The 52442-nt window shown below is 44.7% G+C and overlaps 1 protein-coding gene across 4 annotated transcripts; it reads right to left on the reverse strand.

The window, feature by feature from the left end:
* Nucleotides 1-2796: 2796 nt before the first annotated feature.
* Nucleotides 2797-45155, reverse strand: IRF2 (interferon regulatory factor 2). Of its 4 annotated transcripts, none has more exons than XM_052779834.1 (10): nucleotides 44902-45155; nucleotides 26729-26858; nucleotides 25677-25785; nucleotides 20167-20266; nucleotides 19380-19556; nucleotides 17301-17347; nucleotides 14537-14648; nucleotides 10827-10991; nucleotides 5549-5595; nucleotides 2797-4154 (listed from the first exon to the last, which is right to left on the reverse strand). In XM_052779834.1, exons 3-10 carry the CDS (start codon nucleotides 25761-25763, stop codon nucleotides 3843-3845), a joined length of 1047 nt encoding a protein of 348 aa, XP_052635794.1. In that variant the 5' UTR covers nucleotides 25764-25785; nucleotides 26729-26858; nucleotides 44902-45155; the 3' UTR covers nucleotides 2797-3842. The 4 variants fall into 4 exon arrangements, with proteins under 4 accessions (XP_052635794.1, XP_052635795.1, XP_052635792.1 ...); XM_052779835.1 differs by having other exon boundaries at nucleotides 26725-26858; XM_052779832.1 differs by lacking the exons at nucleotides 26729-26858; nucleotides 44902-45155 and adding an exon at nucleotides 25858-25876.
* Nucleotides 45156-52442: the final 7287 nt, after the last annotated feature.

A 52442-nucleotide genomic window follows, 5' to 3' on the forward strand; every position in this document is an offset into this window, starting at 1 on the left:
CTCCTATTGCGCAGCTACTGAAGCAGGGTGGGGGTTAGTGGTTTTGCAGCTCAGCTACCCTCCTCACAGGACCAGGGGGGAGCAAGCCAAATTACCCGGCCATCAGCATGCTGGCACAGACTGTCGCATGGAACGACCAGAGGCGAGATGTGACCATGTAACTTGCTTTAGCTACATAAGGGTTAACACATGGGTTAAACTGGAGGTGCCTGCCTTTCCCTTTCGACTACTCCTAAGTTTCAGATGGCTTATGCTAAGAGTAGCAAATCCTTCTCCTGGCAAGTGACAGTTTACTTTGCAGGCAAGCATTTACATTACCTAGAAACACTCGGGCAGCCTTTGGGCAACAATCTCCTCACCCCAGCAACCAGCAGGCCTTGCTGAAACCAGACTCTCAGCCAAAGTGCCTTGGGTGAGCGGCAGGGAGCTCAAACTCCTGCTACGGACGAGGAAAGCCCACTGCCTCTCACAGTATATAATGCACAGGACGCGGTCACTTGCCTGGAGGCCTGCAGAGACGTGCCAACATTTAACACTGCCAATCTGAACAGCGAGGAGAGAGCGGAGATAAACAGCAGCCCTGATTTCAGAAAAGCAAAAGCCTTGAGTCAGCTCTGTTTACTTCAGAAGATGCTTTCCAGCCCCCACACAACCCTACCTCTGGGCTTTCTCTTGGCCTTAACTCTTAACGCTAAACCCAGGCTGCGCCAGAGGCAAGAGCTTCTCTCCATCCACAGACTAAATACTCCTTGGAGGAGGAGATGAGTGCCAGCACTTAGTTTACATTGCATGATGCTTTCCAGCCCCATGCGACTGAGCCTTCTCTTTCCCTCAGCCCTGACCCTCGCCCTAGGCTCAGCCTCAGCCCGGCGCTGCAGCCCTTCCTTTCCAAAAACAAGCCTTCCCAAGAAGAGGGCTCGAGCATCAACCCTCCGTTGAGTTTGGCAGCCCCTTCCCAGCCCCAGCACAACTGCAGCTCTGGGCTTTCTCTTCTACCTAACTCAACTCTTCCTCCCGCATGATAAAAATTCATCAGGAGATGACGACTCTTCTCGCAGCCCCAAGTCTCCCCAGACAACCCCTTTCCAGCCACTCTCCACCAGCAGCTCCCAGCCCCAACACCACCATCAGCCTGAGGGCCAGCCACGGGGCAGGGAACTTACCACACAAAGAAAGGCTAGAAGAAAGGGATTCATGAAGCCTACAAAAGAATTTCCTTGCTGGAAATATCCAAGACTTGGTTTGACAGGGCCCTGGATAGCCTACTCTTAAGATCCTGCTTTCAGTGGAAGGTTGGACCCAGTATACCCCAGGGGTCCCTTCCAGCCCCGGCTCATCTGTGACCCTGTGAGGTCCCTCCCTAACAAAGAAGAGCCCATCATCTTAAAAGGGGCTAGGAGATGCTACAGAGCGATTTCCAAATTTTAGCTGGGAAGTTTGCAAAAACTTCCAAAACCCAAAGGAGACCGTGTTAAGAAAATGTAAAATAATCCCAAGTGAGCCCCAAAACCAAGAAACCTGCCATGAGCCTCATAACCCTGCTGGCGAAGGACTCGTGATGCTGGAGACTCACTGTAACACTCCCACAAACACACGTGGGTAGACACAACCTCCCTGAGGAAGACCAAACCCTGTGGCCTCTGGACCCAGAGGGCCACTGGAAGGGTTAATGCACAACCAAATGAAAGGGACAGAGACCAGAAAATCTACATACGAAGAAGATTTTAACCACGACAAGTTTTCAGCCTCACATCAAATACTGCTCAGGGCTTCCTCCTCCTCTCAACCCTAACCAACGCTCTAACCTTGTCTTTCCATGCCACTGGGCAGTAGGTTGGCAAGACTAAATGGCAAGTTTCACACAGACTTGTAATGAAATTTGGAATTGTGGCATCAGGTTAAGAACACAGCACTGTCCTACTGTTTACTTTCCCTTTTCAATAGCCAGTTAGCACATCTCCCTGTGATACAGCCATTTTTGTGCATGTTACTGCTTATCAGCCCAATATACACGGCACTTGGATCAGCTTTCTGTCAGGTTGGTATCAGAATGGTAATCACACCTGAAGAACACTCTGTGTCCACGTATTTTACATACCTGTAACAATCTGTGCAACTTCCAACAGCTTAAAAAAACACAAGAGGGTAAGTGCTCTCAACTTCTGCTCATGCCAGTGACAATCTGAGGCATACAGCACTTCACAGAGTCTGTAGCACAGCCTGTCCACCACCATCACGCAACCCTGCAAGTCATTGCACACCCTTAATTAGATACTCAACAGCTTCCCTCAAAGACCCAGAGGAATCAGAACTTGCCATCACATGGTAGATGTTTAAAGCCTTGAGGAATGTTTGACTTCTGATTCATTCCACTAATAAGGAGTTATTGCTTGAAACTCTGCAGAAAGAGATTTTTCTGGACAAGGAAACTGCAAGCAAGCTAAACAGAGATCTATGAGGAATGGGGCAAGCACAGCTGAGCCTGCCTTGGCAGGGGGATGGACTTTCACACAATCCCTTCCATGAGGTGACTTGCTCAAAGTCCAACCATGGAACAACAGCAGAAGAGGTGCCCCAACTCCCAACTTCTGCATGTGAGGCCAAACTTGAGTATACCACCTTTAAACTCTAGTTCCTCTTTCTGCCTCAAGCACAGTACTTCCCACCCTGTTAGATAGGTACTCCAGAAACTGTAAAGGTGGCTCACGCTAATTGCTCAGTCCAAGAGGTCACATTCACCTATCAAACCCATGCCATCTGGGGCTTCTGAAAGATTAAAAGAGACAAACAAGAGGATTATTAAAAATTTAACTATATACCATATTTATTATCAATCCACAGGATAATCTGATTGCTACATGAGCTCATAAAAGCTATTTCACCTTTACAAAATTAAAAAAAAATGTGCCACAAGGATGTAATAACTGCTGATAACCAAGGACTGAATCTTAAAATTATAAATTTGCTGTAGAAAAGATTAAAAAAAATTATATTCACTTTAGAATTTTACTTTGAATAAAATATTCCCCTGTATAAAAAATAAAAAAGCTTGCTCTGGTTAGAATTAGAGTATTTTTCTTCTTCTTTTTTTAAATCTGGGAATTTGCATAATATCTCTGTAATAGGTTTCTCTTTTTTTTTTTTTCCTATTGTACCACGCGGCATTCAAGCATAGCAGATTAGAAACAAACATGAGAAAAGCAGTCTTAAAACGTATGAAGTCCACATGGGAAGTTTTAACTTCCTTTCCTTTCCTCTATTCTTTAAAGACACTTTAGCAAGAATAGCCTTGGAAAAGAATACAGGTGGGGAGGGACCTTCAATGTGCCATTAAGTAGAGCAAGGTAATAAAAGGCCTTTCATAAGTGCTTTCTTAATAAGGTGCAGAAGCAGACTGCAACGTTGCTAGTACTGCACTATGTACAATATTCACAATAGATTTTTCTTTATTTAAAAATATTCCAGCTAGTTCACATTTTCTCTTCCATTCTGAGGCTTTCAGTTCCATCACAGCCTTGACAGCAAGAAGCGCAGCAGCACCACTTCCCTTGTGGTCGGTTGGTCCTCTTATGAAACACTGGAACCTGCGAGTGGGCCAAAGTTCTTGGGTTGTTTTCCTACGTAGCAACCTTGGAAATCTGCCTGGGTTCAGGTGTACATACTGATGGCTGGAGTCCTGAGTTAAAAACACTCCGGCACTGGAGTCGGACACAGCAATGTTTTATATTGCCAAGGCTTTACCTTAGATTTGTCTCGTGTGCGTCAAGGGATGAACCTCTCCTAGAGAAACGTAAAATACAAAACCAAACAAAACAAAGCTAAAAAACCACACCGTCAAAGGCTTAGCAGCTCTTGACTCTCGACTGAGTTATGTCTGACGTTTTCTTGATGACGCTGGCCCGTGTCTCGCGGTCTGGCCGGCTGCTGCTTGTGGAGGCTGTGGACACTACTTGTGGCAGAGGGATGTCTGGGAAAGGGGGCCAGGAGCTGTTGTAAGGCAGTGGGCAGCTTTCTTCTTTGATGGTGACTTGGAGGTCAGGCTTGTTGGCTACAAAAGTTGCCATGCTGGGAAGCATATGAGAAGTGTTCCTCATTCCCAGATTGCTGAGATACTGTTTGCCTTCAATGTTTTTCTTCTGCCAATGAAGTCGTCCCTAGAAAAGGGGGAAAAAAAGGAGGGTAGACTATATGAGCGAATGTGACTTTGCACAGTGCTCCAAGTAACAAGATGAAGACAGAAACAGCCACAAATTGCACAGGAGTTACCCCATCTCTAAAAGCCTGAGCATCTAGCCGCTGTCTTTGAGTGGCTCTCAGCCACTACTCCCTTTCTGAAGTTGTGCGCCTAAACCTTGGTGGCTCTCCAGCACTCAAGAGGCTCTGCCCACTCCTCTGATGGAAAATAAAGGCCTTATTCCCAGTATGCTGGAGACAAAAATGGACATGGATAACAAATGGAAGCGTCTCCTCTGTTACCAGAGAGAGCATTCTCCTGGCAACAGGCAGGCACAGAGACCCAAGACCTCTCAAACAGCACCACCCAAACTGTCAACACAGGTGAGGCTGCCGGGAAAACCACTGTCACTTGACGGTGTGTCCCCCATCACAGGGAGGAGGTTCACCAAGGAAAGATGAGCATCCGGTCCTTTCCCCATCACACATGCCACAATAGCACGTTCTGTCAAACGACGTTTGGGGAGTCATTTTTGGCAGTGTGCATATGGGCTCCACCCTAACCAAGGCAGAAGAGACAAAACTAAGAGGGCTAGCCGTGCCTTTATACAGCTGCACAACCTGCAGTTCTCCAAGGAGGATTCAGAGGGCTTTCTGGGGGGCACAGCAGGAGAGAGATTTGCAAGAGACCTTCTGCGAAAATGCAGCTGGAGCACAGGACATCTAAGTGTCCTCAGTGAGCTTCCCCTGACCTCTACATAGTCATGGAGATCAGTAGGTCTGGTCACTTGATGGCAGTCCCAAAAGAAAAGGTGAGTGCTGGTTTTGCATAGGTGCAGCTCAGGAAATGTTCATGGGGTGGGTATTTTCTCCACAGATTCCTTTCACCCAGCAATACCCAACTGACTTCTCAGGAAAGCTTTTTGCCTCACGTACCTCAAACATTCAAGTTGTATTTCTATCATACATGTAAGCATTTCCTCCAATTGTATGAGTTCAGGTGCCATTTAAGGAAAACAAAGTGAGCATGCTTTCAACCAGCACAAAATACTCACTACGCAGCAATGTCAATGCATCATATTAACAAACTAGCTGGCACTGCTGATGGCTCTCCAGAACATCTTATCATGCAAATTAATCTCCCTGTAGTTTGGACAGATGAGGAGGAAAGAACTTGTAGAGATATCCATTCTGGGACAACCATCCAAATGCCTGTCTTCCTTAAACCTTCCTGGTTTGTTTTTCTCCCCCAGCTATTATTAAAATGGATACTCCACTGATAGACAGAGTTGCAAATTGAGAAGGGGGAAGAATACCTCAGGACATTGTTCTTGAGACCTTGCTCCGAATTGCTAAAAATCCCCAAAACACTTACCTCTGCATTTTCTTCATCACTTGGAACGCTGTCAGTCGTTTCACTTTCTGTCAAACAAAACAGGAACAAAAATGAAACTCATGCTATTCTACCTACACTACCAAAATCCAGCTCAGGAGGCCTGATCCACTTCCAACGAGCGGAAGCAAACAGAGTCAAGCCAAACAACCAGAAAACAACAGAGAAGCATGGACCCCCTGCTGCAGCAATAGCAATCCAAGGGCTAGACAGCACAGCTACATTGAACAACTGGGGTAAATTCACATGGTTATCACAGTTAACATGGCTATACCCTGGAAAAGACAGCAATGGAGAGGGAAGGAGTAGATTTGTGCTTTCTGGGCAGAGGAAAGAGCCTCCCGCAAGCAGGGGATGCCCCCTCTCCCTCACCCTCTCTCTTGGCAGCTCCAGGCTTGGCAAAGAGCAAAGTTCTGTCCAAATCCTTATTTTTATCTCCCTGCAAAACCAGCAACAACTCCACCCCAGAGGAGGTAAGTGTGGTTTTTGTTTCATGAACTGTTACCTTAGCCTGAGGCCTCAAGGGCTTGTTGTCACTTCTGGCACTTTACTACTGTTGTTATAGTTTCTTTTGCTTTTGCCGCCCGTGCCCAGCTCCCCCCAGCCTATTTCTCAGCCCTTCACCCACCACTCAAGCAAGTAGAAATGCTACCATCTCCAGCCAAATCAACTCCCCCTGCCCCACGCGACCTCCTCACCCTCATCACTTCAACCAGGGGCACAGCTCCAGCAGGACAGCCATCCTCCTGCAGCTGCATCCCTCCCTTGCAGAACAGCCTGAAATCCAGGAATTTTGACTGTATTTTCAAGTCCACGTGTGTCTGAACACAGGTCTCCCAGAGTCTGAGGGTCAGGCTGCTGGCCCACGGGCTGGTTGAGAGCGCTGTGCCTCAGATGCATCTGAGACAGGGCACAAGCCCTTCCTTTCAGGACCACTCTGCAGTGATAGCCGCTGTCTTCAGGGCAGCCGCCCAGTGCCCAGACCCGCACCCAGAAAAGCGGAGGCCTGGACTGCAGGTCCTCTTCAGCTCATGGGGTTTTGAACCACTGCATCCTGCTTCCTGGGAGGACAACCCTAGGCATCTATCAGGCTCACAACTGCATTTGGAAGAGGTCTTTCTCCAACCCCGCAACCAGGGCTGAGCAGATAGGGCCCATCCATGCTCTAAGCCAACAGGAACGCAGAAATTACAAGGTTGAAGGAACGATGTGATGACTTACTGTAGCAGACAAGGGAGCTCTCAAGTCCCAATTTCCACGCTCCTCTCTGTTATGCATTTTAGCCCATGCAGATGGCTTCGCACAGCCCCTGCACCCCCGCAACCATAAACCACAATCCTGCCTTCCCAGAAAGCAACCTCATGCTCTGCACTGGACATAACGTGAGCGCTAAGAGCGCACGAACTGTGCCTCGTGGATCATGCCCCTGCACGTCTTCAGAGAGACTGGCAGCACGTTGCCCTTCTCTTGAGGCTCAGCTAAGCATTAGGTTTAGGCAGAGGGCTGTAAACCAATGGTCTGGATTGCTCTTTCAGACCCCAGGATCTAAACTGCACCCAAAGTCCTTCTGAAGCCAGGAAGCAGGCAGCTCAGCTACTCCAGACTACTACTTCCACAGCCAGTACCTCCCCTATGCCAGAGTCTCCACCGCAGCGTGCAGTAAGCAGAGGAGCAGTCTGAAATGTTAAATCTAACTGCGAAGCCTTGTGAAGTTAACACTCTGCAGGGCTTCTCATTCACTGGCCCAGGTAAAGAGATGTGCCAACATGATTAAGCTGGCTAATTAAGCCATACTGGGGGGAGGAGAGGCAGAAATTAATCTGTGCAAAGGAGAAATGGCCCTAGAGATAGAATCAATAGGAGGAATCCACATAGAGACAAGAAACAGATATTCCTTGACATGAAGAAACATGTGGCAACAAAAAAAGAGTGATGCAGCTGAAAAGGAATCCATCCTTGGTGTTTATACATAACAAAATGCTGAGCAAGAGATAGCACTATAGTTAGCAAAGCCAGGGAAGCTAGCCACTCAGGCATGGAAAGTTAGAGAGGTTATTTCAATCAAGAAAGTTATTTGAATCAGTGTCAAACACAAGAGGAGGTTGACAACAGCCTCCATACTAAAAAAAATGTATTTCATAGACGTCAGTGGAAATATGAGAAAACTCACAAGGGCCACTCATATCATTTGCCTGAGTAACCTCAGAAAGGAACTAGAGATGTTTTTGAAATAAAACAGATTTTTGTAGGACAGCTGATACCTCAGGCTACTTTTTTTTGTTGTTGTTTCAGAAGAGCTAAACTAACTGTTCCTGCACAGCTGTTATGTTCATACTCTTTCCTGCCATTCAGTGGTAGCACCTGACAGAGCAGGCAGCTCTACCCAGCAAACCCATGAGCACTGGGCCAGGGTTCCTGTGGTTCTGTACAGGTTTGTGTGGAACAAGACAAAGCCAGAAATAGTCACAAGAGTGTCCTACAAGTTTCAGGGTTCTAACAAACCACAGACCCCTGTCCTCACTCCTGCCTCAAGGGCAAATGCATGCTTTAAAAAAAGAAAGGTTCATAGAACAATTCGGGCTGGAAGGGACCTCAGGAGGTCTATAGGCCAACCTCTTGCTCAAAGCAGGGACAGCTACAGGACTGGATTAGGTTGCTTGGGGCCTTATCCAGTCAGGTCTTGAAAACCTGAGGATGGAGGTAGCACAACCTTTCTGGGCATCCTGCTCCACTGCCTGACTGTCCTTGTGGCGAAAAAGGTGACATTTTTTCTTATATCCAGCTGGACCAAGTTCTCTTGTTTCAATTTATGCCTGCCATTTCTCATCCTCCCACCATGCAACACGGTGAAGAGCCTGTCTCTGCCGTCTCAATTACATCCCTGCAGGTAAGGGCAGGCTTCTATAAGGTCCTCAAAACCTTCTCTCCTCCAGGCTGAACAAGCCCCAGTCCCTCAGTATCTCCTCACAGAGTGAGTGTTCCAGCCCTTGATCTTCCTGGTAGCCCTTCCCTGCACTTGCTCCCTTTTGTTTCTTTCTTAGTCTGGGGGGCTCAAGACTGGACCCAATTCTCCAGAAGTAGTGTAACTAGTGCTGAGCAGAGGGGAATAATCACTTCCCTAGATCTACCAGCTGTAATTCTGAAAGCTGGTGGCCTTCTCTGTGGCCAGGGTGCTCTGCTGTCTCGTGTTCAGCTCACTGCCCACCCACCTATCTGCAGAGCTGCTCCCCATCCCATCAGCCGCAGCCTCTTATCGCTGCAAAGGGCTCTTCCTTCCCAGGCAGAGGACTTGGCATCTGTCCTTGCTGAATTTCGTAAGGTTTCTGCTGGCCCATTCCTGCAGTCTCTGCAGGTCTCTCTGGATGGTGGCCCTGCCCTCAAGCATATCAACTGGTGTCCCCTATTTGGTGTCACCTATAAACTTCCAAATGTGTACTCCAACACCGCTTCTGCTCATTGATATATTAAATACAATTTGTCCCAGGACAGACCCTTGCAGTACTCCACTTGCTACTGGCCTCTAGCTAGAGTAACCAGGATCATCAAGAGCTGCCTTGAGATGCATTCAAAAGCATGTCAGTGGCATGAAATCATCTCTGTGTTATCTGAGTTATGGGCTAGCAGGTCCTGGCATAAGTCAGGACAACTGAAAGCCACCAGAATACTAAGACAACATAAGGGGATAGCAGAAGTACTTCAGTCGTGCCTCATTTTCCTTATGCAGGCTTGTTGCATTGACTTTAGGGGCAGTAGCTCATGACTTGCTCATGTCAGGGTGGTTCTCCTGTCACCAGGCCACCCCTCTCTATTGTCCCAGCCCAAGCAACCACCATGACTTCCAGACCAAGACAGTGACTTTTGTTTGCATTCCAAGAACTCGGATCCTGTAGCTAAGGTTAAAAGAAAGCAGCATTGTCATGTTCACACGTTCACAGACGGGAAAAGTTTTGGAAGAAGCATTTGGAAAGAGGACAAATGCTTCAAAGAACCCATCTCCCAGCTGCTAGTAAGTTAATACACCCTCATCCCCCTGCCTTACGCTTTGCAAAGCCCTTCTAAATGCTTTGGCCATTACAGACTAAACACATTGGGAAGCATAATCGTTTATCAACATGTGTGAGACTAACATTGGAGGCCATTCAAAAGAACATCATACTATTCACCCAGACCCAAAGATAAAAATTACTACATATATATTTTATAAAAATGTGTCTGGAAGTAATTTCAGCCTAATGAGACAAAGGCAAAACCATGTGTGAAATAATAAATTGCATGGGGAACAATTAATACTTAAGTTTGCCTAAAGAGATGACATTTGTGTTTCTACCCAGTCTTCTGAGGCTTGCAAGTTAGCAACATGTTATAAAAGGAAGGACAGGTTGGATCTGAAAATTTTTCTACTTTCAAATGTGGCTTTGCCCTGCTTTCTACGGAAATAAGGCTTATATGATTGCAGGGACTCTATAGTGTGCCCACGTGTGCATTTGCGTCTGTTCTCCCCTAACAACTTCTGAACATTGTCAGACTTGGATAAGGGACAAATGAGTGCCAAAGACTCTTAACTTGCTACCAGTTTTATGAAAATAAGGGGCCAGACAAAGAAAGAAACCATTAGCACCCTGACTCAGGGAAAAGCGTGTTATCTCACCCCTTTTTAGATATCGGAGAATCCAGATGGGAGGCAGACGTTGGAAGCCAGATGTCCACAGCTCTGCTGCTTGCAGTACCACTTCTTATCAGTCACTACATGCCTGTTCTAGTCCGCAGACTATTTGTAACAAGACAGATCCACACTCCCAGTGCCCCCAGCTCCAGGGCTGCATTATATACCATTAGTGCAACCCTCTGTGCGTGCTGTGCTAGGCACTGAGGAAACATACAGCAGAGAAGACCTTTAATCTCGAGTAAAGTCAGGGGGCAAGGGGGACACGCTATATTTGCAGCACACCATTTGTACCACTGAAAATGCCCCTCTAATAAAGGATGAAAAGACCTCTCTGCATTACATCTAAAAAGGTTCCTTTCCGTTAGTCACAGGCTAAAATCTGCAGCTTACATTTCCAACCTCAGATCCGCCGAGCTGTCTCCCAAGGTGAAATGAGTGGAAGACTGTGAGTTTTTGAGTTTCATTAAAAATGCAGAAGGCAGCCAAATAAGACACCTCTGGATCTTTGCCAGCTACCCTAGAAGAGCCTCCTTTCCCCCAGTGCCTTCCAAACATTTCCAAAAAAAGACTGTAAAGAAATGCCAGGATGCTTACCTGCATAGGACGAGACAGGGGAGATCTGTAGGGGGTACAGCTGGCTCATGCTGAGGGGCTGTTCGTCGCTTTCTGTTGTCACCTCTACTACCTGGCAAACATCAGGAGGATTGGTAACTATCACCTGCTCCTCACTGCTGCCATCAAGGTGCGGCTGTCCTACAACTTGGGGTTAGAAATAAAAAATTGATTACTCTTAACACCTCGACCCTGCTGGATCTCTAAGAGCCTGTCCTTGGAGCCTGCTTGGTATTTGAGTGAGTCTTCAATACCATCTCAGCACTTTCTCCCCTGCCCACCACCTGCTTTCAGTGGGACTTCTAAAGGAAACCTGCATGATTTCTTTAGTTTCCATCACCTTCAGAGACATTTTTTCCCCGACTTGTGACAACTGAAAATGCCTAACTCTCCCCTGGCTCTCATATGTAATGTCCTTGAGCCTTCCTTGACATACCAGCTGTCCAGAGGCTCTCCCAGGGAAGACAACAGCCACACTCCTCCTCCACCCAGAAGCGCCGTCTCACCAGGACATACGGAGCACAGCAATCTCTCCTAATCTGGGAAAGCATCCTCACCCAGCAAGCTGCCAACATCTCATGGCCTCTGGATGCCCTCATGTAAATTATGCAAGAAAAGACCAGAAATGGCATGCAAAAAACTAGCCACATGGTCATGTAAAACGTGGTGGGACTCTGATTTATACATGACATGAATCTGTGAAAGATTTCTCCAATTAGATGCTTATTCTTACTGATCCTTGCAATGCCATTGATAGTATGTAGAAAAACACAGTTGTACCTGCTGTCTGTAATCCCCATGGTCCGTGACAGAAAGCTAGTCTGGTTAGTTACTAACAGAGGGTTTTCCTATTCCCCCAGGCACATGGTATTTAATACCAAAGGAACATTATTTATTTCTACAAAGTGAAGGTACCATGGATGCTTTGCAAGTGTCCTGAAATGCTTTGCAGACATTAATTGTGCTACACAACACCCTTTTGAAACAGGGGAATAAACCAAGGTACCAAGAAGTTACTGAGCAAGCAAAAGCATGGTAAAAGCCAGAATCTCACTTCTCTGGAGCTGCTTGAGACAATTCCTTCTGTCTTGTACAACTCCCCTATCGACCCCAGCAGTATAAACACATGACAACTGCATTAATCCAACACAAAGCTGAAAGCCACTAGCTATATCAGAAGAGCACATGGGGATGGAGCCATCTCAGAGGATGGCTAACCAGAATCCACAGTTGTCCAAGAGAAAGAGAAGGACTATAGAGATTCTTTCACTGGAACATAAACCTTCAAAAGGAACAATCTTCATACAGACAAATTCTGTACAAACATAGTGCTGTGTTGTTAGAAATTCAGACAGTACATTTTTTTCTAGACCCATGATGGGAAAACATGTAGGCAATGAAACACAGTAGATCTTGAAATTCTTCTGTTAAGTGACCCAAGTACTCTAATTATTAATTTTTAAAAAGGCAAAAGATAGCATCTATTCCTGGATGAACTACAATAAATATACATGAATGCACACGTATATACACACAATCCATTCCTGCCTTCTATCTTTAGACAAGGCTAGAACACGACTTTTTGAAAAAAGAAAAGTGACAGGTTTTTCTCCCAGGGAAAAGCTGCATACCATTTTGCTTTATGAAGTGCCAGGTAACCACTGGAAAATCCCCCAAACCTAGATACGTATTTTATGAGACAATTCTAGCATAAAGAAAATTACATACATACTGGATTTTTTTTTTTTAAAGCTGAATCACTACAATTACTACAATTTTGTTCCAGATATTTCGTTTCCACTGTATTTCACCTTTCCTGGTTCTGAAACAACCAACTTTTTATTGAGTGGGGTATGGGGGGCAAGAGCACACACACAGAGAGTTAATTGTTATCTAGGAGAAACCAATATTGTGCAACCCTGCCAGGGCACGAGCAGGCCATCTGCACTGTTTTATCTTTCTCCTCAATACCTGACGAATTCTTACCCACCCTGAGAGATAACTTGCACAGCAAAAATTACTGCTCACTTGGGCAATATGCCACAGCTTTCCCATGAGCTGCACCTATCTCAGAAACACTGCAGGTGCTGTTTGTCTTTCCTCCCCTCCAGCTGACTTTCCTCCTTTCTGCAGAACAGATCTATTTTACCCTTTTCCCCCTGTTTACATTAAAATCCTGCTTGCAGTCCTAAATAAGGACTTCTCTCTCCAGTCAGGATAAGCAGCACACTTCACAAGCCATTAATTAAACAACACTGGATGACAGTTACCCACCCGAGCGTTGCTGTCCTACCCCTGAAAATGGATTCTGTGAGTCCAGAGAAAAATGAAAGCCCTTAAGGTGCAAATTCAGTTCTGTTCCTCTGAACATCTTGCTTGGTTTCCACGACAGACCTTTGATCCTTCTTAGGTGTTGATGTTGCCACAATGGGTCCTGTCCTGTAAATTACTGAGATCTTCTAAGGTGCAACACGCACTCCTCTCATCATAAAATCAAACAGGAGTTCAGGATACACTGTACAGTAGAAAACTGAGATGTTTGCAGCAAAATTGCTCTCTCTGATGTTAGTGGATTTTGGGGAACACCAGGTACATTCCAAAGACTTCTGTTAATTGACCTCTGTTTGACTTTAAGAATGTAAAATAAAGCAAAAATGTATGAAGCTTCTTCCCTGGGACTGCATATTGGCCTTGGGGTGTTTCAGATTTGTTTATGAGTCAGTCAGTAAATAGGAAGCACTAATAGCACTGCAATGCTATTCCTTCAAGTTATAAAACCCTCTGTAATAGTAGGAGCAACAATCATGTTCTAACACTCTTACAAAGCAACAGCTGATTAAATGAACTGCCATAAAGAGAGGAAAACTACTCACAAACTCCTCAGCCACAGAAGTACTTGAGGGGAATGCCTATGCAAAGCCCTGCGACCTAAGAAACAGGCATCAAAAATAGTCACTGCACATAATTTCTGCCATCTCTCCAAGCAGAAGACTAGCATAGCTTTCAAACACTTTTTCGTCATTCTAGACAAAATGGTATATGGGTCACATTTATAGGAGCCCTCACTGCAGTGACAACCTCAGCCAAAAAAGAGCTGTCAAAAACCAGCCCAATTATTCTACTGAGAACCAATTATTCACCTGCTGAGATGACAGCTAATTCCTAATGTACCAGTTTCTAAATGCAGTCTTCGCTGATCCTTGTTGTTAGCTCAGTGATCTTAAGAACTAACTCTGCTAGTGAGGTGCCAGTAAAAAGAACCAAGTTCCTCCATTTCATCTGGAGGTTTAAACTCCCAAATAAAATGGTACCCTGTACCCAAACCTTTGCGTTGAGCAATGGGAAACTGCCACCTGACTGCAGTTTAACTCCCACGTGACACTGGCTATAGTCACTACCCTGTGGAGTAAATGCATGTCAGGAAAAGCCCCCTGAGCACGTCTGTAAGTGCTTTACTCTCAGGGGAACCACCACACTGCCACAGTGCTGCTCGCTGTGTCTGCAAGTGGTGGGGCTGACCTGCAACCAGGACCTTGCATGGCTTGGGCTAGTGAAAAATGGGTTGATCTGACTGCAACCGTGGCATTCTCCAAAGTGCAAAATGCTGATGGCAAGCTGAGTCTGGCACAGTCAAAACAGTTTCTGAAGTCACCTGTATGCTTGGCATGTAAGAAAAGCACAGGAGTACTTACCTACAAAGTTCACTGTACTGTCAACTTCATTTTTTATACTGGAGGACAGGAAATAGTCAGAAGTGACATCATTTAGGCCATTAATCCCAAAAGATGATTCAACTGGCTCTTGCTAGAATGAAAACAGTACAGTTGGGTCAGGTTTGATTTATTTTAGGAGCCTGGACTCAGTTCATCTCTTTGTTCTGAGACGGTAATAAATCATATTGCTTCTGCCTGCCATATACCCCCTGGTCACTGCTAGACACGGTCTTAGAATGATATTTTGGTTCTCTGAGAAGAAGCCAGAGTCTACTCCATTTCCAAATCTTCTGCTTTGAAACGAAAGCTATTTTTAAATTTCAGATTTACAGTGAGCCTTCACAGAGCAAGAAATTAGTGTGCTATTTACTACAAGAGATTAACATTTGGAACAAACAAGGAAGAAACATTGCTTTAAAACAGTACTCTCTTTCATATTCATGTCATTCCCTTCCAAACATGCTGTATCTCTTAGCACTCTCTGAAAGGAAGCCTTAGCTTCTGTACAGCAATTACTAAATTCCAGCCTTAATTTTTCTCTGCAGCAAGCCTGAAAGAAAACCAAAGTGTTTACACTAAATACAGCCTTTTAGATCACATCATAAACATTACCACAGGGCAACAGTGTTGGGAAAACACCACCTGTTCTACATAGACTGAGCTTTCCACAAGATGCATCTCTGTAGGTCTCGTACACTCGAGTGGGAATCTAAAAAACTCCCTTCAGAATAGACACCAAGAAGTTTAATTCCATAAACTCAGGATTTCTTTAAAAAGCTATAAACACATTTAAAGGATTATCTACAGGTCCAACCTCCTCCCTGGTACCAGCTCCCTTACGGGGTTATCGGTTACAAAGTCTAAAGTCTTCTGCTCTTACTCTGGGCTGGCCATGCCAGCCCTGCAAGGGAAGTTGTTCCTCGCTGCTGACCCAGAGACACTTGCAGAGAGGTACAGAGCTGCCAGTTGGATTTGAAGCCATGCCATGCTCATTTTCACTGCTCTAAAGCATTTCAGCAAGGGCAGGGTAAAAGTGAGCCTCAAGACCTGGTGCCAGCCCTTCACAGTACTAACCCTATGAACCATTATCAAGGGAACAAAAAACTAGGGACAGCATGACAGGTCTTTCCTGGATGCCACATGCTGTGATTGTGATCCACTCAAAAAGAGCTGTCACTTCGACACGAGTCTGCACCTTCCCAGCCATTAAGCAAGGCAAACGCGCACCCTGTCTCAAGGCCCCTCTGCACATCAGAAGGGTGCAAAGTTAGTGTTAATGGCAACTAGGTCTTTGATGAGCTGCACCGGTTGTGTCCACCCACAGGTCAAAGACCTGGAGAGCCAGAAAAGATAAAATTAGCTGCTATTGATCCATTGAGGATCCCGACTGGTTAGGGCTGCACACTGGACACTTGAGCCTCTGGTCTTGTGCAGTGCCCCAGCAAACACAGCAGCCCCCATGGGAACGCTGCACACCCAGCACCTTGCTCAGCTTTACTGAGGCTTGGTTACAGAGTTTATTTAGTAGCCCTTTTCGAGCTGCAGAAACAAATATGCATCTTGGAACTCAGGTGATGGTGCCAGATCCACAAAGGGACTTGGACACTGGCACAGTTGGTGCTAAATCACCTAAATTTTCAGTGTCCAGATGTCTAGCCTAAGCTAAATACATGGCGAAAGCTGTCACTTAGATTTAAAAAATGCCTCAATAGGGAGCTGCATGCATAGTCAAAAGCATACATCTAGGATAAGGTAGAAATTAAGCCTCAGGCAGGCAGTTCAGTCCTTTGTTTCAAAGGAAAGAGCCTATTTTTATCTAGGCTACTCAGATACTTACGGCTTCTTTCCATTGCTGAGCATTCATTTTTTAATGGAGAGACTCCGTTCGTCCAAAAGCCCAGTGGTAGGAGACCTATCTGCGGAGGTGGGAGACCTGCTCGCAGTCCCCCTTGCCTAATGTGGAGCAGGGATTTGGTAAGGCCCAGGTCTCTCACATCCATGGGGACAAGCAGTGAGTGCCCTTCTGCTGCAGACATGGCTGCTATGTGCAACCCAAGAACACCAACTTTACTGAAGGCTGAAAGTCTGAAACCTTTGTGATTTGCTTTTTGAAAAAATTGAAGGGGGACCAAATCCTGCCAGTGTGTAATACTGACCACCTCGTAGAGGTGCTCAGCAGAAGTGTGAAAGCTAGGCAACACCACGCTTTGTAGGGAAAGCAAATGTCAGTCGGGGTCCATGCTCTGAGCAGAAATCTCAGGCAGTGACTGAGGAGCTTTACAACTGAGGTCTTCTAACTGGCAAAACATGAGCAGAGGGTGCAGCTCTGACAGAACTTCTCCCCCTTGCCTAAACAAAAATGAACTTCCAATGCCTTATGCACAGAAATTAATTGCTCCAAAAGGTAGCTCTATTGTTCAGAAGCATTCTTTCCATAATTACTGTATTTCTACTTACACAGAGAAACAAATGGCAAATGTATTGCCGAGGCTGCCAGTTTTCCAACCTCCAGGCGTTGTAACACAAGGGCTGTGTCAACTGATGACGTCAGTCATGACTTTAACAGCCTTCACATTTAAAAAAAAAAAAACCCCAAACATCCCATGTAACTGTAGCTACTTAACCAAACCACAAGCATGAGAGATTTGCAAATATCCACCACAGTATACTATTGGGGCTATTAAAAAAATTTGCAACAGATTGTTTTCACAAGCTCTCGCACTATTAAACAGCCGCTTCTTACCTTAATTTGTTTGAATTTGTCATCCTTCTCAGACTTCGTTTTTTTTCCTGCAACAACAGAAGAAAGATTTCTTAAAGTCCTGTGTGCCATGAGTTAATCCTTCACACTTTCTATGTTCACCAATAAATAGCCCCAAAACATGCCTCAAAATGGCCGCACCTCCTAGGAAAGGGAGAACACATTTTGCTTCATTTTAAACCCCTCTTAAGGCCTGGGCAGTCAAAAATTCACCTTGAACACTCTGGCTTTGTGCTTCATTTTTAAAGGCCTACAAAAAACCCCATGATAGGACTGAGGAAAGCAATTGCAGTCAAAAAATCAAGGTGAAAAATACAGAAGAGTGACAAACTAAGCAACAAGGCCTGTTAAAAAAAAAGAAGGAAGGGGGAGAAAAATACTCTTAAAGGGAAAAAATATCAAAATATATGTCTCATCACATTTGTGACACTCCCACTGTAGCTATAGGAAAAGGGAGATTGCTCATTGATTTAATGTGAAAAGAGATCACAATAAACGTCAACAAATATTTTTGTAAATAGTTGCAACTTGAGGGGGGGCAAATATATAGTTCATGCAAAAGTGGTGTATGCAATCATGCTGGACTTGAGAATCCAGAAAACCACACAGCATACGACCCTCACAAAATGTCGTGTGCCTTGGCAGACCCCAGTGTTGCTGCCCCTGCTCTGACCTGACGAGACCCTGATGTGGAAGCTCAGACTTGCTGGTGCAAGCTCTGCTCTACCCCACTGTGTGCACAGACGTGTCCCAGGAATTTCTCCCGTCTCTACTACAAGATAGCACTGAGAATTAGAAATGTTTTGCATCCAAATTCTTTTGCTCTCACTCACACATAAATTTAGCCACGTGCTGTGTAGAAAGGGCATGTGAGAATATACACAGGGCCCAAAATATGTCAGAGTTTCATAGTAACCGGACTTGCTGCAGAATCCTCTCCTGCTACAGCCCCCATCTCCAGAATCTCAGCTTTCATGATGAACTTTTCTAGTTCTTACAGCTATGAGAGGAATCTACCACAATGGGACAGGTTATGGTTCAGGGAAATATGCCTGAACATACAAAATACACCGTTGACAAGAGACTGGAAACAGCTTCAAAGCAAATGTTCTACCTTTTGCAGATTGATCTCCCTTTCATAATATGATTCTGCCCCAAAAATGCCAGAGTTCATCATTTCCAAACACACTGACCCTAAACTGAAGATGTGCCTTTCACTTCTCAATTTAAGAAAACAGCAAACTGAGCTACAGGTGAACTGAATTGGATTTTAGAGGAACACTGTGCATTTGGTTTGCAGGTTATCTTTTTGTCCAAAAATCCTAGACACCAGAGGATACCAGAGGACGAAGGAAGACATCGTTCTACTCCATAAACCAGTAACGAAGCCATAAGGAAGCCAATGAGCCATAAAGAAGCCAATGTTTCTACTCCATAAGAAACCAAATACTCATGAGATTGACCTGGTGAATAGGTCCTCTCCTGGCAGGTGGGAGACCTAATCCTTAAATTTGGAGATTAAAACATAATTTCCCATTTCACCATTATCATGCTGTGGGGGCTGGTTTTTCATGGCCTAGTGTAGCTACGTGGTTTCACGGTTTAATTTTCTGAGCAGAGAGTGTACTGCTCCCACTCAGCTCAACAGAGCACCGGTTTACTTCTACCCTTACTTGAAAAAAGGTACCAAAATGTCTGCCACCGTATTCTGAATGAGCCTACTGACTTAAATGCATTGATCTCTAATATCCCCCTAATCATTTTCCTTGACTGAAGGAGACCTGGGACTAGCATCAGAACACAACTCCATTGGCTTTAACAGAACTAACACAATTTACACACATCACCAGCTTGGGGATATCACATCTCACCCATCTCTCCAAGCGGCTTGTTCTCTTAACTGAAAGTAGCCCATTTTTCATACAGCTGTTCCTAAGTTCTGGGGAACATCTGGATAAAAATGTCCAGCCTCACAGAAGTAGAACCGGCACATTTTGCGGGCCCCAAAATAATAACAATGCCCCTAAAACCATTTTCATGTTGACAAGCTCTCCCCTCTACCTTTTTTGGAAGGTCTTTCAGATAACGGCAGCATCCGGTACACTCTGAAGGCATTGTTTCCTTTCTTTATACTTTTGTCCTTCACTTCTTCTATGTCAGGCAGGGAGTTCATAGCACAACGGAAGTTTGCCTTCCACGTCTTTGGATCAGGTTTATCTACTCCTGACTGGTATTTTCCTAAACAAGAAAAGAAAGTTAGGCACACACGATGTGCAATTGAAAACCTAAGGTGAATTAATAACAGCGTAGGTTAACTTCAAGGTATCAGCCTTTGGTTCCCATGACAAGCATTCAAACAATAGCTGAGGTTGCAAGAGAGTGCTGTGATCTCATTCCCATGCACATTTCTAGAACACATGATGAACAGTTTCTGCTCAAGAAAGACCTAGGGCACTGCAGATCAGATGTGACTCGACATCACTGTGGAAAAGCTTGCACAGCATTTACCTTTATGATGTCTGGCTCAAATCCATAGAAAAGCATCAAAAGCTAAGGGGCCAAGTCTACAAAGTGCTGAGTGTGCTCTACTCCTGACAATTCTGAACACAATCTTGTTAACATTTAACTCAATTTAAGTTTTACTGTGTTCCTGAATGCAAATGAGTTATGGCGCTTCAATAAAGCTGGAGTATTGCAGGCCTTGAAAAAAGCACTTAGCCTCCCACAAATCTAGAAACTTAAATTCACTCTCTGTGTTAGTAAAAGCAAAGACAAGAGAGAAGGAAAATGTAACTTTAAAAGGGAAAACAATGTGAAAATCTGTCCTGCAGAAAGAGAGTTCCAATACCTGTGTGAATTGCCCAGTTTCTAAATAAGGGAGCATCTTTTTCAACATCCCACCCATGTCTTGCGGCATGCATCCAGGGAATCTGAAAAATCTTCTTCTCCTAGAAGGGAAAACAAACAGGAAATGCCAACACTGATTGACTTGAGGGATCTTCTGATGACTTTAAGTCACTTATTTAAAAGCACAGTTCCAGCATCTGCAAGTGTTTTGCTTCCTTCTAACCCTGTGCCACTGTCACTGAACTCAATAGGAAAATATCCACTGGCGTCACCAAAAGCAGAATACAGCCCTAAGTATATGAAATACTCAGAAGCCCCTTCACGGACGATGAGCCCGGCAGCTTTCCAAGCTGACACATGGATAAAACATGCGGTGCTACACATTTCTAAACATTCAAACAAAGGCTAGTTTTGGCAGCACAGACACTTTCATGATTAGAAAAATTAGATATGAAACTAAACAACCATAGAAACAGAGCAAACTCAAGGGATTTAGAATTCAGCCAGTAAAATACTAGCATGGTGATGGAAAGGGATCTCTCAAATTTATACCCCAAGCAAATGGGCATATGAATGTATTAACTGTAGACATCTCTCCAGTGGGGATAAGAAATACAAGACACCCATGTGAAGGGGTGGCATTGAGGATAGTTGAATGTATTTTAGTTTAGACACTTCAGGCCAAAAAGAAGTGCATTTAAAGCAATCCAAAGGAAGATGCTTTTTAAATTTTTTTTTTAACACACAACATGTAGTTAAACCAGGGCATGCCTTATGTGGTGTAAGTATAAACTGATTCCCAAAGGGATTGGAAAAACTCATGGAAGATATTATACCAGTGACGATTAAAGATGATAGTTTGGGATGCAGCTCCAGCTCTGGGAGCCCAATGGCTTTCAGAGCTTGAACATCATGTTTCCTATACTCCCTCCACCAGCACTTAGCACACAGGATACTGGGCCAGATGGATGCTGGGTCAGGTGTGCTTGTATGTCATACAACACAGGAACAAATTCCTACATGCTGACCTACAGGGCTGCTTCAGAACTCAAAAGGAGTTTGTTCCACAATACTTGTTTTTTCTCCCCTATTGGGGGGGAATACACTTTATCTGGCTTTACGTGCAGACATCTTGCGCTATAAACACTGCCACTACAGGTTTAGATTCACTTCTCAGTCTCTGAAGAGAAAAGCACTTCCAGGGCAAAATGCACCCTCCTCCTGAGGTGGCCACCTCAGCTACGCCAACTGAATTGCACCCTAAAAGGGCCTATTTCTCTCCATTGACTACAAACAACTCTAGACAGGCAGCTCTCATTTAAACGCTGCATTGTAGATGTCTGTGGTCGGATGAGATGAATCCTTTGTCCTTTCCCCTTCCTCCAACAACCACTTTTCTTCCTTGTCTGTCTGGTTAATATTTCACTAATGTCAAGGTTAGGTTTATTTCCCTTCCTTTCCATGTGATCTTTTCTTTTTTGAGCCTGTGTTTTGTATTGTGCTTCAACTCTTGTCTTCAATCCTTTCTCTCATTTACATTCGCTTGTTCTGAATTGCATTCTTCCCTTCTCGCTTGGCTTCATCTTTTCTTTAATTTGGTGAAAGGACAGATTTAACACATTCCTCATTCCCCTTCAAGCCCTCACACTCTCATTCTTTCTCTTAATCTATTCCCATCACTTCTCTCATGTGCCTTTTGCCTCCTTACTCTTCCCCCTCTATATAGTTAAATCATCCTACAGAGATGCTGTCCTCTTTGCCAAGTAGAAGTGATCTAAAGAAAGCCTCAACCTCACTACCTTGTGATCCACAGCACTACTGTATTCATCAGAGCTAGAGTAAGCTTCCTTGCCTTTACTCTCCCATAAACTATAATGAGCACGGAAAAAAATTCATACTTCCATAGAAGACAATTTCTATCAAGAAGAACTTTAAGAATTGACCAGATTAAAAAGTCTTCTCACACTTAGTGATAGGGAGAGGTTTGAACAATGCTACACAATGCTACAGAGGTTATACTATGGATTTCATATTCCATATGATAATTTTAAAAGTTTTATAGGAAATAGCAGACTGAACAAGACTCCAGACATAGCATCCTGTCACCATCAACTGTACTCACTGCTTCAAAGGAAGGTGCCAGGACACTCTCAACAGCAGTCTAAGTGTTCATTACAGTGTTTCTGTTCATTACAGAAAGTTCTTCCCAATCCCAGATGCCTTGAAGCACACGGATTTATAGCAAATTATAATTTAAATAACAAAATTGTAGAATCCACATGTATTATAATTTTATAATGCATATATAATTTTACATACCTATACAGAAACTACAGATTTTCTCATCAACTATCAAATATCTAATCTCTCTGAAATCCCGCAAGACTGCTGATTGCAGCAATACCATGTAGTTGTGTGTTCTGCTCTGGTTGACCTAGATGCTTTCTATTTAAATACTAATTTTTGATTTCACATGTTATCAAATATTTACGTATATCCTTCTTCAGTCGATGCATCCTAGTAATGACCTTAACAGGAAAAGGTTCATCAGTGCTTTCTGTTAGACTTGGAAAACCACGTGCTGTCTGGTACAGCACTCCATCACTGGACATCTGTCCAGTAGTCTTGTGTTTCCATTAAAAAATTAGCCTCACCTGAAGTCAAAAGCACAACCCACAAATCTTTTGCAGCGTAACAGGAATTGCTACCAAACTCCCATGGGGACATCCAAAGGGAAAAGGTGTCACATTCTTAGAAATAGGCAGGAAGAGGAAAATAGTACCGAACGTTTGCAACCCTAGTGTTGCAAAATGCTCCAAGCAGGTGAATGAGCATGAGATCACATACTAGCTAGAAAGTCATAGGACAGATTTTAAATAGCGGCATCCATCTGGAGGGTAATACTCCAAGCATCCATCAAAGCAGCAGGCTGCCTCTCGACTCCTGTTACAGCTACTCTAAATGTTTCCACTGTAATTTCCTTTTCCAGATCCATGAGGGACACTGACCTCTCATTATCCCCCTCCTCACACCACCTCTGCCCTCTACTGAACTATGTCATTTTCTTCACACCTCCCAATTTTGTCTCTCTGGGAAGGTAAAGAAATTCCCTTCCTCCCTCATGCCATTCAGCAGGCTAACATTTTCCCCAGGGAGGTCCACAAGTATTTATTTTTTTAAGCCCTACAGAGAGGGGTCTGTTCTGGAGGAGAACAGAAAGCAGGAGGTATAATGTGATCAACTGACAGTAGGAGAAGGAATTAGGTAAGTCAGCTGTACCTGATTTGTCATTTTTAACCGAAAGCGGTTTAATTCCTTTCTCAGTCTGGAAAAATTCCCCAAGAAGAGACAGCCAATGACAAACCCAGAATGGTAATCGTTTCTTTAGTATTTAAATCTTATTTCCTTAAAAGCTGTGCACACACACTAGCACCATTCTCTTGCTAATCTGACCCACCTTCTTTTCCGTACTGTGAACTGTCCTTTGCCACATTCTGATTAAAATATACAAATCCCCAAATCCTACAGCCTCCAGAGTCAATACTGTGGGTACGGAACGGGCTGTGATACACATGACACCATATCATTGATTCCATGCATGGCTTTTTTTATGGTCAGGATTTACAGTAAAAATAGAAATATTTTTGGTTTAATGATTCATTGTTGGAATGAATGTTTAAACATTTTTAAACAGAAATGCTCAGAAGTGCAATTAGCTTGTTGAGGACAATAAAGGCAACCCAGAATGATGCCAAATCAGAGAGTAGAAGTGGGGAATCAGAGTTTAATAAACCTCAAGGCAGGCCACTTAGCCTGGTATCCTTTTTCTGGTAGGAGCCAGGGCTTTGTTTTAGAAAAAAAAAAAAAACATTTCAAAATACTTTGTTTGTGAGACAAGCCTTGGTCAATATAGAATATGCTAACTAAGGACAAAATCTCCTACCGACTCTTGCATGCAAACAGTTTATGCCAGAAGCACAAGGCAGAAACCACTGTAACAACACGATCAGAGGGCTACAAACTTTAAACAACATGACATGCCTTGCAAACTGCCTTTATGGGCTGGTGGGCTGAACTGGGAAGAATGAAGCCCTTAGCACAGTGGCAGTATTTTCACACTGCAGAGCAAAGGAGGCAAGTACATTCCTGGGGTGTTCCAAAAAAGGCTACATGAATGTAATCTACAGATGACAAAATTATATTTAAGAGTAATATGCTCAAATCTGAAATACTGTGCCCTACTAAGTGCAGAGAAATTATTTCAGGATTGGGCAGGAATGCCCAGCAAAGGACGGCAGAGGTGGACTGTCAGCAGGAGAGACCTGACACCAAAGTAGAGATACTCAAAGAGAAGAATCCGTAGGGACCTGAACATGGGACTCAAATTACAAAGACAACAGTAAAAACTACTCTCTTCCTCCTCTTCAGCTGTGACCCCATTATGCAAGAACAAGGACCTACTCAAATTCACAGGGCAGCTAACTGGGGAATGGATAAAGCAATATTTATTTACCCAGCCATAGTATGTGAGAGTCACTGATGCAGGAAGTTCCTAAGAAACAAAATTCGTAGCTGAAATTTAAAGGACTCCTGGCAATTTTATAGTCACGAGCATTTCTAGCTTTGAAAGCTGAAATAAAAAGTAGTAATCTTAATTGCCATTCTTCAGCTCTAAAAATGAACACCTGAGCACCACAACTACAACTATAAGGAGGATACGAGACTAAGTGGGTTAGTGTCTTAACCAGAGTGGCAGCTCCTATGTTTCTGCACCTGATTTTGTGTATTTCCACCCATTTTGATAATTAGGTAGCCTCTGTAGCCAAAACCACTTCATGCTTTTCAGCGTGCTGAATTACTCTCCTGCATACAGCAGAACACATGCAATATTTCCAGGGTTTATTACTATTCAAAGTCTCAAATACACTCCTTGGTTTTATTGAGCCAATTAAAAAGAATTCAAATTGGGCAGTGACATTTTGGAGCCCACACTTGGGTTCTCAAAGTGTCTAGAGCTCAGGACCGGGAATATGAGGGTTGGGTCTGGCAGGGGAAAAGTTACCCCATTTTGTCCCAGGTTGACAAGTATCAGAGAAGTCACACAAGTCTGAAACAGATCATTGCTTCAACCCAGAGTCTAACACAGAATATAGCCTTCCACCTCAGGAGACCATTTTGTTCACATCCCTCTGATGCTACTTGGTGAGCAATCTGTTCCCAGCTCAAAAAAAAAACCTAGCGGAGTCTCCAGAAATGCTCACTCCAACAACAAAGAGTTGGAAAATGCTTTCAAAGGAGCCACAAATCCACCAGGCCAAAGCAGGGCGCCTCAGATCTGGCAGGTGAGGCTGGAGGAACAGGTTCAGCAGGAAGCATTCAGCTTTGCCCTTCCTCCCCATGTCACCCCTTTGAAAACCAGGAATGAGCTGATTTACCTATCCAAACCTCAGGCACTGCTATAAAGTCCCTCTTCAGCACACATACACACGTGCATGCATGCACCTCCCTTACCTTATTTAGCCATTTCAGCCCCGGTATCCTGTTAGAGTTGATTTGCTCTTCCAGCCAGGGGCGCATCCGCATCCTTTCGACAGGCATTGTCACCCCCACCGGGAAGGAGCTGCAGGGAACAAGGGACAAGGTTACTTGTTTTCCAGGCAGCTCCCCCATTTCTGCACAGTAATAGACTTACTAGAGCTTTGCAGGCATCGAACAACTATAAATATAATAGTGACTTTGGATCTGTGCAGGAGCCTCCCCTAAGAGCAACTGAGATGATAAAGCCTTCTCTATGGTAGAAAACACTCTTCTGGTACACCTGGATTAGGAAAACCTTCACCTGAAGAAGACACATCATATTGGCAAAAGCTTGTCTGCTGATACAGGCAGGATACCAGAGGCCGCAAAGAAAAACAATTACGCTCCTGAAGAGACCTCTTTTTGGCCCATGTACCTGCATCTGTACAAGACCTTTTTCTGCCAAGAAAAAAAATGTAACCAAAAAAACTCACATGCAGGAGGCATCACTGTACTAGCTAAAATGATGCACCTGCTAATGAGAGTGCTTTCGAATGGCTGTTTCTGTCCCATGAACTTGACTAAAATTATGAAAAACACATTTTCCATCATAGCAATTTATCAGACCACTTTGGTTCTGGCTGAGTAGTTTGACCCCGTCCCTCCAGCTTTCTCTGATCAAACCAGTCGCTGATTTTTTAGCTGCTATTTTACATTTTGATACTGCTTGGCTAGGAATTGAGTGCTTTACAGCCCCCTCAGCTGCACCACACCACGTTATAGTATTCAGTTAAGATTCAAACTGACTTCTTTCTCTCTCTCTCTCATGTGACCCTGATGCCACTTCCCTGTTTAGGGCTGTAAATTATTGACATAAGAGTCCAAAGTCTTGAACCTGAGGCAGAAAATTTTAAAAACATTAACCTATCTCAGGCACCGCTCTGAAAGCCCCAACCGGCACTAGATGCAGATTAAAGCACCAAAGCACCGCAATAAACTCCTGTCAAGCAGGCTGCAACCCATCATTTCCATGTTCAAGTACTTGCATTTAGGCTGCTGCTTCTCCTCTCCCGCGCTGCACCAGGCTCAGCTCCTTCCTCTCTCTTTTGTTCTTCACATCTGTGTTCTCTGCATCATTCTTAACTTCTCTGCTCCACTATTCTTGTCACCTTTGATCTTAAAAAAAAAAAATAAAAAAGAGAAAAAAAATGAGTAGGCCACGTATTTGAAAGCACACAGCAATGACACAAATGTAAATGGGTTTGTTCTTGCTTCCTATGGGAGTACAGGCATCAGACAGACTAACAATTAGGCAGTACCAAGCCCACACCCAGCACAAGAGGAAGAAAAACGTTCAAAGTTTCCTCTCATTGCTCTGAGGACATGTATTTCCTGAAACTAATAAGGAATTAAAACCTGAATGCAACAATAAGGCTCTTTGATGTGTTCAGAGAATTTACCAGCACCCATGCTCACACTAATCTCTTAGCAAACATACTGGCATTTTATTTACTACTCTGTGGAGCTGCTCACTCGTGCTTCAGCTGCAGCCTTTTCCAGTAACTACAGATTTCTAAAATAGCTAAGAAAATGGTTGCAACTGCTCAGCTCCCTTTCAGGTTCATGTCAGACATGAAAAAACAGCCAATCCCAGAACGTGACAGTGGCCCTTGTGCAAATCCCCTCTCTGTGCAAGAGGGAAGTTTTTTTCTGGGCGAGGGTGACATGGATGCAGTGTTCTCAGCGCCCGGGATGGCGGCGAGCAGCCGGCCGCTCTGCTGCAGCCCCCTCTGCTTGGTACCAACGATCCTCATCCAGGTTGCAGAGTGTGTACCTGACATCTGTACCATCTTCCCCTACTACATGTTGGGTCAAAACTGAAAAATGCAAATGGCAATATACTAAAAACGTGAGCAAATTTTTATTCATCTGTCAAGGAAGAAGCAAGTAGATGCAACGATCATCTTAGATGCATTTCTTTGTAAGATATCTTTAAGTATGCATGCACTTTGAGGCAATTCCTGGAAACACTATGCATCATCTTCAGCATTCGATATATGAGTGCCCTCATTTAGCAGTGGGAGTCATATTGTCTTCTGGGTGATGAGCCCCAAAGACAAACTTCAAGCCCATCTGAATGAACAAATCAGGCACAAGGCAGAAAAGTCATCTTGAAGGCAGCAGCAACAAATCCCACTTGGGACAGGCAATGCAGAAGAAACAGAAGCTGTCTTTGTGCAAAAGCAACGCATTTCAGGGGACAAGAAAGCTGTCAACATCGCTACTACCAGGAAGCCAGTCTTGCCCAAAACAGCACGATTGAGCCAGTTGTCTCTTCCCTCCCATGTCCCCAGGGGCTTCCCCAGCTGCTCCCCCGCAGATGCTGTGGTGCTCATCTCATTTTCGGTACCCTGTGACTCCTCCGGGATTAGCACCTGCAGCTGTCAGCACACACCTTCACATCCAACACCCACACCAAGGCAAATTAATCCAAGGTAATCAGAAAAGAGGTTTGGCTTGTGAGAAGGGAGGAGTGGCTCCCAAGATCTGTTTATCTGAAAGTAAAACCAAACCCAGCTAAAAATAACCCGCAGTGGTGTCCAGGTGGATGGAACAGTGGGCATCTTCTGGGGGAACGTCTTTCACAGAGGGGCAAGCATAGCATGCTTCTGGTCATCAAAACACAGCCCGTGCTCCTCTAAGAGTATGTGCTGCTGAAAATAAAGCCTGATGTCTTCAGAAGACACCCCAAGACCTGTCTGCCTCAGGACAGCACTGACCACAACAGTGCTAAAATGTAGTGGGTTTTTGGCAGTTGCACATCAACAACATCCTTGTGATGAAAATACCAAGTTAACTCTACCGAGTAATTGCCTGTGCAAAACGAAGGTGCCACATCTCCCCTCCAGAGCTGCCAAATGCATGATTTATTTGTACAGAAAGAAAGATCAACTTCTGCAGTGCCTTAAAAGCAGCCTCTGTCTTGTCTCTACATGGGGTTAATGGGTGCACTTGGGAGTCTTATTCCATGGCTCCAGGTGGGAAAACCTGAAGTCCATCCATCAGTGAATAGCGGGACAATCACCTTCTGCCATTAAGAGTCAGTCAAGTTTGTAGAGACCTTTGGAATTCTCCAAAATAGGCAGCAAAGGCGTGTAAAGTTTCAGGGGCCATCACCTAACATCAAGCCAGCTTCACCCTCCATCAGAATACATTAATTATGAAAAAAACCTACAAAGCCAGAAACTGAGGTGAGCCATACAAAACAGCAGGCATGCCAAGTTCCTTCACTCCAGTCTCTCTCCAGTGTTTACCCAGTGGAAAGGAAAAAGCAGAAACAGTCGATCCTTTAGAGGAGAACGAAACATCAACATTCGTAATCTGAAGCAGGCTGTAAAACCGGGAGCACCTATGCACCTATCTCCCATCCCCGGTCAACGTTAACGTTGCACTTCCCCTGCACATTTACACATAGAAGAAGCTACATGCAGTTGTCTGTATTTTTTGTATCAGGACAAGTGGAATTCTACCAGTATTTTCAGAGCTGCCAAGGCATTCAGTTCCCACCAGCTTCATCCACTGGCCTAAGCAAACCTCTCCAGTAGCCTGGTTACCTTTGCCAGCCTGAACCTTCACACTCAGGTTAATCGGGAGAAAAATGGCTTAATGCCTGCCATGGGTCACTTGGCACGATCTTCCTCCACCTTGGAGAGAGCATGGATGGAGATGGCCAGGGGAGAGGAGTGGAGCCAGCTAGGGCTGCAGGGGGAAGGAGCAGCTCCAGCTCCATGAGCCACAAAGGAGCACCTCGCACTCCACCACTCCATCACCCCCACCCTTCAGTCCCATCCCAATTTTGCTGCACACTAATGCAACTCCTTGCATGGCAGCTTTGTGAACAAGACCAGGGAACTTAGCAGGCTTACAAGCTTCACCTCTTTCTGTAAGGCCTGTTTCGTCTGTTTGAACCCAGACCATGGCTCTCATCCTGCTCAAAGACACATGTGACAGCGCAACCGAGAGGGGAGGGCACTCTGGCTTGGCAGTCGGAAGGAGCAGCTGGGGAGGACAAGGAGAAACCCCTTAAAGCAAAACCACTAATGAAGCTCCTGTGCTTTTAGAGCACAGTGTCAAACTTGGACGGTTCTGGCCTCCAGCATCTCTTTGGGGAGAGCACGGGAAAATGCTGAACGTTCCCAGAGACCCACACTGGAGTCAAACTTTCTGGCATTATGTTGAAAATAATTCCTGTTTGTTTTTTCTTCTATCACGGTTCCATGGTAGGGGAAGGGAAGAATAATCGCCAAGAAACACAGTCAACTGCTAATGCAGGTGGGACCTCAGAAAGCATTTTTCTGCCCTACAAGAAAAAAGGAGCTCTTTTAGACATGGAAGTAGGGCTATCTGCTGGGAATTCATTTTATGAACAATTGCCATTCTTAACAAGACAGCCAATCTTCAAGAACCACAATTTTTAACCATACCTCCTACAAAAGTATTAAGGCTGGTAGCCCTGTGAACATCATTTCCCTTTTCTTACTCCATGTTTATCACCTGCCTCCTTCTTAAACGGGCCGTAGTCAGGAGTGGTTGCCTTTTCAGTGGCGGGAGCTTGAATGTACTGACGGACATTAAGACATCAATAAAATTATTCCCAAACAAGTGCCAATGTACGAGACACTAACCTCAACTCAACAGCATTTGCCTGGAGGGGGAGGCCACTGGGAGCCTGCAAGGAGCCAAGTCCCATGCAAGAAGCATGGCCCACCGATGTGCTGATGCCACAGTTTATGAAGGGCTTATTTTGACCTTCGAAGCTTTATTTATTGCACTACTTATGCTAGTCCTGCAGTCAGTTCAGCCTTTTTTTTGCAACTAGATACCACAAAAACATGGTGGAGGCTACCCCCTGACAAGCTGTAAACTGTCCTAATCCTGCAGACGTGACTTGGAGAAAGAGTGCTGCAGAGGGCAGACAGCACAGGATCTGCTGAAGCCGGGGCCAGCATAACCCAGTTAGGAACACGGAGACTGGGAGGAAGCCAGTCAATAACACTGCTCCCGCTATCACACGTTGCACTTGAAAATTAGCTTTCTACAAGGAAATCACACCAGCAGCCTGGGGTGAAGCATGCAAGCCAGCTTCCTAAGACAGGCACAGCTGAAAGAAGAGTAATAACAGTGTACGGGTATAGCAACATTTTTAGTAGTCACACAAAGGGCATTGAGCAGATAACTGTCACCACAGCATCCTTAAGATGCAAAAACCATACTGAATTTCAGCTCTATGCTTCTTTGCAAGATGCATTTTTCTAAGATTCTTTATGCAAGACTCTTCAGCAGGAAACTCAGAGCACTCATTTATTTTTAAAGAGATTAGAAAAATATTAATTAATTTCAAGAGCTATTCATCTTTAAAGAGACATTAGAAAAGATGTAAGTGATGGTTGCAATCTATATATACATATAAATATTTTCACTCTATAATGTTCAATAAAGAGCTTGTAGTCCTCCCTACTCTCTGCTAAAACATTCTAGTAAGTCTGACTTTTGTTTTTTCCCTGACGGAGATAACACTCCTGCCATACAGAAAGTGTAACCTTTGAGAACTAAGAGCTCTTCACTAGAATTACAGCAGCTGTAGACAGAAAGTGAAAGCACTGGCTGGCATGGCAGGCCTTAAATCTGAGTAGTACTACATGTTCTCTTCCCTTCAGTTTCACTCCCTCTGACAGCATCTGGATAACTGAAAAGGCACAGAGGTTATCCCCAAAACACAAGCTACTCTACGCCTATGGGTATTTTTAAAAAAATATATTTCTGTGGAAGTAAAAAAAAAAAATCTGAAAAAGCAATTCTTCTTTCCCCATCACAAAGTACCCAGTTAAAAGAGTTGCCACTATATGGAAGTATTATTAAGGTAAAGTGGGAGATGCATTTGTGAAGTAGGTCACAGCCCTTCCCCAGAGGGAAAAAACAGAGATGAAAAAACATCTGTTCCCCAGAGGACATGTGCAGAATATTGCATGGCATATATTTCTCTCTTCTCTGCAAATACAGAACTGACAATACTTTTTTAAAAAAAGTTATCTTCTACTTGTGCTTTGCTGATAAACTTTTAAAGTATTCCCTTTGTTTGCTAACGCTGCTTCAGTTCAGAAAAGCATCAATCACCCTGTGTGACCAAACAGATATGCTGAAATGAGACCATATGCTAATTTTAGGATTCAGAGAACTGGATTCTGTATTTGTCCCTGTGCCAAGACTGTTCCAGGATACAAGGAAACATGATCTTATTTTAAGGAACAGTACTTGGAGCAAAATTCTGTCCCTTGGTCACAGCTCGGACTCTGTCTTCATATGGGGTTTTGCATATAAGACCACCTTTTTCAACTATTCCACTGTGGATGCCACTTTCAAAGGCAAGTACATGTTTAACTGTACGTACTCAGAGCAAAGCCCTGCTTGAAAGTCAAACTCATCAAAGGGATAGAGACTTTTCCTGAGTAAGAAAACCCGTTAGCCTCACCTGCTCAGAAATACTTCAGCAATGTGAGACTGACACTGAAACATAGACAGCTGAACTCCACTTTACTCAGCTGCTCCAATTTTGGACACCTGAAATCCCCCTGCCCACAGCCCGTGGGGAGACAGACCTCTGCCCAGTGCATTTCCCATCTGCCACCAGGACAAGGAGAATCTCACCACTGATGCTGCAGAAGCAAAATTAACATGCCTTCTTTCGGATAACCCCAAATTATGCAAACATCCGTATCTTTTTTGGCACCAACAGCCAAACATATAATTAAAGTAGGATTAGTAAACAAGGAAAAGTGGGCATTGCCATTCTCAGAGGTGCAAGGTTTAAGGGTTCAAGATAAAATCCTCAGAGTCTTGGCGCTGAAAACAGATATGAAGCAAGAAAACACATAAAACCCTGTAAGAGACTTTCTAGATTCATGGATAGTTAGACAGCAAAACCTGTCCTCTCTGGTCTTTTAATTGCATGTAATGGTGCCTCTTTTGTTCCCTAAGAATACTCTGTCAGTGATGCCCTGTTGAACAGGGAGGGATGGGGGAAACATCACTAAGCACCTCTTGCCTTGGGCTCCCTTAAAGCACACCCCATGGCCAGCTGCTCCACAGACCCTGTGCTGGCTAACACTTGATCCACCCTGTAGCAACGGCAGCATCTTTCCTGCCCTTTCCTAATACTGTGGTGGCAGCAGCAAAGACCCATGAGCATGCTATATCCTTCCTGTCCATCACCAAGAAAAATAATTCACCCCTGGCAGGAAAGGTGGTATCTTATTTGCTCAGGTGCCTGCAGGAAGGAGGGAACTCCATCAAGACAGGCTGGTAAGCCAAGAATTGGAGACCAGGTGGGTCCTGGGCAGGCTGGTGTAAGGCACAGCCTGGCCATTAGGAAGAACCTGTACAGGCAACCAACGAGCAATACTTCACCTACTTCCCTAGGTTCCCAAACCAAACATGGCAGGGCTACAACGGGACCATGGATGGTAAAGGGAAAGCTCTGTGGGGTGGGGAAGCACCTGGGAACCCAGGCTGCTGCGCGACGGATTCAAGCCAGCAACAGCTACCCAATTTCCCAAGCCCCTGCTTTGTAGGGGCCAGGCTGTGCCCACCTCGGGCTGTAGGGAGGTGCAAGGTAGATGGAGGAGGAGGGAGGCATTCAGCATGCTCCCCTCTTGTGCTGCTGCACCCAAGAAAGATACACAAAGGTAGAAGGAAGAAAAGCCCTTGCATCCTCAAGGGACAGAGGGCGAAAAACACCAACCAACCCAACACTCCCTGCAAAAAAACCTAAAACCCAAACAAAACAAAGGCAGCAAATACCTCAAATGTGTATTGAAATCAGCATTACAGACTGCATGATAAACATGCCCAGGAAAACGTACAATGGGAACTCATACTGTATATAGAGTGTGTTTCATCAGCCCTATAGCATTTCTGTTCCACCCAAAGGGTGTTAACATGCCCTGGCTGGGATTCAGACATTACACATCAAAACAGACTCTTTCCTTTGGTTTCCATGCAAAGCTTATTCTCCCTCAGCAGCAAAGACATGAGTTGTTATTTTGTAGTGATCTTAGGAATCATTAAAGGGAGCCCTCGGATTTGCAGACTAGAAGTGCACGGAAGAAAAGCCATCTTCTTTTAATACGACAGAACCGGAAGGCTGGGGTTTTGCTTCTGGACTTAGCTGTAATAAACAACGCTTCAACCTCTAAATACCTACAATAAAATTTCCCTTGCACTGGCTCCTATGTTGAACATTATCATGACACTTGAACAATACGATGTCTGTGGCTGAGCCCATTCACTTCTCTGGCATCGCAGTGACTAACATCAGCTGGGAACTTGGCCGAGGCTTCTAACAAATAGATTGTTAAAGATCATCTCTGCAGCATCCTTGCCAGGATGATCCTCTGCACACACATCAATGTCTGCAAGTCTGGTGACAATACAAAATTATTGCTTTGCTTTAAAGCTGAAGGGAATACTTTGTTTCCTGGGGGTTTCCTTCATTTGTTTCCCAGGACTTGCCTGGAGTGAAGATGGAGATGCCAGATTCTGGTGATATCAGGATGACAATGGGTCTATGCAAGGGATAGTCAACAGCATGTGATTACAGAGAACCGTCCCTCTGCCACCTCCTCCAGGAGTCTCACAAGCAGCCATAACTTTTAACTGATTTATTTCCTTCTTAAGCTTTGTGTTACGTCTGATGATTGAACAAGATTTGTCTTCAGTATCTGGGATGTCTAACTATTTTTCCCCCAAAAGCTGCCTAGAAGAGACATGGTGACTTTTCAGTAGTAGAGCTGTACTTCATTCAAACAAGTTTGGGAAGGGCTTGTTTACAACAAGAAAATTGCTGGCGTAGTTGTCAGGAAATAATTAATTCCTTGCATTGGGAAGCAGTTATCCCCCAATAAATCAATTTTATTCCGGAATTAAGCGCTCACACATGAATCCACTCCCGCATACCCACACGTAATTGCTGCTGCCACTTAGCTGTGTCAGTCAGTATCCACGGAAGCCAAACCCTGTGTGTTCTTGAAAGCTGCCAGGAAAACTCAGCATTTGACACCTGATTCATAAAGAATTTTCCAGCCTGGTGAAAACTAGAAGGCTATTAAGGCTCAAACAATTATCAAGAATCACTTCTTTTATCATACTGATGCAACTCAACAGCATTTTTTTAAGTCTCTCCATGGCTGTGTTAGACCAATGCACTCTTACGTGCTCTGTGACTAGGTTTACAGGAGACACCCCTTAAACTTTTAACAAGCACAACATGTTTCCTACATGTGACCCTCTGAAAGCAGTGGAAAATTACACATGCAAGTATCTGCAAGATCAAGATCTTAAATTGTAAAAATACTTTTTAAAGCCTGGGCAGACCTCATCTCCATGTCCTGTCTAGCATTCTTCTGCCTAAGTACAGGGTCAGTGCTTTATAGGGTGCTATATATAAGAAAAGCAGCCATCATAAAACACAAGTCCTTAATCTCAATGTTCCCACACTGGTGGCTTGTGAGGCTCAGGCAGTATTGCAGAGAAGACAATGGCATTTTAGATGCACTCAGAGAAGCAGAAAAATTATTCCAGATAGCTAACACTGAGCAATGTGTTCAAGGAAGAGTTTTCACATTCACTGGCCATGACCTGCACCTGATGTAATCCACCTTGCTCGGATTGGGCTTGTTTCTCACAGCTACCTTTGTTTGTATAACATACTGTTCTGCAACACACAGCAAAAACTATTTGCACACTACACTAAAGTGTGATTTAATATTTGCTTAAAGCTTTCATTTTATTGTCTGGGCAAGGGCAGTTTCTACCACTGAAGTTAATAGCTAACCCACACCTACATTTTTGTTACCTGAACTTCTAATTGCTAGCGCAGCACCCTGAACCGACAGCAAAAGACATAAACTCCCTCTGCTTAACCTCACAGCGAGCACCAAAACCAGCCCTTAAGAAAGCAGGTTCTCCTTTACTTCCAAGAGAAGGTATTAAAGAAAAGTATACGCTATTTTGGATTTGTAAAAAACACTCTCCTGCTTACTTAGACACTTTCTTTACAGACATACCACAGCAGGCACAGGCTTGGGGGCTGGGATCCTCTGAATCATCCACACTGCGAGCTGGAAACATGTCTGTCACATGCACTTATTTACGGTTACAAAAATAGCACCATGAAAGAAGCAGATGTGTTGAGCACAAAAACTAAATTGAATTAGTTATTACAGAGATATTGCTTGACACTGGAGAATTTAAGAGAGAAATGTCTTTCTTCCGTACATACACTTGAAACGCTTACACTTAAAGAGTGCTATTAAATGCTTAATACTGACGCTTGTTAATATGGTATGATGTAATTCTCCTTTTTATAAAAATGCTACTTTTTCCACTGCCACAGGACATAAGGAACTTAACTCATTTTCACGTTGAGATATGAATAGTTAATAGGATCGGTTACAAAATGTGCTCTTAATTTCAAGTTTTTGTGTTGACCACAGACCAACAGCAATGAGACAGTGTCAATTTCTGATCTGCAGCAGCTATTTCTATCTTGGAAGTTTCCTAAAATACTACTGAGCTAGAGTGAGAGCACTGAACTCATCTTAATTTCTCAACTAAGCTGGATAAATATTATTAAACTAAACAAAGCTAGTCTTCATCAGCATCTCTCATCAGTCTCAAATCTCCAGAACAGTTTTGGCATCCAAAGAATTCAGTTTTTGTATGTTCGAATGCAATGTATGCAAATGTGTGAGAATTAGACCTCTGAAATCAAAGTCTTTCATTTCACCCTCGTATAGCTTCAGCAGAGCAGTGATTGTCTCTTCAACACCCAACCAATATAGCCCAGAAGCACACGTCTCTACATATAAGGATATTCATTTGAGATTCCACAGCCACTCATTTGGCCATCTTTTGCCTAATTCACCAGCTAGTTCTCAAAGTCAAAAAGGACCTTCTAGCTGTTGACTGATCTGTGGAAATGGAGTGAAACCATTCACAGTCATTTCATGTCATCAGTAAAGCTGATATCAGGTAACATCTTTTGGTTAGTGCTGATCTGATCTGTATCTAAGTGGACAATCCCAAAGGTGGGAAGCAAAAAAAAGCCCACCACCTATTTTATATTGGATCCTATTAACAACTCAGATCTCAACACGAGTAAAATTCAAGCGCACCTACCAGTTGAATGACTCCCTTTCATCATACTGGATGTCATCACCTCCATTGTACTTTCTGTATGTGTTTGCCACAGCATTTCAAAATGTTACTTCCGTGACTGAAGAAGATGCCGCTTCCTGTACTGCGGGGCCGTTGCCCAGAACACTGGGTGGGAAAAGTGGTACCTGGATAAACCAGGGCGAGCAACTCCTACTCCCTACTGTGTAGTCTGCTAACGGAGTGCTGTCATACATAAGTCACATTTACCGACAGATGAAATAAGTAATAAAATGGAAATAATTTTTCAAGTTCAGCTCTCACGCTTCTTTGCTCTGTGTTTATTCTTTCATTTTTGCCAACTGGGAAATGAAAACCAATGGAGTCGGTTTCACTTTTGTTTATATTTGGTTTCAATTTTATCCTCAAGTTTTGCTTTCATCTTTTTCATGTAACACTGTTGGGATTTCAGATCCTGCAGGAAAAGCTTTCAGTAATTTAAAAACAGTCTCCTACCCCGCCTTTTTTCCCACTGTGTAATTATTTTTATTTTAGATAAACTTTTTAAGATGCTGTCACAATTTTGGAATGTGTTTGGGAGTGGGGGGTGTTTGATTTTGATTGTACAAATTTATATGCCACATCCAATTAAATTCAGTAGTTCAGTATTTTCCACTGGATTCATCTCTCAGTTGCATATAAAGTACATTTACACAATTCAACAAAACACCTTAAACGAGCAGCTAGTGCACCAAATGCACAAAAGCCCACATCATGCACCAAATGCATGTTATATATATGCATGAAATGCACACAAAGACCTAAACTTACTGCTACCTTAATGTCTTAAAGAATTAAGGCATTATCTTGCTTAGATAAAGCTGTAAGAGGTTTGCCTGTAATGCTGTCAAGCAATGCCCAATATCAGTAGGAATATTACAGTACAGACTTCGTGTTCTGTGCACTCATCAAGCCCTTCAAGTTACATACATCCCTCCATACACATCAAAAAGCAGAACTTAACCACATTTCAGACTTTTTAAAACAAAACCCGTAAACAATCCTTCCTCCTTTTGCGCTATATCAACGTTAAGCATGTAAGTCTTTAAAAAGTACTTAAAATAATTTTACATCAAAAGGGAAATGGTTAGACAACATCCACTGTCACATGCAGTTCAAACGAAAGGACAAATTTCAATACTTTTGCTTTTGCTGCACCTTAACTCCGCCTAACACCAGATATGCTGGGAGCTACAAACCAAGCCTGTAAAGGTTAACTGAGAAACTATCAAACCATAACCTGCCCTACTCTTTTAAGGGCCAAGAATATGGACATTATTACTTTCAAGCTCATCTTGAAAGCTAGCAACCTACATAGCAACAATTAAATGTTAAAATAATTTAAAGTTAGAATTTAGTTCTGCACCTTGGGTGAAACAACATGCCATGTGCAGGTGGATTTGCTCCTGGATGCCTCTGTCCAAGCTGCAACAAGATAAAACAACTGCCTTGTACTAAAGATTGCTGTACATTTGTTGCAATCTGCCCCCAGGCAAACAAAGGGGTCAGAAGATTTCCAATATATACAAAGTTGGGCTTGCCAGTATATTACACATTAAGAAACGAAACATTACTTTACTGCTTACCACTTCTTTCTTTTCTTCCTAGCTCATTCAAAAAAAACAGTAATTTTTCATCCGCTTCCAAGAAATTGAAAACATACCCAGCACTTACTGGAAGAGCAAGTTTTAAAACTGTTTTACAGACTATCAATAAGAAACGTGTGCTGTACAACAGATCATTTATGCTATATACAAAACATCTAATTTTATATTTTTATATATATGTAGATATGTATGTGTGCATATATATATATATAAATGCAGACATTAAACTCTAAACTGTTAACATGCATTCCTTTCTACTAACTGTTAATAACTGTTAATTGTTGATTCCAGTTTTTCTTACTGGCTATTTTAATCCTTTTTAATCTTAATACAAGAGTTCACACATAGTCAATACAAGGAAGAACCTTCATACAGTTCCAGCAAAACTTCTGAAAAAAAACAAGGGAAAATTATTTAATTACACTGAACGATTTTTTCCATAATGTTATTCATACATGAGGAATATGCAACTTGATAAATCTGTTCCTCTCATTCACTGTACCCAGAATCTTTTTGGCTTGCTTATTCGTTGTTTTGCTTTTGCACTTGTGATCTCAAAGGACAAACCAGAAAATGTTTTACACTAATCACAGTTTATAGCACCATAAGCTATTATAAAACTTCTGTAAACACTACCTTATGGTTTATGCCCTCAATATCACAATCATTGTAGGCCTCTAAAGAATCGAGTTTCAAAAGGGCAATCTTTAGAAACGAGTCATAGAGATAAGAAAGAGTAACACGTGATTAGCTATACTTCTTTACAAACGGACCATGACTTTCAATATAAGATCCACAAAATGTAAGCTGAGGTTCTAATCCTGCAAACATCAGAGGAATTTTGCTGGGGTACCACTCCTACACAATGTTAAATGCATACAGGATGCAGTTAACCTGACTGTAACTTGTGTCAGGTTAACAAGTCCGGGGGTAACAAGCACAGATTAAACAGGATCATCACAGAAACATTTTTTTGCGGGAAGTTTCCTAAGATCTTATGCCACAAGATTCACATAACAAAGGGCAATACATGGTCTTGCTTCTCTATGTTATCTGCAAATGGACTGTAGCTTACGCTTCTCAGTGGAGGTTTCTATTTGCAGTTTTCAGCAATAATTCTTGATCAGCATCTGCAGTAATTCTTTGTGGGCAGTCAGTGCCCAAAATTTGATATTGAACTGTTCTGACTGCTAAGTTGCACAGCAAGTTTCTCTCCCACAGACCGCTTAATCACTCGTGAACCCATGTAAACTCCTGACATACACACAGTGGCCATGAGCACCACAACTTATGTATTGCAGGACAAACACCTCCTGTTTTGAAGCTGCCTCCCAGTTGTTTTATTTGGGCCATGTTTATCTTATCTGTACTATTACCTATTCACTTTCTTCATGACACTAATGATTTTAAAGAACATCCCCACATCCTCTTCAGTCACTTCTTTTTCAAGCTACTTACTCGTTCACAGAAGCTCTTTCATACCCTTGATCATCTTTGATGCCCTTCTCTGTAGCTGATCAACTTTTACTACCTCCTTTTTGAGATGGGGGAACAAAAATTGTTAACACTATTCAGGAAAGGGGAGCAACATGGATTTATAGTGGCATGATGGTGTTTTCTATTTCTTTTTTCACTCCTTCCTAATAATTCCTAAGCTTCCCCCTCCTTTCTTAGCCACTTCTGGGTACAGAGCTTGTTTTTTCATAGGATTATCTGTGTTGTATGATCTTTTCATGAGTAAAAAGTCAGTTCAGACTTCATCCTTGTGTACAGAAAGTTAAGGTTGCATTCCCTTCCATGTGCATTACTCTTACATTGGCCTGTACCGAATTTCATTTGCAAACTTACATCTGGACTTTCAAAATTAGTTCCTTCTGCAGTCTTTGCAGTTCAGTCTTTGGGATTTTTATGCTCCAAATGAGTTAATACAACCAGCAAACTTGTCATATCACCACTTATCCCTTCCTCCACCCATTGAATGGCATAGTCCCCAGGCAGACTCTGGGAGGGGGACAAACGGCAATGTCCTTTCATTGAGCAAACTGACCATGACCATACGACCTGGAGCAATCCAATCCCACTTTGAAACTGGCCCTCCTTGAAGGACTGTATCAACCAGACCTCAACAACAGCTCAGCAATGCCTATAGAGAACTCCAGAAGACTCGCAATGCACAACTCCTCAACAGAAGTCAGGCCTAGTCTTTGCCACCGTATCACATTTATACCTGTGTTCACTAATCCCATTCACTAATACCTCGCAAACAAACAAGCAAACAAAAATGACCACGTTGGAGTTCTCAGTCTCCCCAGAAACCCTGAAAAACTGACGGCTCATTTGTCACCTTCTATTCCTGGAGCACCAAGGCAGGCCTACAGAACAAGTTACACACTACAGGCAATGTATCAGAAATTTTGTATTTTAAGTTCCTTCAAAACTCTTCAACAGATATCACCTCCTGCCACCTACTCCATCCTTCTCAATGGTTTGATCTGATACCCTCTCTCAGAGACACTTCAATTTGGGAGAAATCCTCCAACATGCTCACTCCTTAAAAAAAGAAAAAGTCTCCTGCAAGGGAATCTCCTTAAACTCTTCCTCAGTGAAGCAAGGCTCAAAGAATTTGTTTCACTCTTTTGCTACGACTTTATCTTCCTTGGGCACTCCTTCTATGCATGGATCACTTATCAGCAGGCTTCCTGCTTTTGATGCATTTCAAAGAGGATTTACTAACTGCTTTCATGCCTTTAGCAACTTGTTCCATGACTCTTTTTGCCTACCTTATTGTGTTTAACACAGATTTTATATTCTTTTCCACTTTTCCCATTTGGAGACAAAGCTTTAACTTTTGAAAGATGTCTTTTTACTTCTACTGAGCTCCTTTACTTTACTTGTCAGCCTGCTCAGCTTTTTTGGTATTTCTGACAGATGCCATGCAATTGCTCTAAGCCTTTACTATAGTGTCTTTGAAGAATTACATGCCACTTGCAAGTATTTTACACTTTTGGCTGCCTCTCACCATTTCATTAATTTTTTTTCCTTGCTTTATGAAGATTTACTTTGGAAAATTAAATACTGCTGCAACAACCCTTGGCTTTACTGCTCCTGAAGCACCATTGAGTCTAAGTACATTATGATCACTGTCACGCCACAGATGGCTGGCATTTTTGAACTTAATTCTTGCTGGCCAGGACCTTGTCCAGAGTTGCTACCCACAGAGTATGCTTACAAGCTACACCTAGGAAACAGGGGGTTTTGGCATCTATAAAGTTAGTACCTGGGCAAATTTCAAGTTGAAGCATGACATAATCTACGTAGGAGCAACTGAAGCCTCCCATTACCATCGTATTTCCTACTTTTGTAGCTTCTCTACTCTCCCTTAATATCTGACTGTCATTGTCAACATCTTGGTTGGGCAGACAAGTCATATAGCCCTAATCTCTACTGTTCCTATACAGGCCTAGAACAACAATTCATGAGATCCTGTGCTACCTCCCAAAACAGTTATTTCCTCTTTAACAAAAAGTATCCCACTTCATCCCACCACCATATGCAAGTCACTCTGTCCTCTCTATGCCATCTGTAGTTTGTCTCTACAGTATCTGAGTTTCCACGAAGTTTCTGATACTCCAAGTATTATACAATGGAGATGTTTTAATACCAGTTTGGCTACCATGGGGATGATGCTCCTCTTCAAGAGAGAATGTGTCATGGCAAACTTTACGTTCTTCACCTGTCAGCTTTTCCCCACTGTTTGGTCTTTAAGCTTATATTAATATATACATAGTATATATAAATAATTATATGTTTTAATTTAAGGCATAGATAGCCTGGCTGCAAATCTATTCACATAAAGCCCATTCTTCTAATGTAGGATCTTTCTATTAAAAATTATTTCCATTTCCTCTTGAATCTTAGCTCCTTTTTTTCTGCATCATTTTCTCAACTGTGCATGAAGACTCTGCCTCTCTCTAACTGCACGTGGTCCCACATATAAAAGACCACAATGCAATGGAGATTGGGGTCTTTAACCCCCGCTTCCTAACAGCCTGTATGTTACTTCTCATACCTCTTAGCTACACCCTTCCATCTAACATGGCCTGTGATGAACAGCTCCTCTCAAGAGACTGACTTGACATCTTCTGAAACCTGTCACTTCTGCAGTCAGCAAGTAACCTGGTGGCACTGCAAAGATACGTGTAAAAGATAATGGCTGACCATTCTAACTACCTCTGCCAACCAGCTGGGACCTCCAGCCTCAGAGGGATAACACCGGGGTCAGCAGACTGACACCTCTCTGTGCCTGTACCTAGCTGAAGAACTGCAGTGTGGCACATGGCCACATTAAAGTGATACTGTGTCAAAGCAGTTGGCACTCTCAGACCTTCCACCACCATTTACCAGTGAAAAGGAACTGCTGCACACAAGGGGCACGTGAAGTAATTCCCCTATGGGACGTTACCAACAGGGGCCAGAGAAGGACACTGATGTCTCTGAAGGGGCTGGTGGCGTGGAAAGACTTGAGATTCAGACGGAAACCATCTGCCTCACAGATCAATTCTGCTACTTGTATAATTATGTCACTGTTTCCATATTAGGGTGAATTTAAATGTTGCTGCTCCAGTCAACTCTCTTTTTATGGTACTAATGCAGGCATTCTGCAAAGGTTATTATATGCAAATCCATTAAGATTTAAATACTATAAACTTAAACATGCCGTATTTCATCTCCAGAAAGTGAGGTTGTAGTTTACAACTGCTCCTACATTCAAGAGACTGCTGTCTGCAAGATCTTAGCACAGTAAGCTGGCCTATAAATTATACCCATACAGTCACCGGGAGCAAAGTTCTGCACTCCAAAATTCCTTTATCTGAGCTCTGTGTCTAAACAAAATAGCCTCAAAACACTCTGCTGTTTAGGTGCTCACACTAATCAAAATGGGAATTAAAGACCCGAACAACCCTGGGAACCTGGGCTGAGGGATCCAATTCTTCAAACACTTGCAACTTTGACCCCAGACGTTGCGAGATGCTTGGAATTTGACCCTCTGCGCTACACACAAACAAAACCCCTGTTCATAAACTTCCTCTGGAGAAAGACGTCCAGGGTTTGGCTCTCCACTTGCCGGCATGGAGCAGGACAGCGCTCTGCAAACCGCCACACAATGAGTCACGCCGTGGCAGTGCTGCCTGCACCCACGAGAAAAGAGGCTATTCCAGCAAAAAACAGAATGGTTCAAGGCTGTTCAGTGTTGAAACGACGCACTCGCTAACTAACGCTGGATTCACTGACACCATGGGGGGGGTGGGGGTGGGGAACCAGAAATGCTTGCTTTCTAGAGGTGTGTTTACTTTAAGATCCAGATCCAGAGGCGGAAAGGCCTGCTGCACAGCAGCGAGGAAACACCACCGCCCATCAGCGGCCAGCCCTGTGCAGCACTTCACAGGACTTCCTCCTTCCGCTGGTCCCACAGAACCCACCCGCGGCGGCCTAACTGCCCCTCAGGCCCCGCTCCATCTTGTCGCGACAACCCCCTCCTGCCTCCGCACCGCCGGTGCCGTTCCCCTCACCAGAGGCAGGACCGCCACCACCCCCGGGACGCCTCAGCCGCCATCTGGGGGCTTAACCCGCTGAAGACGGGGAAAGGCGGAGACTGCGGCGGGCGAGGCGCGAAGGCACCGCCCCGCCGCTTGTGTAACGGACCGTCCGCGGGGCGGGGGAGGGGCGGGCGCGGAGGGGGGGCGGGGCCTCTCCGAGGCCCCGCCCCCCCTCCGCGCCCGCCCCTCCCCCGCCCCGCGCGGCCCCAGGCACCCGCGGGGGCAGCGCCCCCCCACACGCAGCGCGACCCCCCGCCCGCCGCCCCTCCGACCACCCGCGCTGCGCCACCGCCGCTCCCCACCCCCTTCCCATTTCCTCACCGGGGCTACCGGCAGTCTCCAGGCCCGCAACAAGTGCGGGCCCCCCCCTCCCCCCCCGGCCCGGTCCGCGCCGCGCCCTGGCCGTCCAGATCCAACGCCCCCGCCTTTGTCTGCGCGCCGGAGCTCCCCACCCGGGAGGCGGCGGGTACCCCCCCCCCCACCCACTCGCCGCAACCCGCCGCCCTCTCCCCACTCACACACACTCCCCCCGCCGCCCCTTCCCAAATGCGACGGCGGAATCGGGCTCGGCCCCGGCCGCTGCAGCCCGACCTTTTGTTTTTAAACCGATGCGCATCTCCCCGGGAGCCCCGCCGCCCCGCACGCGAAAACAGCGGCAATGCGAATGAAAAAAAAAAAAATTAAAAAAAATTAAAAAATTAAAAATTAAAAATAAAAAAAATAGGAAAAAAAAATAAAAATTACCTTGCCGGCCCGTTTTCGCGGCCCTTATATAATTCCTCAAGGTTACCGCCGTTGCCAGGGGACGCGAAATGGAAATGAAAACGGGCGCTGAATAATCGCGGGAGCAAAACTAAAAGTTAACTGCCTCCGCCCGGGCGGAGAAAGGTCCAGATCGAAAGCAAAACAAGGAGAGGAAGCGGCGAGGCCGCTGGCGCTTGGAAATCCCCCCGCCTCTCCGCCGGGCCGGGCCGGCCGCGCAGGCGGCGGGGGCAGGGCTGCGGCGGCGGGCGCGGAAGCGCGCTGCGCCCGTCATCGCCGCGGCACGGCACGGCGCGGCACGGCGCGGCACGGCGCGGCGCTTCGCCCCCCCTCCCGTCCCCCCCCCCGCCCCGGAACCCCGCGCCCCCTTCGCCGCGGGGAGCCGGTCGATCGTTTCGGTGGCGGGTGATTGTGGTGCTAAAGGTTCTCTCGGGTGCTGGTGTAGGACCGCCGGCTGCTACAGCACCTTTAAATATTTTTAATCCAAGGTCTGACTTGCATGCGGAAACCTTACATTTTATTCATAGCTTGACTTGTGACTGAAATAACTCCCACGCCCGGCCCTAAATAAGGCGGGGGGGAGGGGAGGGGGTCAGCCCCACGCAGAGCTGGACCGGGAGCTGGAGCCGCCAACCCCGGGGCGGCTCAGACCTGCAGGGAGCGGGGAGGCAGGAGCCTCCCGGGATGCGCAAGCCCACGGCTCGGAGCAGGCTTTCCCGGAGACCTTGGGGGAATCCCTGCAGCTCAGCTCCACCGGCACCGACTGCATCACTCACTCCCTGCACCTCTTTCCCCTCTGCTGAGGTGGGAGTCGTGGTCTTGGTCTGGTACACACGCACGCTGGGAACCGTCGTTGCCTTTAAAAAAGGACTATGGCACAGTCCTACAACCAGGGCAATTTCAGACCAGGTCCTCTGAACCCAGCAAGTCTCAAGCCGCTGGGTTACGTCAAGAGGGAGCGCTTGGATTTCAACAGATTCTGCAGAGTGACGTTGGTCGTGGAGTCTATGCAGAGACCGAGGGTATTCTGCAGAATTTAGATAATCCCAGTGCAAACTACAGCATATGAAATGGACTGAGGAGAGTGGTTGCAATACATCATTCCTAGCCTTACCCATAGATGATGAAGGAAGGGCCCCAAGCACTGGGGGAGATATGAAATGTCGTCATTACAAAAGGTTGTATCTGAGGAAAGAGAAAGAGAGGTGTACACATCTCTCCCATGCATATACGTATGCATGCATATATACGTATGCTATACGTACGTCCATACATATATTCAGGTAAGCAAGCGGTATAGCTACATGTGCAGATACATGATGCACAGCCATCGGCAGTGGGAGGAACACTGGGACACGAGGGGTTGTGCAGGGGGTGGCACAGGGGAATGGTTAAGGAGCAGCCCGCTCTCCAGCGGGATGCCAAATGGAGAGGGAGGTGTTTCCCAGGTGCCGGGTGCTGTGAGGACCCTCTGTGGTGGCAGGCCTGGACATCAGAGGACACCGAGCTAGCAACGGGGTGGGGAGTCTGCCCTTGTGGGTGACGAGTCCTCCTGTTTTGGAAAGTGCTCTCCTTGCACTGAGGAGAATATAATCACAGAATAATTAATGTTGGAAGGGACCCATGGATGCCAGGAATCCACCCCCTCCCAAAAAACGCTGGGGCCTGGCAGGTGGCTGTGGTCCACGTGTGGTACCAGTGAAGTAGAAAAAGGCAAGGGAGAAGTTTTGGAAGAAAGACGTAGGGTGCCAGGCAGGATGTAAAATCAAGCATCTCCTCCAAAATTTCTCCAGAAACACTCACAGCGGGATGGAGGGGTCCACACTGATGAGGAGGGACACAGGTCCCTGGAGCAGCTGTGAAGGAGCAGCAAGGAAGGGTCGTGAATTGGCCTGTTGACTGAATAGATGTGTGGGGAGAGGAGATAATCAGCAGGACACGGTAGTGACAGGACATGGCTTGTACAGGAGGGTCAGACTAGGCTATGGCTGGAGGGAAAGGGGCTATACACTCCATGCCAAAAGAAGGAGTCAAATCAGCCAACTCCAGTAACTAAAGCCGAATTTTTATAGACTTAAGGTCTAACTAGGAAAATGGTAGTTTTAAGATGGTATTAATGACTCTCTGACCAGGATGGAGGCGGTTACTATGCTAGCTGTGATTAGAGAGTAGTAAAGTGATTGAAAGCGAGAAATGTCTAATCAACTTGTTCCCACTCAGAAGTAAGATCTTGCAGTCGTAATAACTCCATGGAAGGATCAGTTTGGCGCCCGGAAACTGTCACAAAGCTGGTGGGACGTGCCAGGATGGAGCACAATGGAGAACACGGGGAGGGCTGCAGCGTGCCTGCCTCCAGCGGCTCTGACCCATGTGTAACAGAAATGGCAAAGATCCAGAGAAAAGCAACAAAGATAACTAAAAATATGGAGCGACCTTGATGTTAAAGTGATTCAAGGATTTGAGTGGCCAGGATTATTTAGGATGGAGAAGTGATAAGGAACGGAAAATGGTCAGATGAGAGAGAATACATAGTCATGAGTAGAGAAGAGTAGGGATGGATTATGTGGTTTCTTTTCTAATATAAGAACTAGAGAGCATCAAGTGAAACTAGCAGGTGGCAAATTTCAAGCAAACAGAAGGAGGTGGATCTTCACGCAGCAGGTAATTAAACGGTGGGACATGCTGCTTCGAGGTGCCAAAAGTTCACAGGGGATCCAAAAAAGCACCCATACACATTCACAGAAGAAAAAAACCCCATGAGGTGCTATTAAATGTAAAGACACCAACTCTGCCTCAAGCAGCCCCCTAAGCCATGAATTTCTAGGGGCTAGAAGCTGTTCGGAGGATGCCCTTGCCTTAAGCCTTGAAAAAGGCCTGACTGGGAATGCCTGCAAATGGCTCAGGACAGGCAAGGTGCCCGGTGCTGCTCCAACACCTCCCTCCGAGCAAAGGGAAGAGCGGCTGGGGCTGGCTTTTGCAATGCTTGGCGGCTGTTGTCATTTCTAGTATGTGCTTTTAATTTGTTTACAGAATGAGCCAGCTGTGAAGACGACTGTAGTTTACATATCAGCAGATATTGTGGGGAAAAAATGCTTACCATTATATTAATAATTTAATACCACACTTGGAGGACTGCTTATTCATGAAGTGGCAATGCCATGAATGACATTAATTGGTTTTGGTCAAATAAAACACAATTGGCTTCCTCGAGAAACTCTAGCCAAACCATTGAGCAGAATTTGCAGCTCGCTCTTGCCATTTCTTCCCACCGCCTTCAGCTGATCTCAATGGGGCATGTTCAAGGATCTCGATGGGGCGCATTCAAGGCGTTTACAAAGGCATTTCCCTCCACGTCTTCTAGCATCACAAGTTCACAGGATATACCAGAAGTTAAATCTTCTGTTGTGATTTTTTTTTGATGTTGAAAGGTAATGGGAATGGGCAGCTTTTGTTTTCTAAACTTAACTTTCAGCAGTGACTCATTCCTTCCAAAAAGAGACTTTTACCTTTCATGACTTTGCTGTTTCAGTAAGACCTGGCAGCTTTAAAATCAGAAAATTTAACCCAGAAGCACCAAATATCCACAGCTTTTTCCCCGCAGAATTGCCAAAGTTTGCAGCTTACTCTTTTAATCATCTGCCTTAGGGATCCAGCTACTGGAATCAGTTGTTTTCCATTAGCATCCTGCCTTTCCTTCACAAAAGATTCACTATTCTGGCCTGGCCTTCATTTCTGTGAGAAAAAACTTGAAAATGGGAATCCTTTAAGTTCCAGAAGGTAAATAAGCCATCCAGCTTATTTTTAAAGTTTAATAATGTTTTTGAAAACTTTAATAATATTTATGAAATTTTCTCTTTTTGTTGTCGTTGTGGGGCTTCACACTGTCTTTAAGTGGACCTGACTATACCATCATTTTGGTTCTTAAAACCACTGTCACAGGCATCATGACTTTTTGTCTGTAGAATTGGAGTAGTTGAGTTTTCTCATGGAGTTGGGGCCCAAGCTTACGTACTCACCCACAGACAACCTGTTTATTTTTCTGGTATGTTAAAGTAGGAAAGCTCTCCAGCAGAAACCATGTTGGTAATTTGCATTACAGGCCAGTGCTTATCAAAAAAATAAATCAGTTGCAAGAGTCGTATAATTCTTACTTTAATACTATTACCCACATCTTCCTGAGTGCCTAAGCCTATTTTTAATCATGATGCACAGTGAAATTTATTTTCGATTTTCATTTGTCCTGCAAAAAACATTCTGATGCTGATGTAATCTGTAGCACTGATATTTTTAGATACTACATAGTAATGGCACCTTTCTTTTAAAAAAAAAACAAAACAAAACACGAGATTTCTGATTATAGTTAAGAAATGCATATTACTGTAACACAAATAATCACCCCAAGTATAATGGAAAAAATGTTGGCTAACACTTTAACAACTTGTAATCCATTTCTCCTCTGAAATCAGTTTTATTCATTGGAACGGGTTTTTTTCGTTTCATTTACTTTGTGTTTATACTGTTGTAAGTGAAAGGACTGCCTGGTCTTTGGTGTTCCTGCAGTGTTCTAGAAATATTTATGCTTATGTTAAAATTCATAGAAACTAAAGCTTGTTGCTCCTTTGCTGCTTTTGCTGTGACCCCAGCCTTGGTGTGGGGAGGGGGACAGGCAGAGCAGTGACCATCAGGAAACATCTGCAAACCGTGGCAGGTGGAGCCCTGGAGATACAGCTGGGTCTCTTCTTCCTTACCCAACATCGGGGGGGAAAGGGGGAGAACTAACCCACTTAAGTCCCAATTGAGAAAATATGCCCTTCAATGCAAGGACACAAACAGTTCCTCTCGAGTTCAGAGAGAGTCTTCACGTGCCTGAAGTCAGGCTCACCCTCTTTGCCTTCATTTCGCCCAAGTTCAACATTTCTGTGGTCTTTCCTCCTTTTCTTTCCCACTCTAACGGCTGCAGGGTGGCGCGTAGCTGGCTCAGGCTGCTTCCATGGGATGTGGACCCCTGCCCGTTCATGGTGGGGCTCGGCCATGTCACCTCAGGGGACAGAAGCATGACCTGAGGACCTCCTGGCCGGCCGCAGAGCAGGCCACTGACAGCAGCAATACTGTATGCCAGCAGCACCACCCCAACGCTGTTCACAGCACAAAGAGGGAATTTCCTTAACACATTTCAGAGCAAATCCATCCATGGGATAATTTCTTTGTCTTCGCTTGGGTTACGCCAGCAGGCAGACCTACCCTTGAGAGGCTTAACGGGGTGTCTAAATTAGCGAGTACTTCTCAGCTCTCATATTCCAGCTGTGCTGATCTTCTGATTGCTAAGAATTTAGATGGTGGGAGTGTTGCTTTGTTTTTATTGGTAATAATTAAAGTAATAATTACAGAAAACTGTTCCAGGATGGAAAAATCTATTTGCTCAGAACAGATCTCTGAACACTAACTTCTCTAGCTGGCAAAATAAAACTTTTCCATAGCAACTCAAAGCCTCTTACACTTTCAGTAAAGGCAAGTGTCCTCATGAAGGTGCTGCTGTATCCAGCCCCTAGCAAATTCGGTCAGAAAGAGCCAAGAGATAAAATAATAACCCACCACACATCTTTTCTGCTAAGGAATTTCTGTACTTTCCTAATCATATCTGGCTGCACGCAGGTGCTCCAGGAGGACAAATAGGTGGGGACACCCTGTCTTCTGTACCAACAACATATGTATGACAGAAAAGAACAACGTCAAGGGCTAGAGTGCCTGTTCATTTCACTTGTCACTGCTTTTATTTGGCTGCAGTACTTCAGCCCATTGCTCTGCCAGCTCAACTGCTGTACACAGTTCATTTTCATTAGCAGGAGAGAAGAGAAGGAACAACAGATTTGCTTAACACCAGCATTGTGAGACATTTTTAGTTACGTCTCTTGGCCCTTGCAGCAAATTTTAGGGAGGAAAGCAGTTCTTTAAAAACATGTACAGCATCTTGACATTTCAGACAGGGAGCGGAGCTTGGCAGAGAAAACCTGGACAGGAGCCAGGCTGCTTCAGCAGATCCTACCTGAAAGTGATCCTGCTTAGCCATGCTTTAATAGAGCGTTTCACTGAAGTGGAAGCTTTTATGGCAATTTTCCCAGTGAAACTGAGGTAGAATAAAAAGATAAGTGATATATCTCCTATTGGCTTGACAAAGCAGAACAAATACTTTTTCTTCTGGATAATGATGAGATATTAAGAGCTTTGCTTCATATCATATGTAAACACAGGCTTTGATTTATTAATTCAAAACTTATTTATTATTAAAATCAGGTCAATTCTCTTTGCTGAGGGGGAAGGGACTTTCTTCTCTTTGTTCTCACGTTCTGTTTGTAGTGGATTTTCACATATAAAGAAGCCTTTCCAGGGACACTCATTGCAGAAATGCTCACCAGGCACATTCCCCCATCAATCACCATCTGAAGCAGACGACGCTCTTCCGCGAACCCTGCCAAGGTCCCGTGGCTTTGGTGGGGAGAAAGGTCTCATCCCGTGCTAGTGGTGTTTTCTTCCCCTCCAGAGCTGGAGGACGGGAGGACAGAGGGAGCCAACCCAACCGTGGGACCTTCCCCAGGCTACCCTGGGCATCACCTGGCAGACGCGTCCACGTGGGCAAACCAGCATCCCACCTCCCATGGTCCAAGCCAGCACACCCCTGTGCTGGGCAATGGGGGTCAGCATGGACCGTTGCCCAGCTCAGGATGAGAGGCAGGACATGCTGGGACGTGGCCACCTCACCAACCCCCTTGAGGGTGGTGGAGGCAGAGAGGTGCCAATAAGGTGGGGGTCCTGCTCAGAAGGGCTCCTGCTGGCAAACCAGGCAGTGCTCTGTGTGGCCCCCAGCTCGTCTGACCTGGCAGCAGCCTGACGCTACGCTACGTGTCTGGAGGGCTGCTTAAATGTAGCTTGAGCCTTTCTTCTTTGGTGCACTCCCCAGCTCATGCTGCAACACAGCCTGGGCGACAGCCCAATATGACTCCAGAAAAAAAAAAAGAGGAGCCAATTATAAACATTTAATTTAAGGCTCTTCTACCTTAAGTTAAAATGGTCGCTGCGAGTTACAATTACATTTCCATGACAGCACCCTCTTTAAAGCTTTGGGTCTTTTGCCTTTCCTAATCAGTGGTTAGTTATTAACAGAAGAGTAATTTTTGGATAACGAGTCCCATCTGCTGACTGCCTATGTGTATTTGGCCTGGCAACACTGATCTCCAGAAAGCTTCTCCACAGCCTCTGCACACCTAGCTGACTATCCTCCCAAAGCAAGAGCAGATGCAGCTTCTTCTGAATGCACGGAACTAGCTGAAGTTGAGCTCCTCTGTTTGCACCTTTGGTGCTAGCGCATCGAGTCCAGCAAGCTCATTTTCTGAAAGGCAGCAGCTGGCCCTGCTGAGCTGTTTCTGGAGCGCAGCTCACCCGTGACTCATCTCTCCTGCAGCCCATCTCACTGCACTTCTCTTTTGACAAGTCATTTCTGTCCCTCTGACCGTTGCCCTGCTCTCAGA

The sequence above is a fragment of the Harpia harpyja genome, chromosome 2 (genome assembly GCF_026419915.1).
Source record: "Harpia harpyja isolate bHarHar1 chromosome 2, bHarHar1 primary haplotype, whole genome shotgun sequence".
Lineage (NCBI taxonomy): Eukaryota > Metazoa > Chordata > Aves > Accipitriformes > Accipitridae > Harpia > Harpia harpyja.

What these genes read in the sequence shown, in the direction of transcription:
- IRF2 (XM_052779832.1), bottom strand. An exon ending in TGAAAGACCTTCCAAAAAAG is followed by an intron (nt 17,348 to 19,379) that starts GTAGAGGGGAGA and finishes CTGTTGTTGCAG; the next exon opens with GAAAAAAAACGAAGTCTGAG. An exon ending in CCCTGTCTCGTCCTATGCAG is followed by an intron (nt 5,596 to 10,826) that starts GTAAGCATCCTG and finishes TTTGTTTGACAG; the next exon opens with AAAGTGAAACGACTGACAGC.